This window comes from Glycine soja, chromosome 4, assembly GCF_004193775.1.
Source record: "Glycine soja cultivar W05 chromosome 4, ASM419377v2, whole genome shotgun sequence".
NCBI lineage: Eukaryota > Viridiplantae > Streptophyta > Magnoliopsida > Fabales > Fabaceae > Glycine > Glycine soja.
The window spans coordinates 16,760,354-16,832,442 of NC_041005.1; the positions used below are offsets into that span (position 1 = coordinate 16,760,354).

At 32.7% G+C, this 72,089-nt stretch overlaps 4 protein-coding genes and 1 pseudogene across 4 annotated transcripts; 1 reads left to right on the forward strand and 4 right to left on the reverse strand.

Moving 5' to 3' along the window:
* Window positions 1-3,776: 3,776 nt before the first annotated feature.
* On the reverse strand, window positions 3,777-5,110 carry LOC114409443 (RING-H2 finger protein ATL52-like). The gene has a single exon (XM_028372908.1). The coding sequence runs from the start codon at window positions 4,867-4,869 to the stop codon at window positions 4,141-4,143; it is 729 nt and encodes a 242-aa protein (XP_028228709.1). The 5' UTR covers window positions 4,870-5,110; the 3' UTR covers window positions 3,777-4,140.
* An 8,638-nt stretch (window positions 5,111-13,748) lies between these two features.
* Window positions 13,749-14,500, reverse strand: LOC114409444 (annotated as a pseudogene).
* Window positions 14,501-23,054: 8,554 nt separating this feature from the next.
* LOC114409445 (RING-H2 finger protein ATL52-like) lies at window positions 23,055-24,391 on the reverse strand. The gene has a single exon (XM_028372909.1). The coding sequence runs from the start codon at window positions 24,145-24,147 to the stop codon at window positions 23,419-23,421; it is 729 nt and encodes a 242-aa protein (XP_028228710.1). The 5' UTR covers window positions 24,148-24,391; the 3' UTR covers window positions 23,055-23,418.
* An 8,631-nt stretch (window positions 24,392-33,022) lies between these two features.
* Window positions 33,023-34,000, forward strand: LOC114408131 (purple acid phosphatase 3-like). The gene is made up of 5 exons (XM_028371236.1): window positions 33,023-33,194; window positions 33,295-33,402; window positions 33,485-33,612; window positions 33,719-33,847; window positions 33,923-34,000. Exons 1-4 carry the CDS (start codon window positions 33,038-33,040, stop codon window positions 33,827-33,829), a joined length of 504 nt encoding a protein of 167 aa, XP_028227037.1. The 5' UTR covers window positions 33,023-33,037; the 3' UTR covers window positions 33,830-33,847; window positions 33,923-34,000.
* Window positions 34,001-69,225: 35,225 nt separating this feature from the next.
* On the reverse strand, window positions 69,226-70,809 carry LOC114410618 (DNA replication ATP-dependent helicase/nuclease DNA2-like). Its single transcript, XM_028374576.1, has 7 exons — window positions 70,798-70,809; window positions 70,590-70,666; window positions 70,409-70,454; window positions 70,178-70,300; window positions 69,481-69,520; window positions 69,319-69,392; window positions 69,226-69,249 (listed from the first exon to the last, which is right to left on the reverse strand). The coding sequence occupies exons 1-7, from the start codon at window positions 70,807-70,809 to the stop codon at window positions 69,226-69,228; spliced, it is 396 nt and encodes a 131-aa protein (XP_028230377.1).
* Window positions 70,810-72,089: the final 1,280 nt, after the last annotated feature.

The window sequence follows — 72,089 nt, forward strand, 5'->3', positions numbered from 1 at the left end:
TCTTTTGCTTCCTTTATCTTTTTGTTCGGTAAATTCTCTTTAATTCCTTGTTCTTCATCTTATTCTCCTTGAAGTGGCGTCTCCTCTCTCTCTTCCTTTCTTCATTCCGCTACCATTCATCTTCTAAGAAGCAAAGGAATCGATTGATGAAGAAGATCCTAGGCCTACAAGCTCCAATGGAGCTTACATCAAGGGGTCCTGAGAACCACTCTAGGACCATCTTGTATTAATTCTCTAATTTGTAAGTTGATGTTGTATGTAATATTTGTCGATTGTATGATCAATGCTGAAATTAATTGCAATTGTTCTCTAATGGTTATTGTTATGCCTCAAAATGTTATGGATACCATTAATGTGATTGTTGAGATATAAGGTAAATGTCATGTTTAATGCTGAAATTGATTGTATGCATGTTCGATGACTATTATTATGCTTTAACTTTAAGTGAATATATTGTCTGCTAGTGTGATTGCTAAGATATGAATGAACGATGAAATTTTATGATTTCTTATGAATGCCTAAGACAAAGAAAGTGTGAACTCCAAAACTTATATTTGTGGCGTGTGATTTATATTTTTGCAATATATTGATATTTACCTGTATGTGCTTTGATCTGAGTCTAGGGGTGTCTGACCCTCAACAAATTGCTTGTCATAAATTTTGGGATGTTGTAAATATAGTCGTTATGTTATCGAATTTTTGGTAGATTTGAGTGAAAAGTGATTTCTATCTCTTGAGAGGCCTAGAATGGTCCCTTAAGAGTAATACATAGGCTTGAGCTTCATCTCTCTCTCTCTCTCTCTATATGTATGAATGTTTGTTTTGTGTGTTGTATGCCGCATGAGGGCCATGCACGCAATGTTGCGGAAAGATGCAAAAAGATTGAAGGAAGAGTAAGAAACTCTTAGTTATATCCAATCTGTGAGATCACGTGTTTTGTTATTAACATTCATCTGTGAGATGGTGTGATTATGGTTAGATTCCATCTACAAGATTTGTGAGGTATATGATTATGGTCCATCTGTGAGATGGTGAGGTATATGATTATATTCCATCTATAAGATGGTGAAGTATATGATTATGTTCCATTTGTGAGATGGTGAGGTTTTATGTTGAGAAATGGATGATTTACACAGTACACTAGGGTATGGTGTGCTGAGAAGTTCGAAGAACCTGGGGGAATTAGCGAGTGATGACTACCCAGCATTTGGTACACTCATTTGGCGTGAGAAACTCACAAGTCTCACTTTGTTACTCCTGACGGGCTCCGAGACTGTACTTTTTGGAGTTGGAAGCTTGGGGTCGATATATATCATACTTGTATATGGTGATCACTCCCAACTGTCATCCATGTGGTTGTGTAAGAACACCAATACCTAGGAGGCTTGGTGACATTGTTGGCCCCTATTATGTGTCGAGTGTGATAGTCAGTTGTGTTTAGTGTGATTATCAATGATGTCAAGTGTAGTATTTGACTATGTCAAGAGTGACAACCAACGGTGTTAAGTACTATAGTCATTTATGTCAAGTGTGATAGTTATGTGCTCTAGGGCATTGAAAGTATTGTTTCCCTAGAAAAATCATATGCCATGGTTATGTAAGTTTTATGCTTTGTGCCTTGTTTGTGGCATTTGAGGAGCAGAGGACTCACCCATATAACCAACAACTTTTAGATATCGACATCAGAGGAGACCATGATGATTTCATGCCTACAAATACAAAGGAGTACAAATAGTTGTTACAGTAGTTAGAATCTTCATCTAACGAAGATGAAGATGATCCTTCTGAGGATTCGTCTTGGATACTATTGAAAAAATCTTAAATTTATTCAAATTTCCACAATATAGAATTTAATTTAACATCCTATAAAAGAAATATTGAAAACAAAATTAAGTCAATTAATTGAAAAAATGTAAAATTACTTAAACGATTAAAAGTTAGCATAATATTATATTCACGTTGATTTACGTTGAATTTCATCGGATGTCAAGAAATTTTTTTAAACATTTTTTAAACAATGAAAGTTAATAATTATGAATTTAGTTATTTAATTTCAACTATTCTCAATTTAAATTAAACATTTATAACATCTTTTAGAAGTTTATAACAATTTTCTCTTAATTAAAATCACTTAATTTCAAATTACTAATTTACACACAACTATTCTAAGTTTTAAAAAATTATTTAAATAATTTTAAAAGTTTAAAATTTTAAGAAAGCATTTATACTGAATTTTAGATAATCCAAATTATTAATTTGAATATAATTATTTAATCCTAATTATTCTCAATTTCAAGAAAGCATAGCATTTTTAAAAGTAACATTTATCTATACTTCCCTTTTATAAATATATAAATTGTTAAGTATGCCTATTTGTGATTGCATAAAGTGTTATATAAATTGCTTAAGAGTTTCCATAAGAATATAAATTTAAAATTTATTTGTATGCAATTTTTTTTTTTTCTGAATGAGATAGGCAAAAGCCCAAAAGAACAAACAAACTATACATGAATACTTATAGCCGAAACATAGGCACCACAAAGTTGATATTATCCCTCAATAAATTTAAATTTATACGAATAAATTTATATGAAAAAAAATCTCACAATTTATTTTAAAAAAATTGTAAGGGCTATTTTTAAATCTAATAACTTTGCCAAGAAAAACTCCAGCCCCAAAACAAAGTTAAAAACTTTGCCAAGAAAAACTCCAGCCCAAAACAAAGAGAAGAAACACTACACTCCAAATTCCACACAAGATCTTCAACAACCGTACCCATATATCCATATCTCGATCAAAATCAAGATATAAAATGTAAACAAATTCCAAATCCAACCATTCGTGACAGTCATCCAGAGAAATACAGAGGAGATGGAAGCTGAACCAAGATTCTAATGCAAGTTCAACCCAAAAAAATAGAAAATTAAGAACCAAAAATTGGACTTCAGAAATTGAACATAGACACAACAATACTCCTTTTTTTTATACAAGCACGATTTAGGTGAGATTATGTAAGTATTGTTGTAGAGGGTACAACAAATCTTTGGTGTCTCAAAATCAAAAACAAAACCGCCAATCTTCCGTAATATGTGTTGACACTTGACATCACCTTCTACAAGGTACAGAGTACATACCAAAAGGATCCTTAACCAAACAGCCACCATACCAACTTTACCAAGCCATGGGCTGTGCATAGGTAAGTCTAGCATGAATTTTAAAATCAATCTTCCTTTTCTTTTTTGAAAACGAGTTTGACTTTTATTAAACCAATTTTGAATCGGTTTTAAAAATCGATTTCTAGAGCACAAAATCAATTTTAATCAAATCCAATTATAAATATAATTATTATTAAACCTTTTTTTTATTACAAAATACAGTTACAGAACAGATTTTAATGTAGTATGTACAAAACTAGTTATTATTCATAAAGACTAGTTTCAGAGATTTTAAACAAATGAATGCATAAGACTCTACTTAACAAGAAATAAAACAGGAATGAAAGTCTAAGGTGCAACATTTGGACTTTAAAATAAGTAATTTGAGAAATATGAAAAGGAAATGACTAACAATATTTTAACCAGAAAATAAAACCCACCATACGTAAAAAATAAAAATAAAAATAAAAATTATTACTTCTCCGGTACGGAGAACAATCAAGCTTACCTTAAATTATTGTGAGAAAAAAAATTATACACAACATAATATAAATTTAATTATATATATATATATATATATATATAATAAATTTATTAATTTTAATAAAATTATATTAAAAATCATATCAATGTAAACTGTCATTGCATCAACATAAAACTCACAATAATTAACCAATATAGTATATAATACAATGTAAAGACATAAAAAAATCTAATATTTAATAATCCCATTCTCAGAGGAAACAGAGCTCGTCGAGTCCACCGTAAACCAAATTTGCAAGTGTTAAAATTTCTGTAAAATTCACATTAATAATGATCCTGATGTTCAAGAATTTCTATTATGTTACAGATGTTTCAGAGAACAGTTGGAACTTACCATCAATTTGGAAGAACATAATTCATTCCCTTACTATATATGTATATGCCTTGTGAACATGGATCTATGTACCTGTTGAAGCAGATCTGTTCCCAATGTTAGCTTTTCTTATGTGTGATACCCTTCACCGTCACTCAAAGTATGAGCATCAAAGCTAACCACCTTCTCTTGTTCCTCGGAACTCTCAACAACGACAACAACATGGTTACTCCTTTGCTGGTGTTCCAAGGCATTAACAATGACTCTTGGTGGCGGTTCCATGGATGAATTCGGATTCGGACAAGCGGTGACAGAAGCACGACACAAAGGGCAAGTGGCATGAGACTTGAGCCAAGTATCAATGCAAGGGAGATGAAAAGCATGGTTGCATTTGGGCAACAATCTCAAGTCTTCATTCTCTTCAAACTCGCTCAAACAAACCGAACAATCGTGACCTTCCACCAAACCACCACGTTTGTTGTACTTGCAAACCGTGATGGATTTGATGAGAGCCTCATCTAAGCCAGAATTGGCAGAAGAAGAAACTCGAGCCAATTCGCTGTTTCCATCGTCTTCTGTTGAATCATTGGTGTTGTTTCTGCGCCTGCAGAACCTTGAGATAATGGTATAGTAAGTGACCAAGATGAAAGTGCTAGCCAAGATTCCAATCACAGCAACTATGAGAGGAGAGAATTCAAAGCCTGAAGGGTCATCATCGCCATCACCTAGTAGAATTGGAGGGGGAGGAGAGTACACTTTGTAACACCACTGAGGACAATAGATGCTGCAAATTCCTTCAGAACAATCCTTTGGAGTCCATGGATTTGGATTTGGATTTGAGTTACCCATAGACCCCATTATTATTATGTGAGTGAAATTTTACTCTTCTATCTATGAATGATCTCATGTTTTCTGTTCACCCATTTTGGATCTTAGTATAGAAAAGGAGGGAATCAGAATCACGAGATGGGAAATTGAGAATAAAGTAAACAATGGGGCGTACTTGAGAAGCAAAGCAAGAGTAGGTGATGGGAAATTGCTTCGTCACCTTATCCTTCTCCACCTACTTTTTCCTTCTAGTTTCATCTTCTCTTTTAACATGTACATCTTTGTTTTGAACCGATTTTCATCAATAAATACATATATGTGGACACTGGACAACAAAACTTACCAGCTCATAGATTTTGTTTGTATTTTGTACTGTTCTCTCAAATGTGGTAATATGCATCATCTTTTAACGTAAATCTTTATTTCGCCAATTACTGATATGAAACTCTAATTCGAATTACTAAACAACACATATACAATTGCACCAAAGTTTTATACTATCCATTAAAGAATAAATAGTCATTTTATTGTCATATTAATCATAAACTGAGAAAATTTAAAATAAAAAAAAAATCCATGAAAGCTTAATATATAAATCATATTAGTATAAAATTTAAAAAAACTTGTGAGTTAACTATATAATAATATAGGTTTATATACTCAAATGATAGTAAGAGGTTAAATTTCAACAACTTGTTTGAAAATTTTAGTTTTAAAGTCTTATGTGATAATAGTTAAACACTTTTAAGGACTAAAATAGTTAGTTATTTATCCTTTATTAATTTTATATTTAAATATATTTTTATTCCTAAAAATATCACCTTTTTATTTTACTTATTAATAAAATTTTATTCACTTTTAATCTCAATATTTTGTAAAAATATATTTTTTAGTCCTTACAAAGGGACTTCTGAGGACTAAAAACAGACTACTTTTGAAACGTTAGCAACTATAAATAACTATGAATATAACTTAAATATATCAAGTAGTTGTAAAATTAATCTAATACTTTTGTCATGTGATAGGTTAATGATTGCTTATAATTAATATATAAATTTTAAATTTTAAGATTTTATAATTTATCACATGACAACGCATCATCGCAACATTTATCAATCGTGCTCTCTTTGTTTTGTCGGTGCGGAAGATTACATTACTCTGTGTATTCCACTCTGTCATATGAATAATAAAAAGATTTAATCCAAAGTTTGTCATAAAATTATTTTTCTTCAAAAAGATACTTAAGGATATTCAATTTTTAAACTATTTTGTATTAAAGTCTTTGTACTAATTAAGTTAATAATGAAGTTTCAATTTTTCCTGACAATTTATTGTGCATAAAATATATCTAATAATATAATAAGAAAAGGTTATAATACGGTTCAAGATGATAATGACAAGTTGGAAGTCTTACCTATGACATTTTACAAACTTCATATATATATATATATATATATATATATATATATATATATATATATATATATATATTATATTTTCTTATTATTATATTAGTACGAAACAAGATTATCAAACTTGAGAGTTTACGCAGATTCGTGAGAGTTTCATAGACTCAACTCGTAAACTAGTAAGAGTTTACTTTATATAAAAATAATAATAAAATATCTAAAAATAACATACTAATTAAACATTTCAACAATATAATAAAACAAAACAGTAAATCATAAAGTTCAGAATATTTAAATAACCAAGTCTATAATACATCAGTATTAGACAATAACTTGTAGATGTTATAGTAGTGGTAAATCATTCTCATCAAGGATTTGATATTATTAGAGAACAAAAGTTTGATATTATTAAAGGTGAGAATTTTGTATTTGAGAATAAGACGCTAAATGAAGGTATCTAGGTATGTTGAATGCTAAACAAACAAAAAACAATAAAAAATGACTTACATTTTGATCTAATTTTTTAAACTTGCTAACTCGTTGACTCGGTGGTAAACTCGAGAGTCTACCGAGTTTACTTAGAGTTTATAAAGTTTACCCAGAATCTACTAAAAAAGAGTTTACTCAAGAGTCAAATCGCAAAGGACAAGTGAACTCGTAAACTCGTAAGAGTTAACGAGTTAACTCGAGAGTTTGATAATCATGATATGAAATAATTCTTATAAATGATTTATATTTGTCAAAAAATCATCAAACAATTAATGTAAATAGTTTTTCATAACATAATTTATTTTATACTTATTATCAAAATTTATGTTGGAACCTTCCATCATATTCTATGATGACATCTAGCATGAAGAAGAAAGTTAAGTGGTTTATCATGGACTATTTTTTTAGCCTTAGATTAATCTAATCTGCACAATAACAAGATGGATCCTTTGCACCCAATTATTTTGTTTTTTGTTTTAATTTTTTCTTCCTTCAACCTCAATAACCCCGCAGCGCGTCTGCTCCTCTATGTCTTCATGGGCAAGTAACTCAGTGGTCTCCCTTCCTCGTCATCGTTCAAATGGTTCCACCAGAAAGATCTTCGATCATTGGTATTTGCGGTTCACTAGAAAATGAAGAAACCTTGCTCAAAGTCAGAGAAAGCTTCATCGATCTTCTCTATACCCTCGTCGTTGCCGTTGTCCATTCCTCCTCGTCGTGCTCGCTCTTAGCTATGTGAGATCTTTGTCTCTTCAACCTCGGGGCAGTGACCTCCACCACCATTCGGATGGTGTTCGCCACTATAGACACTATATGGCAAGATCTGTTTGGGGTTTTTGGTGTTTATTTTCATTTGCATTTTTTATAACTATGTTGGTTTCTATTTAATCCTTTATGTAGCTTTCATGTCACTGACTCCTCAATTTGGGGGTGTCCTTGCCGGCATAGAAGTGGTCGCAGAAGATGTTGTGTATATTAGACAACTCGTCACATGTGTTTTGTATTTGGCACATAGGCCAAAACTAAAAAAAAAATAGTTCAAAAATGAGGACGAAAGAAAAGCGCCTTGAGTATGGGCAAGATATTTTGTTTATATTCTAATGCACAATATTTAATTATTTAACATTAAACTAACATTCAGATTTATATTTTTTTTCAAACTACAGGGTATGTCATGACTCAACTAGAGTTTTTTCTTCGCCTCTACCGGGAGTTACAAGAAGACAACCCGCACGGCACAACATGGCTTGATCAAATACCAAGGGAGCAATGAACCTTCGCATGGGATGACAGGAAATGATGGGGATGCATGACCACTAATTTGGGAGAGTCACTAAACTCGGTGCTAAAAAAATTCAAAATTTTCCAATCACAGTCTTGGTCAGAGCCACATATGAGAATTTAAAAAAATATTTTGTTGACCGTGGGACTCAGACTGATGCAATGATCGCCTCCAGACAAGTTTACACACTTATTGCAGCCAAATTCATCACCGAAGAAGAAACTAAGTCCAACACTCACTTCATTCAATAGTTTGACCACCAAAGATTTCAATTCCAAGTTGAGGAAAGAGTGGAATAAGAGAGAGAGGCATCGAATTAATGGGGAAATTCATTGTCAGGCTAGATCAAAGAACATGTGATTGTGAGAAACCTCAAAAGCTACATATGCCATGTTCACATGTCATTGTTGCATGTACGCACATCAATATAGATTACTTGCAATACGTTAGTCTAGTGTACACATTGGATTATGTGTCAAGTGTCTACAAAGTCCCGTTAGCAGACATGCATCATCATGATTTGTGTCAATCTAGTCATGAGGAGAAACAAAAAAGCTCGACCAAAATCTACAAGAATACGAACTAATATGGATGTGAGAGAAGGAGATAGACCAAAATAGTGTTCAATCTGCTAGTTGGTCATTCAAAAAATAGGTGTCCACACCGTCCCGAAAGTTTAAGTCAATCAAATTAAATTTTTTTTTACTATCAATGCATTTCTTTTCACATCATTCATAAATTAATAAAACATTCTTCAACTGTACAATTTAATAGTAATGTAAATCTTCAAAACAAATTTACATTATAACATTTTTAACTAATTTTGTTTATATTATAATCTTCTCCAATTTTATTAATTTCCTTTATTTATATATATTTCTAAAAAAAATTAAAAACTAAAATTAAAAAAAAAAGAAAAAGCACGTTGAGAATTCGGATTTTGAAACCAATTTTTTTAAAAACTCAATGTAAATTCGGGTCCCCCCAATCCGAATTTACATTGTGAATAGTAAAGTTGTATATTGGTATAAATAATGGGGGAAGTTGTATGTTGTGGTAATTTTTTTTTTTGTATATTTGAGAAAAAATTCTCCATATTCTACTATATATTATATAGTTTTTTGTGTAATGATAATGTAGAAAAATATAACATACATACTAATGGAGTGTTATTAATTAGTTTAACTCACTATTTGATTAGCTCATTGACTTGACGAAGTAGGCCATTGTTTGTTGAGCGGCAAATTTTATGGCACTTGATTTGTATATGTACGTAGCTTAGCTTTCAGTAGTACCTAAGACATGGTTGGTATGGCGAAGGTCCACCCCACTGCCACTCATGGGTTTCTTACGCGATTAATGGACAAGGTATGTCCAATTTGACTTGCCCACACTTCAATTAATTTCATTAAAATAAAATCATACTATTATTACATAAATTTTCTAAAGACATTCATTTAAATATAAATTAGCCCTTTTATCCTTGAATTGTTACAATTATCTATCTGTATCTATCTTTAAATACAATTTATAACAAAATATAAATATTTTCACAATAATTTGAATATTATTAATGTATTTTATATGAATTTGTCTTTTAATACATTATAAAGATTTCATTTTTTACTGTACTAATGTTCATCTTATAATTTAACTATTAATATAATTTCATGCAAATTTTTCATTGATGTCTTAAATAAATATATATACACTTATAATTTGAGTTGTATTTAATTTATGTACATTTTTAGTAAATACTTTTACATAAACAACTAGCAAGAATTTACTTTATTGCTACATATATTGAAGAACAACATGACCTGAGTAGAGTAATCAAATATTATTATATATTTGTGTAAATATACACTAATAATAAAATCTTACATACATAGTCAAATCTCATTATGTAAAACACTTTTTACATCGGTTAATTTGTGTATTCTATGTCGGTTATCAACTGTTGTCATAACTAATGTCATAGAAAGTCTGCACTTTCTACGACGATTCCATAGAAAACTGTTTTAAAAAAATATCATTCTAACATGATTCTTAGTTTAAAAATCATATTAAAATAATACATTTTTTGCTAGTGTGATTGCTAAGATATGAATGAACGATGAAATTTTATGATTTCTTATGAATGCCTAAGACAAAGAAAGTGTGAACTCCAAAACTTATATTTGTGGCGTGTGATTTATATTTTTGCAAATATATTGATATTTTACCTGTATGTGCTTTGATCTGAGTCTAGGGGTGTCTGACCCTCAACAAATTGCTTGTCATAAATTTTGGGATGTTGTAAATATAGTCGTTATGTTATCGAATTTTTGGTAGATTGAGTGAAAAGTGATTTTCTATCTCTTGAGAGGCCTAGAATGGTCCCTTAAGAGTAATACATAGGCTTGAGCTTCATCTCTCTCTCTCTCTCTCTATATGTATGAATGTTTGTTTTGTGTGTTGTATGCCGCATGAGGGCCATGCACGCAATGTTGCGGAAAGATGCAAAAAGATTGAAGGAAGAGTAAGAAACTCTTAGTTATATCCAATCTGTGAGATCACGTGTTTTGTTATTAACATTCATCTGTGAGATGGTGTGATTATGGTTAGATTCCATCTACAAGATTTGTGAGGTATATGATTATGGTCCATCTGTGAGATGGTGAGGTATATGATTATTTCCATCTATAAGATGGTGAAGTATATGATTATGTTCCATTTGTGAGATGGTGAGGTTTTATGTTGAGAAATGGATGATTTACACAGTACACTAGGGTATGGTGTGCTGAGAAGTTCGAAGAACCTGGGGGAATTAGCGAGTGATGACTACCAGCATTTGGTACACTCATTTGGCGTGAGAAACTCACAAGTCTCACTTTGTTACTCCTGACGGGCTCGAGACTGTACTTTTTGGAGTTGGAAGCTTGGGGTCGATATATATCATACTTGTATATGGTGATCACTCCCAACTGTCATCCATGTGGTTGTGTAAGAACACCAATACCTAGGAGGCTTGGTGACATTGTTGGCCCCTATTAGTGTCGAGTGTGATAGTCAGTTGTGTTTAGTGTGATTATCAATGATGTCAAGTGTAGTATTTGACTATGTCAAGAGTGACAACCAACGGTGTTAAGTACTATAGTCATTTATGTCAAGTGTGATAGTTATGTGCTCTAGGGCATTGAAAGTATTGTTTCCCTAGAAAATCATATGCCATGGTTATGTAAGTTTTATGCTTTGTGCCTTGTTTGTGGCATTTGAGGAGCAGAGGACTCACCCATATAACCAACAACTTTTAGATATCGACATCAGAGGAGACCATGATGATTTCATGCCTACAAATACAAAGGAGTACAAATAGTTGTTACAGTAGTTAGAATCTTCATCTAACGAAGATGAAGATGATCCTTCTGAGGATTCGTCTTGGATACTATTGAAAAAATCTTAAATTTATTCAAATTTCCACATATAGGAATTTATTTAACATCCTATAAAAGAAATATTGAAAACAAAATTAAGTCAATTAATTGAAAAAATGTAAAATTACTTAAACGATTAAAAGTTAGCATAATATTATATTCACGTTTGATTTACGTTGAATTTCATCGGATGTCAAGAAATTTTTTTAAACATTTTTTAAACAATGAAAGTTAATAATTATGAATTTAGTTATTTAATTCAACTATTCTCAATTTAAATTAAACATTTATAACATCTTTTAGAAGTTTATAACAATTTTCTCTTAATTAAAATCACTTAATTTCAAATTACTAATTTACACACAACTATTCTAAGTTTTAAAAAATTATTTAAATAATTTTAAAAGTTTAAAATTTTAAGAAAGCATTTATACTGAATTTTTAGATAATCCAAATTATTAATTTGAATATAATTATTTAATCCTAATTATTCTCAATTTCAAGAAAAGCATAGCATTTTAAAAGTAACATTTATCTATACTTCCCTTTTATAAATATATAAATTGTTAAGTATGCCTATTTGTGATTGCATAAAGTGTTATATAAATTGCTTAAGAGTTTCCATAAGAATATAAATTTAAAATTTATTTGTATGCAATTTTTTTTTTTTCTGAATGAGATAGGCAAAAGCCCAAAAGAACAAACAAACTATACATGAATACTTATAGCCGAAACATAGGCACCACAAAGTTGATATTATCCCTCAATAAATAATTTAAATTTATACGAATAAATTTATATGAAAAAAAATCTCACAATTTATTTAAAAAATTGTAAGGGCTATTTTAAATCTAATAACTTTGCCAAGAAAAACTCCAGCCCCAAAACAAAGTTAAAAACTTTGCCAAGAAAAAACTCCACCCAAAACAAAGAGAAGAAACACTACACTCCAAATTCCACACAAGATCTTCAACAACCGTACCCATATATCCATATCTCGATCAAAAATCAAGATATAAAATGTAAACAAATTCCAAATCCAACCATTCGTGACAGTCATCCAGAGAAATACAGAGGAGATGGAAGCTGAACCAAATTCTAATGCAAGTTCAACCCAAAAAAATAGAAAATTAAGAACCAAAAATTGACTTTCAGAAATTGAACATAGACACAACAATACTCCTTTTTTTATACAAGCACGATTTAGGTGAGATTATGTAAGTATTGTTGTAGAGGGTACAACAAATCTTTTGGTGTCTCAAAAATCAAAAACAAACCGCCAATCTTCCGTAATATGTGTTGACACTTGACATCACCTTCTACAAGGTACAGAGTACATACCAAAAGATCCTTAACCAAACAGCCACCATACCAACTTTACCAAGCCATGGGCTGTGCATAGGTAAGTCTAGCATGAATTTTAAAATCAATCTTCTTTCTTTTTTGAAAAACGAGTTTGACTTTATTAAACCAATTTTGAATCGGTTTTAAAAATCGATTTCTAGAGCACAAAATCAATTTTAATCAAATCCAATTATAAAATATAATTATTATTAAACCTTTTTTTTATTACAAAATACAGTTACAGAACAGATTTTAATGTAGTATGTACAAAACTAGTTATTATTCATAAAGACTAGTTTCAGAGATTTTAAACAAATGAATGCATAAGACTCTACTTAACAAGAAATAAACAGGAATGAAAGTCTAAGGTGCAACATGGACTTTAAAATAAGTAATTTGAGAAATATGAAAAGGAAATGACTAACAATATTTTAAACCAGAAAATAAAACCCACCATACGTAAAAAATAAAAATAAAAATAAAATTAATTACTTCTCCGGTACGGAGAACAATCAAGCTTACCTAAATTATTGTTAGAAAAAAAATTATACACAACATAATATAAATTTAATTATATATATATATTATATATATATAATAAATTTATTAATTTATAAAATATATTAAAAATCATACAATGTAAACTGTCATTGCATCAACATAAAACTCACAATAATTTACCAATATAGTATATAATACAATGTAAAGACATAAAAAATCTAATATTTAATAATCCCATCTCAGAGGAAACAGAGCTCGTCGAGTCACCACGTAAACCAAATTTGCAAGTGTTATAAAAATTTCTGTAAAATTCACATTAATAATGATCCTGATGTTCAAGAATTTCTATATGTTACAGATGTTTCAGAGAACAGTTGGAACTTACCACAAATTTGGAAGAACATAATTCATTCCCTTACTATATATGTATATGCCTTGTGAACATGGATCTAAGTACCTGTTGAAGCAGATCTGTTCCCAATGTTAGCTTTTCTTATGTGTGATACCTTCACCGTCACTCAAAGTATGAGCATCAAAGCTAACCACCTTCTCTTGTTCCTCGGAACTCTCAACAACGACAACAACATGGTTACTCCTTTGCTGGTGTTCCAAGGCATTAACAATGACTCTTGGTGGCGGTTCCATGGATGAATTCGGATTCGGACAAGCGGTGACAGAAGCACGACACAAAGGGCAAGTGGCATGAGACTTGAGCCAAGTATCAATGCAAGGGAGATGAAAAGCATGGTTGCATTTGGGCAACAATCTCAAGTCTTCATTCTCTTCAAACTCGCTCAAACAAACCGAACAATCGTGACTTCCACCAAACCACCACGTTTGTTGTACTTGCAAAACCGTGATGGATTTGATGAGAGCCTCATCTAAGCCAGAATTGGCAGAAGAAGAAACTCGAGCCAATTCGCTGTTTCCATCGTCTTCTGTTGAATCATTGGTGTTGTTTCTGCGCCTGCAGAACCTTGAGATAATGGTATAGTAAATTGACCAAGAGAAAGTGCTAGCCAAGATTCCAATCACAGCAACTATGAGAGGAGAGAATTCAAAGCCTGAAGGGTCATCATCGCCATCACCTAGTAGAATTGGAGGGGAGGAGAGTACACTTTGTAACACCACTGAGGACAATAGATGCTGCAAATTCCTTCAGAACAATCCTTTGGAGTCCATGGATTTGGATTTGGATTTGAGTTACCCATAGACCCCATATTTATTATGTTGAGTGAAATTTTACTCTTCTATCTATGAATGATCTCATGTTTTCTGTTCACCCATTTTGGATCTTAGTATAGAAAAGGAGGAATCAGAATCACGAGATGGGAAATTGAGAATAAAGTAAACAATGGGGCGTACTTGAGAAGCAAAGCAAGAGTAGGTGATGGGAAATTGCTTCGTCACCTTATCCTTCTCCACCTACTTTTTCCTTCTAGTTTCATCTTCTCTTTTAACATGTACATCTTTGTTTTTGAACCGATTTTTCATCAATAAATAACATATATGTGGACACTGGACAACAAAACTTACCAGCTCATAGATTTTGTTTGTATTTTGTACTGTTCTCTCAAAATGTGGTAATATGCATCATCTTTTAACGTAAATCTTTATTTCGCCAATTACTGATATGAAACTCTAATTCGAATTACTAAACAACACATATACAATTGCACCAAAGTTTTATACTATCCATTAAAGAATAAAATAGTCATTATTGTCATATTAATCATAAACTGAGAAAATTTAAAATAAAAAAAAAATCCATGAAAGCTTAATATATAAATCATATTAGTATAAATTTTAAAAAAACTTGTGAGTTAACTATATAATAATATAGGTTTATATACCAATGATAGTAAGAGGTTAAATTTTCAACAACTTGTTTGAAAATTTTAGTTTTAAAGTCTTATGTGATAATAGTTAAACACTTTTTAAGGACTAAAATAGTTAGTTATTTTATCCTTTATTAATTTTATATTTAAATATATTTTTATTCCTAAAAATATCACCTTTTTATTTACTTATTAATAAAATTTTATTCACTTTTAATCTCAATATTTTTGTAAAAAATTATATTTTTTAGTCCTTACAAAGGGACTTCTGAGGACTAAAAACAGACTACTTTTGAAACGTTAGCAACTATAAATAACTATGAATATAACTTAAATATATCAAGTAGTTGTAAAATTAATCTAATACTTTTGTCATGTGATAGGTTAATGATTGCTTATAATTAATATATAATTTTAAATTTTAAGATTTTATAATTTATCACATGACAACGCATCATCGCAACATTTATCAATCGTGCTCTCTTTGTTTTGTCGGTGCGGAAGATTACATTACTCTGTGTATTCCACTCTGTCATATGAATAATAAAAAGATTTAATCCAAAGTTTGTCATAAAATTATTTTTCTTCAAAAAGATACTTAAGGATATTCAATTTTTAAACTATTTTGTATTAAAAGTCTTTGTACTAATTAAGTTAATAATGAAGTTTCAATTTTTCCTGACAATTTATTGTGCATAAAATATATCTAATAATATAATAAGAAAAGGTTATAATACGGTTCAAGATGATAATGACAAGTTGGAAGTCTTACCTATGACATTTTACAAACTTCATATATATAATTATATATATATATATATATATATATATATATATATATATATATATTATATTTTCTTATTATTATATTAGTACGAAACAAGATTATCAAACTTTGAGAGTTTACGCAGATTCGTGAGAGTTTCATAGACTCAACTCGTAAACTAGTAAGAGTTTACTTTATATAAAAATAATAATAAAATATCTAAAAATAACATACTAATTAAACATTTCAACAATATAATAAAACAAAACAGTAAATCATAAAGTTCAGAATATTTAAATAACCAAGTCTATAATACATCAGTATTAGACAATAACTTGTAGATGTTATAGTAGTGGTAAATCATTCTCATCAAGGATTTGATATTATTAGAGAACAAAAGTTTGATATTATTAAAGGTGAGAATTTTGTATTTGAGAATAAGACGCTAAATGAAGGTATCTAGGTATGTTGAATGCTAAACAAACAAAAAACAATAAAAAATGACTTACATTTTGATCTAATTTTTTAAACTTGCTAACTCGTTGACTCGGTGGTAAACTCGAGAGTCTACCGAGTTTACTTAGAGTTTATAAAGTTTACCCAGAATCTACTAAAAAAAGTTTACTCAAGAGTCAAATCGCAAAGGACAAGTGAACTCGTAAACTCGTAAGAGTTAACGAGTTAACTCGAGAGTTTGATAATCATGATATGAAATAATTCTTATAAAATGATTTATATTTGTCAAAAAATCATCAAACAATTAATGTAAATAGTTTTTCATAACATAATTTATTTTATACTTATTATCAAAATTTATGTTGGAACCTTCCATCATATTCTATGATGACATCTAGCATGAAGAAGAAAGTTAAGTGGTTTATCATGGACTATTTTTTTAGCCTTAGATTAATCTAATCTGCACAATAACAAGATGGATCCTTTGCACCCAATTATTTTGTTTTTTGTTTTTTAATTTTTTCTTCCTTCAACCTCAATAACCCCGCAGCGCGTCTGCCCTCTTATGTCTTCATGGGCAAGTAACTCAGTGGCTCCCTTCCTCGTCATCGTTCAAATGAGTTCCACCAGAAAGATCTTCGATCATTGGTATTGCGGTTCACTAGAAAATGAAGAAACCTTGCTCAAAGTCAGAGAAAGCTTCATCGATCTTCTCTATACCCTCGTCGTTGCCGTTTGTCCATTCCTCCTCGTCGTGCTCGCTCTTAGCTATGTGAGATCTTGTCTCTTCAACCTCGCGGGCAGTGACCTCCACCACCATTCGGATGTGTGTTCGCCACTATAGACACTATATGGCAAGATTGTTTGGGGTTTTTGGTGTTTATTTTCATTTGCATTTTTTATAAAAACTTATTATTTTTGGTAAAAAGCAAGAATACCCATTTTTGGCAAAATTCTACTTTAGCCTTTTTAAGTGAAAATTTCAAAGTGAAGCACGCCACATTTGGTAGTGATGTACAGGTTTTTCATGGGTTGCCAAGAGTCATTCATGAGTCAAAATTAGGTGATTAAGATAAGCTAGCACCCTAATCCATTGGACCAAAGCCTTAAGCACCACTTACACAAGCTTCATTAAAAACCCAAAACCTTGTCATTTCCTCTCATTTTCATATCATCTTTAGGGGGAGTTTAGAGCAGCAAAACTTCTTCTTCTTGCTCTTGAAGGCTGGTCTAGAAATCTTGAAGCCTAGAAGTGTTGGTAAACAAGTTCACCCTTCACTCTAGCCTAGTTCATTCCTCTTCATCACTTGAATCTTCTTTCATGTTCTTGAGTTTTTTTGAAGCTTGTTTTTTACTCAAGAGAACTTCATTCTTGGCTGTACCCTTCTCTTTCATGTGGAGACTACAAGATGTAAGGGGGGTCTTTCCATTTCTTGAACCGCAACCTTGTCTTTTTTTGGAAGCTAGACTTCATTGTGTGTTGTTTTATGTTTAAATTTCATATTTTCTGTCATGACTGGAAACTGGATGATATGTTGCTTTCTGAAACTTTTAAGGTTCAAAATGAGTTCTTTGAGTGTTAAATATAAGTTAGCCTTAAATTTCACTTAAATCAGAATTTTCTAGTAAAACTTATGAATAAAACCAATTTAAGGATATTTTGTAAGATTAAATTTGTCATGAATAGAATTGATTGTTATAACTATATGGACTATTTTAATTAAATTTTTGACCTTAAAAATGAGTCTGTTAGGTATGAAAATGTAGGGTAACATATAAGATTTATGAAAAAATGATTTTCAGAACACGTAGAAATTTGAAGACAAGTTTAAGAGTGAAACTTTGTGAAACACTGCAAGAGCTTGATATTAGACATTAGATGACTTAATTTGGTAATTCTAAGACTAAAAATGGATTTAGAATGAAGAAAACCTTAGGGGGTTATGCAATCCTACCCCCCAAGGGCATTGGATAGAAGACTCCAAGAAGATTGAGCCAAAAATGCAAGAGAAGGCCTTAGGGTTCTCATGAGCCTTAGGGTAGATTTCGGGCCCATGGGCTAAGTATGAGCCCACTTATCTTTATACATATTAGATTAAGGTTTCATTAATTTTGGGCCTTGTATTTAGGGCTCCATAATGTAGGTAGGGTACCCTAGAAATATAGGATTTTTTCAGCCCTTGTATTTTAGGGCACCTAGACTAGTTTTTGTATTAGGGGTAGTTTTGTAATTTCACATGCACTAAGTGGATATTTGATGTGTGTGGTTGGAAATAAATTTAATTGAATTGGTAGAAGCCCAATCCAATTAAATTTTAGAGGGGGAGGTGAGCATTTGCTTACTACGCCCATTGCCACATCATATAGTCACACTTTGTGCATGTCCTTCATGCTTTTCATGCCTCATGACACCTAAGCACACTTAGTGGAGAATTTTGGAATTGATCTTGGATTAGTGGGCTGAACCATAACTAAAATTCACTAATCATAATTAGTGAAATTTTGGCTCCAAAGTTTGGCTCCACAAATTCAATTTCAAATTCAAGTGAAATTTGAATTTCCCTCCAATTTTGTGTGACACTTAGGCTATAAATAGAGGCCATGTGTGTGCATTTTTTAAAAAAACTTTGATCATTTGAATATTAACTTCATATTTCAGAGCTCTTTTAGAGCACAAAATTTCGTGCTCTTCTCTCCCTCTCCCTTCATTCATCTCCTTCTTCCTCCAAGCTCTTATTCATGGCCTCCTATGGTGGTGAGCTTCTTCTAGACTCATCTTTCTCCTTGAAGTGGCGTCTCCTCTCTCTCTTCCTTCTCCATTCCACTACCATTCATCTTCCAAGAAGCAAAGGAATCCATTGATGAAGAAGATCCTAGGCCTACAAGCTCCAATGGAGCTTACATCATGTGGTATCGGAGCATCTTCATCTAGGTTATGTTCTTTTGCTTCCTTTATCTTTTTGTTCGGTAAATTCTCTTTAATTCCTTGTTCTTCATCTTATTCTCCTTGAAGTGGCGTCTCCTCTCTCTCTTCCTTTCTTCATTCCGCTACCATTCATCTTCTAAGAAGCAAAGGAATCGATTGATGAAGAAGATCCTAGGCCTACAAGCTCCAATGGAGCTTACATCAAGGGGTCCTGAGAACCACTCTAGGACCATCTTGTATTAATTCTCTAATTTGTAAGTTGATGTTGTATGTAATATTTGTCGATTGTATGATCAATGCTGAAATTAATTGCAATTGTTCTCTAATGGTTATTGTTATGCCTCAAAATGTTATGGATACCATTAATGTGATTGTTGAGATATAAGGTAAATGTCATGTTTAATGCTGAAATTGATTGTATGCATGTTCGATGACTATTATTATGCTTTAACTTTAAGTGAATATATTGTCTGCTAGTGTGATTGCTAAGATATGAATGAACGATGAAATTTTATGATTTCTTATGAATGCCTAAGACAAAGAAAGTGTGAACTCCAAAACTTATATTTGTGGCGTGTGATTTATATTTTTGCAATATATTGATATTTACCTGTATGTGCTTTGATCTGAGTCTAGGGGTGTCTGACCCTCAACAAATTGCTTGTCATAAATTTTGGGATGTTGTAAATATAGTCGTTATGTTATCGAATTTTTGGTAGATTTGAGTGAAAAGTGATTTCTATCTCTTGAGAGGCCTAGAATGGTCCCTTAAGAGTAATACATAGGCTTGAGCTTCATCTCTCTCTCTCTCTCTCTATATGTATGAATGTTTGTTTTGTGTGTTGTATGCCGCATGAGGGCCATGCACGCAATGTTGCGGAAAGATGCAAAAAGATTGAAGGAAGAGTAAGAAACTCTTAGTTATATCCAATCTGTGAGATCACGTGTTTTGTTATTAACATTCATCTGTGAGATGGTGTGATTATGGTTAGATTCCATCTACAAGATTTGTGAGGTATATGATTATGGTCCATCTGTGAGATGGTGAGGTATATGATTATATTCCATCTATAAGATGGTGAAGTATATGATTATGTTCCATTTGTGAGATGGTGAGGTTTTATGTTGAGAAATGGATGATTTACACAGTACACTAGGGTATGGTGTGCTGAGAAGTTCGAAGAACCTGGGGGAATTAGCGAGTGATGACTACCCAGCATTTGGTACACTCATTTGGCGTGAGAAACTCACAAGTCTCACTTTGTTACTCCTGACGGGCTCCGAGACTGTACTTTTTGGAGTTGGAAGCTTGGGGTCGATATATATCATACTTGTATATGGTGATCACTCCCAACTGTCATCCATGTGGTTGTGTAAGAACACCAATACCTAGGAGGCTTGGTGACATTGTTGGCCCCTATTATGTGTCGAGTGTGATAGTCAGTTGTGTTTAGTGTGATTATCAATGATGTCAAGTGTAGTATTTGACTATGTCAAGAGTGACAACCAACGGTGTTAAGTACTATAGTCATTTATGTCAAGTGTGATAGTTATGTGCTCTAGGGCATTGAAAGTATTGTTTCCCTAGAAAAATCATATGCCATGGTTATGTAAGTTTTATGCTTTGTGCCTTGTTTGTGGCATTTGAGGAGCAGAGGACTCACCCATATAACCAACAACTTTTAGATATCGACATCAGAGGAGACCATGATGATTTCATGCCTACAAATACAAAGGAGTACAAATAGTTGTTACAGTAGTTAGAATCTTCATCTAACGAAGATGAAGATGATCCTTCTGAGGATTCGTCTTGGATACTATTGAAAAAATCTTAAATTTATTCAAATTTCCACAATATAGAATTTAATTTAACATCCTATAAAAGAAATATTGAAAACAAAATTAAGTCAATTAATTGAAAAAATGTAAAATTACTTAAACGATTAAAAGTTAGCATAATATTATATTCACGTTGATTTACGTTGAATTTCATCGGATGTCAAGAAATTTTTTTAAACATTTTTTAAACAATGAAAGTTAATAATTATGAATTTAGTTATTTAATTTCAACTATTCTCAATTTAAATTAAACATTTATAACATCTTTTAGAAGTTTATAACAATTTTCTCTTAATTAAAATCACTTAATTTCAAATTACTAATTTACACACAACTATTCTAAGTTTTAAAAAATTATTTAAATAATTTTAAAAGTTTAAAATTTTAAGAAAGCATTTATACTGAATTTTAGATAATCCAAATTATTAATTTGAATATAATTATTTAATCCTAATTATTCTCAATTTCAAGAAAGCATAGCATTTTTAAAAGTAACATTTATCTATACTTCCCTTTTATAAATATATAAATTGTTAAGTATGCCTATTTGTGATTGCATAAAGTGTTATATAAATTGCTTAAGAGTTTCCATAAGAATATAAATTTAAAATTTATTTGTATGCAATTTTTTTTTTTTCTGAATGAGATAGGCAAAAGCCCAAAAGAACAAACAAACTATACATGAATACTTATAGCCGAAACATAGGCACCACAAAGTTGATATTATCCCTCAATAAATTTAAATTTATACGAATAAATTTATATGAAAAAAAATCTCACAATTTATTTTAAAAAAATTGTAAGGGCTATTTTTAAATCTAATAACTTTGCCAAGAAAAACTCCAGCCCCAAAACAAAGTTAAAAACTTTGCCAAGAAAAACTCCAGCCCAAAACAAAGAGAAGAAACACTACACTCCAAATTCCACACAAGATCTTCAACAACCGTACCCATATATCCATATCTCGATCAAAATCAAGATATAAAATGTAAACAAATTCCAAATCCAACCATTCGTGACAGTCATCCAGAGAAATACAGAGGAGATGGAAGCTGAACCAAGATTCTAATGCAAGTTCAACCCAAAAAAATAGAAAATTAAGAACCAAAAATTGGACTTCAGAAATTGAACATAGACACAACAATACTCCTTTTTTTTATACAAGCACGATTTAGGTGAGATTATGTAAGTATTGTTGTAGAGGGTACAACAAATCTTTGGTGTCTCAAAATCAAAAACAAAACCGCCAATCTTCCGTAATATGTGTTGACACTTGACATCACCTTCTACAAGGTACAGAGTACATACCAAAAGGATCCTTAACCAAACAGCCACCATACCAACTTTACCAAGCCATGGGCTGTGCATAGGTAAGTCTAGCATGAATTTTAAAATCAATCTTCCTTTTCTTTTTGAAAACGAGTTTGACTTTTATTAAACCAATTTTGAATCGGTTTTAAAAATCGATTTCTAGAGCACAAAATCAATTTTAATCAAATCCAATTATAAATATAATTATTATTAAACCTTTTTTTTATTACAAAATACAGTTACAGAACAGATTTTAATGTAGTATGTACAAAACTAGTTATTATTCATAAAGACTAGTTTCAGAGATTTTAAACAAATGAATGCATAAGACTCTACTTAACAAGAAATAAAACAGGAATGAAAGTCTAAGGTGCAACATTTGGACTTTAAAATAAGTAATTTGAGAAATATGAAAAGGAAATGACTAACAATATTTTAACCAGAAAATAAAACCCACCATACGTAAAAAATAAAAATAAAAATAAAAATTATTACTTCTCCGGTACGGAGAACAATCAAGCTTACCTTAAATTATTGTGAGAAAAAAAATTATACACAACATAATATAAATTTAATTATATATATATATATATATATATATAATAAATTTATTAATTTTAATAAAATTATATTAAAAATCATATCAATGTAAACTGTCATTGCATCAACATAAAACTCACAATAATTAACCAATATAGTATATAATACAATGTAAAGACATAAAAAAATCTAATATTTAATAATCCCATTCTCAGAGGAAACAGAGCTCGTCGAGTCCACCGTAAACCAAATTTGCAAGTGTTAAAATTTCTGTAAAATTCACATTAATAATGATCCTGATGTTCAAGAATTTCTATTATGTTACAGATGTTTCAGAGAACAGTTGGAACTTACCATCAATTTGGAAGAACATAATTCATTCCCTTACTATATATGTATATGCCTTGTGAACATGGATCTATGTACCTGTTGAAGCAGATCTGTTCCCAATGTTAGCTTTTCTTATGTGTGATACCCTTCACCGTCACTCAAAGTATGAGCATCAAAGCTAACCACCTTCTCTTGTTCCTCGGAACTCTCAACAACGACAACAACATGGTTACTCCTTTGCTGGTGTTCCAAGGCATTAACAATGACTCTTGGTGGCGGTTCCATGGATGAATTCGGATTCGGACAAGCGGTGACAGAAGCACGACACAAAGGGCAAGTGGCATGAGACTTGAGCCAAGTATCAATGCAAGGGAGATGAAAAGCATGGTTGCATTTGGGCAACAATCTCAAGTCTTCATTCTCTTCAAACTCGCTCAAACAAACCGAACAATCGTGACCTTCCACCAAACCACCACGTTTGTTGTACTTGCAAACCGTGATGGATTTGATGAGAGCCTCATCTAAGCCAGAATTGGCAGAAGAAGAAACTCGAGCCAATTCGCTGTTTCCATCGTCTTCTGTTGAATCATTGGTGTTGTTTCTGCGCCTGCAGAACCTTGAGATAATGGTATAGTAAGTGACCAAGATGAAAGTGCTAGCCAAGATTCCAATCACAGCAACTATGAGAGGAGAGAATTCAAAGCCTGAAGGGTCATCATCGCCATCACCTAGTAGAATTGGAGGGGGAGGAGAGTACACTTTGTAACACCACTGAGGACAATAGATGCTGCAAATTCCTTCAGAACAATCCTTTGGAGTCCATGGATTTGGATTTGGATTTGAGTTACCCATAGACCCCATTATTATTATGTGAGTGAAATTTTACTCTTCTATCTATGAATGATCTCATGTTTTCTGTTCACCCATTTTGGATCTTAGTATAGAAAAGGAGGGAATCAGAATCACGAGATGGGAAATTGAGAATAAAGTAAACAATGGGGCGTACTTGAGAAGCAAAGCAAGAGTAGGTGATGGGAAATTGCTTCGTCACCTTATCCTTCTCCACCTACTTTTTCCTTCTAGTTTCATCTTCTCTTTTAACATGTACATCTTTGTTTTGAACCGATTTTTCATCAATAAATACATATATGTGGACACTGGACAACAAAACTTACCAGCTCATAGATTTTGTTTGTATTTTGTACTGTTCTCTCAAAATGTGGTAATATGCATCATCTTTTAACGTAAATCTTTATTTCGCCAATTACTGATATGAAACTCTAATTCGAATTACTAAACAACACATATACAATTGCACCAAAGTTTTATACTATCCATTAAAGAATAAATAGTCATTTTATTGTCATATTAATCATAAACTGAGAAAATTTAAAATAAAAAAAAAATCCATGAAAGCTTAATATATAAATCATATTAGTATAAAATTTAAAAAAACTTGTGAGTTAACTATATAATAATATAGGTTTATATACTCAAATGATAGTAAGAGGTTAAATTTCAACAACTTGTTTGAAAATTTTAGTTTTAAAGTCTTATGTGATAATAGTTAAACACTTTTAAGGACTAAAATAGTTAGTTATTTATCCTTTATTAATTTTATATTTAAATATATTTTTATTCCTAAAAATATCACCTTTTTATTTTACTTATTAATAAAATTTTATTCACTTTTAATCTCAATATTTTGTAAAAAATATATTTTTTAGTCCTTACAAAGGGACTTCTGAGGACTAAAAACAGACTACTTTTGAAACGTTAGCAACTATAAATAACTATGAATATAACTTAAATATATCAAGTAGTTGTAAAATTAATCTAATACTTTTGTCATGTGATAGGTTAATGATTGCTTATAATTAATATATAAATTTTAAATTTTAAGATTTTATAATTTATCACATGACAACGCATCATCGCAACATTTATCAATCGTGCTCTCTTTGTTTTGTCGGTGCGGAAGATTACATTACTCTGTGTATTCCACTCTGTCATATGAATAATAAAAAGATTTAATCCAAAGTTTGTCATAAAATTATTTTTCTTCAAAAAGATACTTAAGGATATTCAATTTTTAAACTATTTTGTATTAAAGTCTTTGTACTAATTAAGTTAATAATGAAGTTTCAATTTTTCCTGACAATTTATTGTGCATAAAATATATCTAATAATATAATAAGAAAAGGTTATAATACGGTTCAAGATGATAATGACAAGTTGGAAGTCTTACCTATGACATTTTACAAACTTCATATATATATATATATATATATATATATATATATATATATATATATATATATATATATTATATTTTCTTATTATTATATTAGTACGAAACAAGATTATCAAACTTGAGAGTTTACGCAGATTCGTGAGAGTTTCATAGACTCAACTCGTAAACTAGTAAGAGTTTACTTTATATAAAAATAATAATAAAATATCTAAAAATAACATACTAATTAAACATTTCAACAATATAATAAAACAAAACAGTAAATCATAAAGTTCAGAATATTTAAATAACCAAGTCTATAATACATCAGTATTAGACAATAACTTGTAGATGTTATAGTAGTGGTAAATCATTCTCATCAAGGATTTGATATTATTAGAGAACAAAAGTTTGATATTATTAAAGGTGAGAATTTTGTATTTGAGAATAAGACGCTAAATGAAGGTATCTAGGTATGTTGAATGCTAAACAAACAAAAAACAATAAAAAATGACTTACATTTTGATCTAATTTTTTAAACTTGCTAACTCGTTGACTCGGTGGTAAACTCGAGAGTCTACCGAGTTTACTTAGAGTTTATAAAGTTTACCCAGAATCTACTAAAAAAGAGTTTACTCAAGAGTCAAATCGCAAAGGACAAGTGAACTCGTAAACTCGTAAGAGTTAACGAGTTAACTCGAGAGTTTGATAATCATGATATGAAATAATTCTTATAAATGATTTATATTTGTCAAAAAATCATCAAACAATTAATGTAAATAGTTTTTCATAACATAATTTATTTTATACTTATTATCAAAATTTATGTTGGAACCTTCCATCATATTCTATGATGACATCTAGCATGAAGAAGAAAGTTAAGTGGTTTATCATGGACTATTTTTTTTAGCCTTAGATTAATCTAATCTGCACAATAACAAGATGGATCCTTTGCACCCAATTATTTTGTTTTTTGTTTTTAATTTTTTCTTCCTTCAACCTCAATAACCCCGCAGCGCGTCTGCTCCTCTATGTCTTCATGGGCAAGTAACTCAGTGGTCTCCCTTCCTCGTCATCGTTCAAATGGTTCCACCAGAAAGATCTTCGATCATTGGTATTTGCGGTTCACTAGAAAATGAAGAAACCTTGCTCAAAGTCAGAGAAAGCTTCATCGATCTTCTCTATACCCTCGTCGTTGCCGTTGTCCATTCCTCCTCGTCGTGCTCGCTCTTAGCTATGTGAGATCTTTGTCTCTTCAACCTCGGGGCAGTGACCTCCACCACCATTCGGATGGTGTTCGCCACTATAGACACTATATGGCAAGATCTGTTTGGGGTTTTTGGTGTTTATTTTCATTTGCATTTTTTATAACTATGTTGGTTTCTATTTAATCCTTTATGTAGCTTTCATGTCACTGACTCCTCAATTTGGGGGTGTCCTTGCCGGCATAGAAGTGGTCGCAGAAGATGTTGTGTATATTAGACAACTCGTCACATGTGTTTTGTATTTGGCACATAGGCCAAAACTAAAAAAAAAAATAGTTCAAAAATGAGGACGAAAGAAAAGCGCCTTGAGTATGGGCAAGATATTTTGTTTATATTCTAATGCACAATATTTAATTATTTAACATTAAACTAACATTCAGATTTATATTTTTTTTCAAACTACAGGGTATGTCATGACTCAACTAGAGTTTTTTCTTCGCCTCTACCGGGAGTTACAAGAAGACAACCCGCACGGCACAACATGGCTTGATCAAATACCAAGGGAGCAATGAACCTTCGCATGGGATGACAGGAAATGATGGGGATGCATGACCACTAATTTGGGAGAGTCACTAAACTCGGTGCTAAAAAAATTCAAAATTTTCCAATCACAGTCTTGGTCAGAGCCACATATGAGAATTTAAAAAAATATTTTGTTGACCGTGGGACTCAGACTGATGCAATGATCGCCTCCAGACAAGTTTACACACTTATTGCAGCCAAATTCATCACCGAAGAAGAAACTAAGTCCAACACTCACTTCATTCAATAGTTTGACCACCAAAGATTTCAATTCCAAGTTGAGGAAAGAGTGAATAAGAGAGAGAGGCATCGAATTAATGGGGAAATTCATTGTCAGGCTAGATCAAAGAACATGTGATTGTGAGAAACCTCAAAAGCTACATATGCCATGTTCACATGTCATTGTTGCATGTACGCACATCAATATAGATTACTTGCAATACGTTAGTCTAGTGTACACATTGGATTATGTGTCAAGTGTCTACAAAGTCCCGTTAGCAGACATGCATCATCATGATTGTGTCAATCTAGTCATGAGGAGAAACAAAAAAGCTCGACCAAAATCTACAAGAATACGAACTAATATGGATGTGAGAGAAGGAGATAGACCAAAATAGTGTTCAATCTGCTAGTTGGTCATTCAAAAAATAGGTGTCCACACCGTCCCGAAAGTTTAAGTCAATCAAATTAAATTTTTTTTTACTATCAATGCATTTCTTTTCACATCATTCATAAATTAATAAAACATTCTTCAACTGTACAATTTAATAGTAATGTAAATCTTCAAAACAAATTTACATTATAACATTTTTAACTAATTTTGTTTATATTATAATCTTCTCCAATTTTATTAATTTCCTTTATTTATATATATTTCTAAAAAAAATTAAAAACTAAAATTAAAAAAAAAAAGAAAAAGCACGTTGAGAATTCGGATTTTTGAAACTCAATTTTTTTAAAAACTCAATGTAAATTCGGGTCCCCCCAATCCGAATTTACATTGTGAATAGTAAAGTTGTATATTGGTATAAATAATGGGGGAAGTTGTATGTTGTGGTAATTTTTTTTTTTTGTATATTTGAGAAAAAATTCTCCATATTCTACTATATATTATATAGTTTTTTGTGTAATGATAATGTAGAAAAATATAACATACATACTAATGGAGTGTTTTATTAATTAGTTTAACTCACTATTTGATTAGCTCATTGACTTGACGAAGTAGGCCATTGTTTGTTGAGCGGCAAATTTTATGGCACTTGATTTGTATATGTACGTAGCTTAGCTTTCAGTAGTACCTAAGACATGGTTGGTATGGCGAAGGTCCACCCCACTGCCACTCATGGGTTTCTTACGCGATAATGGACAAGGTATGTCCAATTTGACTTGCCCACACTTCAATTAATTTCATTAAAATAAAATCATACTATTATTACATAAATTTTCTAAAGACATTCATTTAAATATAAATTAGCCCTTTTATCCTTGAATTGTTACAATTATCTATCTGTATCTATCTTTAAATACAATTTATAACAAAATATAAATATTTTCACAATAATTTGAATATTATTAATGTATTTTATATGAATTTGTCTTTTAATACATTATAAAGATTTCATTTTTTACTGTACTAATGTTCATCTTATAATTTAACTATTAATATAATTTCATGCAAATTTTTCATTGATGTCTTAAATAAATATATATACACTTATAATTTGAGTTGTATTTAATTTATGTACATTTTTAGTAAATACTTTTACATAAACAACTAGCAAGAATTTACTTTATTGCTACATATATTGAAGAACAACATGACCTGAGTAGAGTAATCAAATATTATTATATATTTGTGTAAATATACACTAATAATAAAATCTTACATACATAGTCAAATCTCATTATGTAAAACACTTTTTACATCGGTTAATTTGTGTATTCTATGTCGGTTATCAACTGTTGTCATAACTAATGTCATAGAAAGTCTGCACTTTCTACGACGATTCCATAGAAAACTGTTTTAAAAAAATATCATTCTAACATGATTCTTAGTTAAAAATCATATTAAAATAATACATTTTTAAGACGGTTATTAGTTAAAAACTAACTTAGAAGGATACACTTTTTAAGATGATTTTTCAGAGAATCTTCTTAGAATATGTTTTTTAAAAAATAAAATAAAATATATTGAGGATTCTAAGATGATTTTTTGATAAAACCGTCTTATAATAAGATGATTTTTCAGATAACCATCTTAGCATGATTTTTTTAAAAAAATAAAAATATTTTGACAATTCTAAGACTATTTTCTCAAAAAACTGTCTTAGAATGTAGACATTTTAAGACGATTTTTTAGATAACCATCTTAGAATGTGCTTTTAAAAAAAATTCATATACATTAACTCAGCCATATGACTGCCAACAACAAAAAAGAAACTAATATTTACAGGTCAACTAAGACAAAGATTTCTATCTTTTTCACTAGTTTTAAGCCAAATCCCCTCTTAGTGCTGAAACAGCTCTTTGAATGGCCTTGGTAGCCCTCCAGACACTACTAAAAAAAGTACTTTTTACGACTGCTGATCTACATCGGTTATTGTAGACCTGATGTAAAAGCTGGGGCGGTGGTATTTTTGTAATTATTGGTAAAAAATTTACATTTTATGCCTTAGAATGTTATATGCAAAAATATTTACCACGGGTTTAAGTTGAAGCCCGTCGTAATTGGGGGAAAAAATTAGGCTTGCACGTGTTCGAAGTACTCATAAGCGCCCATGGGTTTAAGTTCGAAGCACTCAGCTCCTAGCCCCTCTTTCCCTGTGCTTGCTTCTCTTTCATTGCAAATCGAACCCTAGCCCCTCTTTCGTTGCAAATCGAACCCTGTGCTTGCTTCTCTTTTATTCTTCTTTCGTTTCGTTTTATCTGTCGTTTCCGTAGCTCGACTTCAGCAGCACCAGAACCCTAGCCCCTCTTTCGTTGCAAATCGAACCCTAACCCCTCTTTCATTTGAGAATTTCTTTTAGTTAAGTGTGTTAATTATGATTAATTTTATACAGGAACACAATTTAAACGACTTCAGTAGTGCTTTACTTAAGTATACATATGTAATTTCTTTGCTTTACTTAATCATGCATTCTTTGGTCTAGTAGAGATATGCAGCAAATTTGTTGGAAGGATTTTCTCAGACCCAGATTAGCACATTAGCCGTCAAGGATAATCTTCTTGTTGCTGGTGGCTTCCAAGGAGAGCTTACTTGTAAGGTGAGTCATTTCTGGCAATTATGTTATAGCATCAGCTCAGCAGTTTTGATTATTCGGCCTGATCGTTTTCTGATATATTTTATTTTTGGTCATGTCATGGTCATCAAGCTTCGTGGTTAGCAACGGGTACACGAAAAGAGAAAGAGAGGAACAAGGCCAAGTTTGGATGAGAACCTGGTTTTTACTGGTAAAGGATGATCCTGGTTTTTACTGCATTTTTTATGTTCTGATGTATTTGCTTCTAAACTTTGTATGTTGTCTTATGACTTGGCCTAGGTAAATCTTGTACAGTCTTCTAGCTTTTTTATTAATGATATCTCTTTGCTTAATTGCTTAGAAAAAAAAACCCGAGTAATAATTGCTTTTCAAGGAAATTAAACAATGGATTTTCTCATCTAGTAAATCCCATATATGATTTTGTTCATGATTTGCAGTTTAAAATTTAATTTTTTTTATTGCGTAATGCTTTTCAAAATTTAAAACCCACTTGCTTATAATAGTGTTAGTGAGTTGACTAAATTGTCCACATTATTGTTTTCAAATTTTAAGGGTCTGTTAGTGGAAAGAAATGAAAAAAAATTAAAGTGAGATAAAAATTTAAAACTAAAGTGTAGAAATGTGAATCTCACTTTGTTGATTTCTACTTTCTTTTATCCTCTTTTTCTCCAAACAACACACCCTAATTGACTAAAGTTGGTTGTGTTGGCAGAGAAGCCGTTCTTCACAATTTTTATTTTTTTTAAGAAAGTCACAACAAATGAATTAGTTGGTTAACTTCTCACAAAGTACACATGCATGTCTTACCTTCTAATTGCCTCTATTACCATTGAACAAGCTTATAGAGCTTCATATAATTGATAGAGACAAAAAAAATTATATAATTCTATGAAATATATAAATTTACGTGATGTTATGTAAGTTTTTTTTAATAATGGATTGTTTTTTTTAAGGTGACCACATTAACAGAGCTTATCTGGTTTTTGAAAATTTCTTTTGAAATTTATCTGTGGTCCTGTATATATATTTTGTTTGCAGTAAGAATTTATCTAAATTATCCATTCAGAGTTGTGTGTGTAGCAAAAATAGGACTTCTGATAAAAATGTGTTTTCTTCAGGTCATTCTTTTTTATAATCTTAAAAAATTAGTACATGTATCTTAAGAGGTTATCTCCTATGATCTATCACTTCTCATTCAAATTTGAAAACTTTGTTTTGCATATTTATGCTGTTGTTTGATGGGTAGGACCCATTGAAGGAGATTATTTTTGGACATGATTGTGATGATTTCTAGTCTGAGTTACATATGTTTGGTTGTAGGGAAAAAGGTGAGCAAAGCTCCTAAGATACAACGGCTAGTCACTCCCCTGACCCTCCAAAGAAATAGGGCAAGGATTGCAGGTAAGAAGAAGAGAATTGCCAAAGCAAAATCAGAGGCAGCAGAGTACCAGAAACTTCTTGCCTCCAAAAAAATAAGCCTAGGTATATGGAATATACTGATATACTCTGAAGGTGTTTATAACAGTTAACTGATTTTTATTACTTAATAGTTCAGGTTTCTGTTTTAACTTCTGAGTGTCTAGTTAAGCATTGCTGCTATAGTAGTGCTATGGAACTGAGGAAGCTTCAACTTGCACAAAATAATACTTAAAAATTAAATAGTAACAAATTTATTAAATAAAATTTGGAGCGTGTTACACGTTCGCTGGACTTGGCTCGATGCATAAAGCCCACTGAGCCCAGGAGTGTAATACTATTGTTTAAATCAAACTGACATTTATTACTAATTTGCTCTTAAACTATTTATTGTGGCAATCATAGTGTCAGACAGTACTTATTGTGCAACCAAAAAAAGTCAGTCCTTGTTGTCTTGGTTATTGCACTGCAGCGCTCTGTTCTGAACTGCTCAAGCACTGACCCTAATTATACTGCCAGATCAAAATACTTCATACAGTATAATAATATATTTTGCACGTGTTAGATGAACAATATCGAGGGTCTTGCCTGTTATTTATTTCTTGTGATTGATGCATGCAGTACTATTTTCATTTTAATTTTCTGCATCTATCTTTCATAATAGATGGTTTTTATTTCCTGTGACACGCTAGAAGTCATCTCTACTTGAAATACCATAAGACAGTAGCATTTTTTCTTGACAGAGATTCAAATTGTCCAGTGCTTGATTGGTATTGCTTCCACTTGGAATACTACTTACAATATTTTTTCTTGAAATTTAGAAGAAAACAAAATGATTACATGATTAAGTTATCATTTTCTTTATATTATATGTTTATAACATTTTATTTTTTCATTTTGTACCCAATGTATGATATTATAAGTTATCAAATTAGTAATTGCTATTGCCAGGTCATTTTTTGCTTAGGATGCTTGTGTCTAATTAGTTAAACAAATGTTCATTGCTAATGCAAAAGCTGGAGCTCTTTAGACACTCATCTCTTTGTGTATGTCAAATGGGAAGGGTTGCTGCAAAGTTAAATATCGACTTTGTGATATCCACTAGAGACAATTTCTACGATGATGGATTGACTGGTATAGATGACCCTGCATTTGAAATTTCGTTCTCAAAAATCTACACTGCCAAGAGCCTCCAAAAGCAATGGTATAGTGGTGAGTCCAGACACACCAACCATGGATGTAACAAGCTTACATGTGAGAAAAAGTATTCCTCTAAACTTTCATTCTTCTCTCCATTAAATGTTGGTTGCAGTGTTGGGCAATCATGACTACAGGGGTGATGTTGAAGCTCAATTGAATCCAATCCTTCAGAAAATTGATCCTAGATGGATCTGCCAAAGATCATTTATTGTTGATACTGGTAAGGTGACTTCTTGGAATCTCAATAGAGGTTTTATCCTGAATAGTAAGTTAAGTAGCCTTCTAATCTTAAAACTCCCCAGAAATTGCTGAGTTCTTCTTCATTGATTCAACACCTTTTGTGGACAAGTATTTTCTTAAGCCAAAGGACCACAAGTATGACTCGAGAGGAGTGCTTCCAAGGGAAAAATATTTATCAAAGCTCTTGAAGGTAAATCACTCGATCATTATTATACCATCACAACAAATTAACATAAAAAAAAGCAATTTAATACGATTTGACAACCTTGTCTTCTTTTTTTCGGTTTGGAACATAGGATCTAGAAATAGCATTGAAGGATTCTACTGCCAAGTGGAAGATTGTTGTGGGGCATCATCCTGTAAGAAGCATAGGACATCACGGTGACACCAAAGAGCTCATAAGATAGCTCCTGCCAATTCTTGAGGTCATTCATTTAGGCCAATATATATTTTATTGTATACTATATAAGAAAATCCTAGTGATAAAATTAAACTTGCAGGAAAATAATGTGGATATGTACATTAATGGGCATGACCATTGCTTGGAACACATAAGTAGCAGAAGCAGGGCGTGTGGACAATGACCCTTTGTCTTAAGAGGTAACACTTCTCTACACATATATTAACTATATTTTTTTTTTTACCAAAAAAATGGTTGACATCTATGGGATGTGAACGTCTGTAGGAAAGATAACAGGGAATCATTATACTAGTATTATTTTTTTGTTAGGTATTCTCCTTCCAAAGTAGTTATGTCCTATTAAATGTAAATACATTTCTCAACAAAAAGATTTAAATTTTAATTTGTGAGAGACTACTCTCTTTCCCTGAACTCAATCTGATTGGCACTCTATTTTTTTATTTCACGCTTATCACACGAATTTCAAGTTATTACATTCTTTGTAGAGTTACAAAAATAAAATTCCATAAAGATTGATTTTAACTTGTTCTATGCGAGTTTAATTGACAAAGGAAGCACAAGTTGAAAGACGGAGTAAGAAAAAAGACAGGTTGTCATTTTTGAAACTTATGCATATCGTGTTAATTCACAAGAGAATTGGTCAGACTTTAGAGGTTCTCAAACAAAAATTCCATAAGCAGGGCTAAGCAAGAAGTTCTGTAAATTTTTGCATCACTAAAGTATTTAAAAAATAAAAGGATTTTGTTAACTGCTAAAGATTCAAAGATAAAAAGGTTTCATTAAAAAATACTACTATAGTATTTCATGTTATCAATATATTTTCATAATAATGTTTAATAAAATATATATTAGTTTTTAATCATTAATTGGAAAAAATTCCAATACGTCATAAACAACCACACGCGGTGAGATCAGATTTTGCACTAGTAGTATTTAAGAAAGATAGACTTGTGATTCTGAACTTCAACTCTATGATGTTCGCTGCTGGGCAATGCAATATGAATTGCAGTGGGTTGTCATTAAGGTCATCATAGTATTTTTCAAATTGCTAAGAAACTTTGACTGAATAGTTATAAACTTATAATAATCGGCTGGCGTAATCAGCCTAGAGACTTATTTGTGCTAGTTTTTTTAGGGATAAACTTAAGGCTCAACCAAATCTATAGGCCTTTTCAATTGATCATTTTATTTCAGTCAATACTCCATCTTTCCTTTTATTCGTCACTAAATATTACGACATTTTTTTTTTGCTGAATCCTAAATATTACGACATAAAGACTAAGAAATAGAAATAGTATTTTATTCAGTAAAAAAAATATAAATAATATTTTAATTCTATAAAAATTCTTAACTTATTATATCTTACCTCTCAAATTTCTGTTGTTAACAATATATTTTAGGTTATTTTAGATGTTGATCATGAATCTTATGCTTTGTGATGTTTTGATTCAAGATTCCAAGATAGGTCTTTTGATTCACAATTTGATAACTAGTACCTAGAGGGAATTGTCGTTCTATCCTAAATTGTCTTTCAAAAGGTCTAAGCCTTATTGAAATTGTGATAAACTTGGTAATTTTTTGTGGTTTTTCACCTATTCTCTAACCATCTTTTCTCTCTGCTAATCTGCCCCCATGTTTTCTCCTCCAGTATTGTTAATAGTTGATGGGGAGACATGTTTGTGGGCTTGTATTGTTTAGTTTAAATGGCTGCTATTTATCATAACATTCCCTGTTTAAGTTTAGTTTTAGATTCTAGTTTGCATATATTTGTTTTTCAGAATATATATGAGTAACACTTCCTATGTTGTTATTCCCTGCATAGAGTTATAACATTTGATTTGGCTAATTAAAACTAACTAGTAATCAATAGTTTCTTTATTTTACTGTTGGCAATACTATTTTCTCTAATATTTCTTCGTTTTTACCCTTGATAATGGAGTGTTGTGTGCTTCCTTTGCACAGCAATGTGAGAAGGATAAGGAGCGTGTTCTGGTTCATTGCATGTCAGGAAAGAGTAGGTAAGATATTGCTGCAAGCGTGCAACATGCTATCATAAGCATGATGGTTACATTTGAATTAGTTAGTGATGACCCTCAGAAAATAAAAGGGAATTGATATAGGTTATTGTACTGCAGCCTTTCAAATGAGGAATGCAATATAAAAATGTTATAATTTTCTCTGAATAACATGTATCCTATGGCAGGTCTCCAGCTATCGTGATTGCATACTTGATGAAGTCCAAAGGATGGAGACTTGTACACAGTTATCAGTGGGTAAAGGAACGGAGACCTTCTGTTGAATTAACTCAAGGTATGTTTGTTTACTGTTTCCATTTTTGCTTCCAGTCTCCAGTAAAGCCATCAGATTGCAGTGTTGGTCAATTGAAGACTCTTATTTGGCCAAGTTATTTATTTGAAGACCATTATGGAAACTTCATCAAACTAAAAAGAAAACATTTCCACTTCCAATCTGTCCACTTGTTTGACCATGTATTCGCTATTGTTTTTCCTTTGTTAAGCCCTGTGTTTTCTGGTGACCCACTAATGCCTGTTTGTTGGTTGGGTTTCAACAAAACTCTTTCTTTGTGCCCTTGTCTGTCGTAGGACTGATTCATGCACACATCAGTGTTTCCATTTCTCTCTTCTTTTTTTTTTTTGCTGTCATGTACTGCACTTCACAGGTCACAAGCTCACAACTCACTAAATTTGATTGCATGATTATGTTCTTATTATTCCATTTTGTTTTTTCTATTAATTTCCATCACCTTTGTTTCTCTCCCTTATTGTTCCCTTATACTTCTTGGATAAATAGTGTCTGAACTCTGGACTATGTCATTTTTTACTATTAATGGCAATTCTTGTATCTGTTTTCCCACTATATTGTTTTTTGGGGTCATCCAGGATTGACAACTATGTTTTCACATGCATGTTTACACCATGGACTATTTCTTCAAAATGAAGCAACCATTTTCATATAGTAATAGGATACCAAGGTTTTTACCCTTTGGTAATAAACAAACCATCCTGTTGGAATTGGTGGGATATTACTCGTTTCCACTTATGTATGTTTTTTCTATACCAAGTCTTCTGAACCTGACATCTTGTTACTCTTGCAGCTGCTTGTATGACATGGGAGTTGGCAGAGTCAGGTGATAGTTTTATTACTTCTATTATAAATGGAGCTGATTTGGTGCCTACAATTCACTGGGGAGAGTGTAATTTAAGTAATTAGGACTTACAGTCAAGGTAGAGGACATCATTTGGTGGATTTAAGACTTATTTATGGTCATGAACTATTTTAGGTTCTCCAAACTGTATTAAAGGAATTGTGGGATGTTTTAGAAAGCAATCTTATAAATGTTCCTCATTTTGGTTTGCTTACCTTATTGCTACAATGCCATTTGCAAGATGAATATGTTTGCAGTTCATAAATTTCATTTTAGATATTCAGTACTATCTATTTGTACTGTATTACATATATAAATTACCAAAAAGTAAAAAAAAATCCATATTTTACATCGGTTCAACTATAAACGAAGTAGAAAATATCCTCATTCTATATCGGTTATGCGATAAACGATATAAAAACTCTTCAAATTCTACATCGGTTGATTGAAGACCAATGTAGAAACTTTTCCATTCGTGCCCATTCTATATCGGTTTAGCGATAAACGATGTAGAAAATCTGCTCATACTACATCGATTGGACGATAAACGATGTAGAAACCTTTCATTTTCTACATCGGTTGATTGATAACCGATGTAGCCACGTTACCATATCTAGTCATTTTACATCAGTTGAACTATAACCGATGTAATAACCTTTCATTTTCTACATCGGTTATTAGCCAACCGATGTAGAAACCTACCCATTCAACATCGGTTGCAGCTACACAACCGATGTAGAAAAGCCGCCCTTCAAAGACGGTCATAAAACCAATGTTGTGATTCAACGACCCCGATTTACAACCACGCGTCATAACCGATGTAAAAAGGTCGTTAGAACCGATGTAGAAGACTTTTTTTTTAGTAGTGAGATCTCATGCTGAATTGCAGGCGACCTTCCTTTTTTCACTCATTTTAACCATCCCAGACACAAAGTCATCAATTCCAGGGAAGAAATCTAACTTGCTTTCAACAAGAACGGTCAGGTTCTCTCCTATTTGAAACATAATGGATTAATAACAATAGTATTCAGAAAATAATTAAATTACTTATTACTTGAAATGATGAAATATAAGCAAAAATTGGGGATCTAGCAAGGTTGGTTAACCTAAACTTACAATCATGTGTTTCAACATACAACTAGCATATTAAGAGCAACAAATCTTATATAATGTCTATAAGATCCAAATAGAATATAGGCATAATCTAGCACTATAAAAATCACATTTTGGTGAAATATACTATCAAATGTTGTTCGGCTCTGAACTTGGATGTTGGTAAGGCTAAAGAACAAGAATCCACAAACTTGAAAATTTGCTAGTTTTAGCATTTTCAAATTTTCATTAATCACCCCTTATTCCATTTGTATTTCCCGAAATAAAAAGTTCGATTGAGCAAGTAATAACTTCTAAAATTGAGATAGAGTGAGGGGATAGAGCTTAAGCTATATAGTCATCATGCCTACTGTAAAAAAATAAAATAATCAATTCCGCAATCATAATGGTAGTTTTCCATAGAGCCATTGGACTAGAGGGATCATATTTGTCAACTTGGTTAACAAAAAGCTTTAACTAGCACTTCAAAGGCATAGAAGGCGAGCACACTCACAAAATGATTGAACCATTGCCTTTCTTGAAGCCCATCAACGTCCAAGAAGCCTCTTTCCGCAAGCATCAGTCTATCATTCAATGCTCGCATTTTCATATCTATAGAACGATCTGAAGTTTCTTGCAATCTCAGTTTCTGCATTTCATAACAAAGACAAGTACATGAAAACATAGCAAGTAATAGTAACTGTGGTAAACTTAAATTATAAATAATACTAATACTCGAAAACCCATTACAGTTTTGATTTTACCTTTGATTCATCATTAGCTTGTTTGGCAACAGAAGCAAATTCTTGAATCGAAGTATTAAGTGGATGTATAGAAATTTGCTTGTCTAACATATAGGAACACTTCCAACGAAGCCATAGCAGTGCAACATTAAAACTGAATGATTGATAAATTTTTATTCAATTCACCCCACATTTTACTCTCTGCCTCGCCAAATTTTTAGCCTTCTATTCCTCCCTAAAAAAGTAAACGTTTTAAATTCAGTTTGGGATTGTTAGTAACTTCTTATGTCATTTGCTTTATTAATATTAATAAAAACAACCATTATGGTTTGACCTCAGCAGAACATGAATGTTAAACCTTGAATCTAAGAAATCATTTAATGGCCTAATCTAAGAAACCATGAATGTTAAACCTTTATTAACCTCAGCAGAACATAAATGTGTTTCAAACTCTGAACTAGTCCATTAAATGCCCCAAAGGATACATTAATAAATTAAAATCGAGCGGCACAACTAGAGCAAATACATACATGTGATATTTGATATGTTGGCATGACATTTTCTCAAATCATATGAAACCCTTTTAGATAATATCAACGAGGTATGTACATTGTCCATAATATACATCAATCAGATGGAACCCCTGCATGTTGCACAAATGGAGCAAAATCAGAATCAACACCATTGAGCCTTCGAGTCTGCAATCAAACAAGATGAAACCTGCTAAGCAACAAATATGTGATCTTTCATCACCATTAATTTATTTTGAAAGATAAGTTGTATTTTTCTTACTTTCAAATTTGTTTTCCTTAATAAAAAAGAAAATTGGCACCAGTGAGATGAAAAAGGGAAAACAATAAATATGAATCTATTAAAACTTATAAAGGCATATATAGACAGTAAAAAAGTAAGAGAATGATATCATCTTTGTTGAATAAAAATAAGAGAACAAGGAAAAGGTTTGAAACATAGTTGTAACTTGCAAGAGAATTAGTAGTTAAGTACAGCTAAAGATAACTTCATATATGTAAAAATGACCATTGGCCAGTAGACTAAAAGTCTTACATTAATTAAATACCAGGATCAACAATATTCAAAATAATATCCAAATGTAGATTTGCACATGCACGTATAATAACTTCAAATACCTGTTTTATGACCTCAAGAAGGAGATGTTGTAGCTGGGGAGTTGAGCCAGCAAAGAAACCGAGCCCTTGAACAGCACAGTCTACATTGAGGTATACTTGACTAATATATACTGTAATAATCAAAACATACCACCAATAGATATTGAGCAATAAATTGGATACCAAATCCGGTATGCTTAGAAAGACTTGTGGGAAACTTATTTGAACTTATACCTTATTTTAATAGACTTTTATTAAAACTTATCAACTTATTTCGAAACATTCCATGATTAAATTTAAACAGAAACTCTAATGTTACGAGAAATTATTAAATTGTTTAACTAGACACAAATTAGATATGATCAAAACCTATTTTTTTAACTGAGATATGGTCAAAAACCTGAACATCTCCAAAACTTGCAATCATCAGGGAAGATACTTTTCAGGTAAAAACAAATTCAAAAATTGAACCTTTACTTGCTCTATTTTTCTTTTTTCCTTAAGTTTAATTTATATGCAGTAGTGGAGTACCAATATTTTTACACAAATGTTCAACAAGAAAAAATTCTATTAAATACTAATGTAAAAAAAATTAACTAACAATATATATAAATTGATCTCTTTTTATTAATGATATAAACTAGTATAATTTAATTACAATACAGTAACATAGTAAAGCATCCAATCATAAATTGTTGTGTATGGTAAAATTGTTCTAAGAATTACATTTAAAGTGATTTTTAATTAATTGACAGTAAAAAAATTTCAACGAAAATAGGAAAAGACATTGTGTAAACTATCAATGAATATGCATGGACTATTTTCTGTAGCTTATTGTCAATTTTCTAACCGCAAGGGGAAAAAAATAATGCAATAGTTATAAAATAATAATGTCAATAAAGTAGCTAGCTTGTAACTAAAATAACAGATGCCTCCATAGCACATAGATGACCTAAATACATAAATTTTAGTCAAACTATACATTTGAAAACAAGGAGCCACAAAAATTCTCGGGTTCTATACCATCTTGCAGTTTATGGAGCAAATCATGGTGACTATAATTCTCATTAGCTCCTTAAGGATACAAGTACAACATTAAAAACAGTAAGATACCAAAGTAAAAGCATGGAATGCAAGGTACCTGCTAACATAGTTGCATATAAAAAGAACCTTGTAACTTTAGAGTAAGTTTCCATGGTACGCCTTAGAAATTAAAATGAAAAAAAAATTAAATTAAAAATGGAAAAGTAGCAAGCTAACCCAAAAATTAAAATGAAAACAAAAATTAAATTAAAAATGTTAACATCAAAATTAAAATACGAACACTTAAAATCAATCTGAAACCAAAATTTTCAAACTTCCTTGCTAATATAGAAATCACAACCAAAAATTAGAAATCATAGAGCAAAAATAAATATAGATTTGGAAATCAACAACTTCTCCAAATTGTCCCACGAATCTGCTCAAAACCCCTTGAAGCTTCGAGAACTTTGCTTCAAGATTCAAACGCCCTTCAAGTTGTGAACCCCATCTACACTTTAAAACACATTCAAGCTTCGAACCCCTTTCCCTCTCACATCGTACTCCTTCCCTCTCACATCGTACTCCTTCTCCTTCGCCTCCGTCTCGACAGATCTAGCTACCATCGCAAGTAAAGAGTCTTCTTCCCCCTCGTGTCGTATGCCTTCTCCTCTGCCCCCATCTCGACACATCTTGGCCTTGCCGTTGTCGATGGTGCCACTGCTCTCCACCTCAAAGTGGAGAAAGAGAGAACGGAGAAGATGAAGGTGCAATGCTTCTATAGCAATTGGCTCCATGAATATGTTTCATTGCGATGGAGGTGAAAGATGGAGAAACCCTAACACAAAAATGGTAGAGGTTGGCCCAGAGAGTGAGAGGGAGAGAGTCAAAATAGAGAGAGGCGCGAGAGAGTAGGGGAGATTTTAAAAACAATAAAAAATCTTCTAAGACGGTTTGCTAAAACCGTCTTAGAATGATATCCTTCTAATACGATTTTTGCAAAATCGTCTTAGAATAATTATATTTATTTACAAAAATATCATCGCGTTTCTTTCTAAGACAGTTGTTTATCAACCAACTTAAAATCAATGTCAATGTCGTAAAAACTAATTTTTCTTGTAATGTCTCATTTGAATTTTAATATATTTTCATATGAAGTTTAATTTCCATTTTCATGCTAAGAAAAAATTAATAATATAATTCATGTTAAAGAGAAATATGGAACCCAATTTTGTTGAAACTAATAAAAAAACTGATCGTGGATAGTAATGGGCTGACATAATTCTATTTATTGGAGCCTCTAGAAGGCTAGATAAGTTATGTCCTTATAATAGTTTAGAATTATTTAGTTAATTTATTATGAATTTTGGAATTGTAATATTTTAACACTTTTGTTTTATTGATTTTGGGCTTTTAATAAATTAAGACTGCTTTATGAAAGTTGTTATTAAATTCCATTCCCTTTTTACTTGTATGTAGGTGAGTCATAATTAACCCATGAACCAGATCAATTCAACCTAATACAACTATTTTTTAACAAATTGGATTGAGTCATCGAGTTGGTTTGAGTTCATTTTGTCAAACTAAAATATAACTAAGTTGAGTGTTGGATTAATGAGTATTAATTCATATTGATTCAATCCAATTCCATATATATATAATATTAATACTAAAATAATGATGATTCTAATTTTATTAGTATGCGACTATATGTAGGACATTCATTTTTTTTTTGTGATGGTGTTGAATTTGGATAATTGGACTTGTATTATATTTTAATTTAAAGATGCATTGAAGATTTTGATAACATGACTTATTTCTAATTATGCATGAGTTGAAGTGATATATTTGTGAATCATTCTAAACTTTTTACTCATTGTACTCTAGCATTTTGGTTTGGGTATGATTGTGCATGATTATTGTTAGCTAATGTGCTTTATATTTGAAACCCTTGATTTTGAATGGGTTGAACTAATTAAGTACTTTAGTTTTCTTATTTTTGCATTCTAAAAAAGTTCTTGTTTTTTTCACTTTTCAAAATATGTTCTTAGTTTAATTAGTCAATCCAAATACCAAGTCCAACCTTGATTAAGATTGAATTAATTAACTTGATTGAGATTGAATTAATTCAGTTGAGTCGCTAAAAAAAAAAACAACGATCTCAACCCTATATATCTAAGTTGAGTTTTAAATTTAACCAAACTTAAGGCAACTTGAACCATTTTTACATCCTTAACCCTCATTTTTCTTCATAGACAAATACACTTCCTCTCTCTACCAACTCACTTTCTGTCCACTAAAAAAGGCTCAACACATTGTACATACACAACACAACACTTGTCGCTCACTGCTTTTATCCACCAAAAATCACTTACACATTTTCGCATTGGTCGTCTCACCGCACACATGTTCATTACTGTTTAACTTTCACACTCGTTCACGTTTGTTTCTCTGTATTTAGCTTTGATTTGATGACTACAACAAAGTCAGTGACTGTTTATCTTCTCTTTTTTCTTTATCTAATTTCCTTCTTCTTTTCCCCTTTCCCATGTCGTTAATCTAACCTAGTCTTTATCTTTTTTGTCTTAGCATGGCTTTACTTTTTTAGAGCTGATTTGTCTTTTTCTTTTTCTTTTTAAACCATGGAAAAACTTTACATTTTCTCCTAAAACTTTCTGTGATAACTTGAATGGCTGTTATTTAAGCGTGGATGGTGATGTCTTTTTTCCATTTCATATAATGTATTATATATTTTATGGTGCCAGAATGGAGATTAATATCTATGCGTTGAAAAAGCACATTTCTTTTGTTAAACAAAGTTGGTCCAATTGGTCAAAAAATAAACTCATATCTCACATGAACATGTGTTTGATTTCCACTACCAATGTAAGGACTTTGATGATGAATAATCTATAAGTACCTCTGTATGTACTTATTAAGCCTTGAAACTTGTCTTAGTTAATGTAAAACTCAACCAACTTTATATATATATATATATATATATATATATATATATATATAAATTTGTAATTAGATGAAAATGTAAATAATTTTATAAGTACATATTCTGAAAAAATAATTGTCGATCTAACGGGGACTTAAGAATATCATCAAGCTTGGTGAAAACGTAGAAGTAGGACGTTGTGGTTTGTCTAATTACGTTTAATGATGCGAATCAATATCAATATTAGATACAAGGGTGTTGTTGATGAGTGTTGTGTTGTGTATGTGCAATGCTGAGTTTTTTTTTAGTGAAAAAGAAGTTAGAGCAATCATGGATAGAGAGGGGAAGTGTATCTTTTCTTGAAGAATGAGAGAGATATAGAACAGAGAAAGAGTTCAAGATATATAGTTTAGAGAAAATAATTTAAAAGAAGGGAAAGTGTAAATAGTAATTGCCTTACTTTATTAATTAATATTTCAGGCTAATTTTTCATATTTTGGATTGTAACTAAGACTCATAGTTAGGTGAAATTATACTTATACCTATACAAGGATAACAATGGCTTGAAGAGATTTGTTATTATTTTAAATAAGAATTTCTTCAAGTTTTTTTTCCTCCACCCACTACAAAAAAAAATCTATCAAATATTTCCCACAGAATTTATTCTGTCAGAAATATTAGAATTTCCGATTTTTTTTTCGAATGATTATATTCCATTGGAAAGCTTTAAATTTCTGACAAAATTTACCTATGGACAAATTTTCCATCAAAAAGTATAAATTTCTGACGGATTTTACCGAATGAATCATATCCGTCGGAATTTAAAATTATCCCCAAATAAAAGGGCCCAACCCTAGCCCTCTTTCACTCCCTTTTTGCGACCTGATATCAATGTACCTACTGTGCCTCTGCTGTGATCGTCGTGACTCCGTTGTGCTATTGTCGCGCCTCCGCTCTCAGCCCACACCATTAATAGGTAAGCCTTGTTACGTTTACTCTATTGTGCGTCTGTTATCTTTGAAAAAAAGGGAAAGAAAAGGAAGATCTAATTGCAGTTTGGTGGGGTTGTTGTCTTTGAAATTTTATGCACAGACTTCAGGCTTAGCTCTGGCGGCAAGCATTGCCTGCATCACCAGCATCTTGAAAGATGCATTTAAGATCTTTGTTCTCTTACTTTATACTCTTGCATCGTTTGATGGAGATGAAGCAACTAAAATTTTAACTCAGTTCGCTTCCTTTTTCTTAGGTCAAAATGCAGAAAAAGAAGAAGAAAAGATGGTTGAGAAGGGTCTGGTGAGGTTTGGGGACTTGCAGACAATGAGAAGAGTGAGAACTAGGAAGAGATTAATGATGAAGAAGATGCAAATGGCTATAGTGAAGGAGGCAGAGAAGTCTATTCTGGTGTCTTCAGTTGGTGGGGCTCAACCTCTACCGCACTCAATTTATAACAGTCTCAAGACATTTGCAAATCCTTCTAGGGATGTGATAACGGCTAACAATGAGTTTTTTTTTTTATAATAAAAATCTAATGAAAATATCTTTAAAAATATTTATGTAGCAGTTATTTTTGGCTTAAATGTTTGGAATTTATATTTCTCTTATTTATGACTTGCAGATATGAAAATGAGGGATAAAATCCAAAAAGATGCATAAAATATCAAAAATATGAATAAGGACGCTTTTTGGCATCAGGCCCAAGTCCACTCCAACAACTATAAAAAGGGAGTCAAACCAAGGAGAAAATACACACCGAATCTTAGAGCACTCTAATACACACCTAAAGCCCGAGAACTCTCCTTTAGGGAATTCTTTCTTCTCTCTCATCATTTTTTATTCCCTTTTTCCATCACTTCTCTTCCATCAGTTCCTATACCCGTTTTCAAGTGTAAGGCCCCTTATGGTTATGAGAGGCTAAACCCTTAGTTAGGGTCTGACAGGTCTAAAAAGCCAAAAGATGTATTGTACACTTCATACCTATTAATGCAAACAAGTGTTTTCTTTCCTATTATTCTTTCTTATTTTAATTTCTTGTATCACTTATCCTTTCATCATCATTGGGGGTTAGGTGCTCAACAGAGGGTATCCTTAATAAAAATACAAGGAAGGTCTTGCATGCATCTGTTTTAGGAATTATTCTCTCGGCAGAGGATAATTTCTAATAGAACTAAAAGGAAGGGGTATCTTAATAAAATCATTGCTAGACATAGAGTGATTGCATTATGCCCATGCATCAAAGCAAACATCTAGAATTAGAACTTGATGCGTTGGCAAATAGCCCCCTTTGGGGCACTTTTAGAAACTTATTCCCCAGATGGGGTCGTTTTTAAAGTTTTTCCGTGAGGGGCTATTTTGTACGTAAATTGCATGGGTCACAAAGCAAACCGCTAGTGGAACTGGCGAGTTTGCTGTCCGTGAAGGAATCGCCACTGGGAATGGCAATTTGGTCATGCATGGGGAACCGCCAGTCAAATTGGCGAGTTCCACAGCACAGGAGGTAGGCTCAGGCTTTTCAGAGATGGCAGGCGCAAGCAGCTAAAGGGAAATCGCCACTGCTATAGGCAAGTTAGCCTAAATTGGAGTTGCCATTGGTATTGGCGAGTTAGGCACATGGGAGATGCCAGCAGCATTGACGATTTAGTGTCTTCATATACGTCCCTCATCTTGCTTCAGTGTGTGTTGAAAATTTCCAATATTTTCAAAAGTTCTGAGCTCAAAATTTCCTTCTTCACGTTTACATTTGTTCAGCCATAAGCTTTCCAAATTTGGTGGTTCAGATTTAAATTTGTTAGATTCGAAATTTGCAGTCAAATAATTTGTAGCATCAAAATTTTCAGTCAAGTAAATTTTTTTGAATGTGAAGTTTTGAATAATTTTTTAATTAAATTAGCTTTATATTTCATATGGTTGTTGGTGTGTGTCTAAAATAAAAGAAATTTGTATCATCATCTTTATTTGAAGAAAATATTTTGAGTCCGAAAATTTTATTTTGAATTTCAAGTTTTTAGTATATTTTTAATTAGATTAGGTTGGTGTTGATGCTTTGTGTAGCATCATATTTATTTGAAGTATTTTGAGTGTGGAATTTTTTTTAATATGAGGTTGTAGTAATATTTTTTTTAATTAGATTAGGTTGATGTTAATGGTTTGTTGGTGGGTGTTAAAAATTTATGAGCGTTGAACTTGAATGGTATTTAAAATCTCAATATGAAGTGTGTAGTATGTAATTAATATGTGTACTTTTAAAGTGTTGTTTAGTTCTGCGTTTTTAAATTTATACTTTTAAGTTTTTGGCATCATTTTTATTTTAATGTATTTGTAGTAATTTTGTAATTATGTTTATTTATTTAGAAGTTATTATTATTAAGATTAATTATTTATAATACTAACTTTGGTTATGATTTATTTTTCCTTTAAAATTACTACGTTGGAATCGTTTATGTTTTTTAAGTGTCTACCATTATATTTATTTAAAGTTAATAGTTTTTGTATAGAATAAAATTTTAATGTCAATTTCCAGTAAAGGGACTTTTTGTGATTTCATTTTATTATTTTGAATTTATTATGATTAATTATTTAAAATATTGTTTTTGTAAGTACATCATGAATTCGGTTATAACAGTATTATATTTCAATGGAAGGGTAAATGAAAAGAATGATGGTGTAATATTTGAAGGCAATAAAAAAACGATTCAGATTAAACGTGAAATTAGTTTCAATGCTTTGAAGAAAACAAATTTAAATTAAATAACATATATTATACAACTAAATTAAAATAGATGCAAAACTTAAATTACTAACTAAAATACTCTACAAATAACAAAATTAAAAATTAAAATACATACATAAATTTAAATAAATGACCTAATTTTTTTCCATTTAATAAAATTTAAATTAAATAACATATATTATACAACTAAATTAAAATAGATGCAAAACTTAAATTACTAACTAAAATACTCTACAAATAACAAAATTAAAAATTAAAATACATACATAAATTTAAATAAATGACCAATTTTTTTTCCAATTAATAAAATTAAATTAAATAACATATATAAATTAAAATAAATCAAAAAATTACTATAGAAACAAAAATTTAAACAATGTATATATATAACATTAATAACATATCATATATTTCAATAAAAACTTAAAATAACTAAACTAAATAATATTAACATTCTAACTAAACCTAACATGCCATATATATAACACAAATAATACCATACAAACCTGAAAAATCTAAACCAAATAATAATAACATAACAACTAAAATTAACATAAACATATATATAACACAAATAATAATATATAAATTTAAAAAATCTCAACAAAATCATATTAATAAATCAACTAAAACTAACTCACCGTATAACACAAATAATAATATACCAACTAAATTTTATAATATATAAATATAACACAAATAATATTAATATTTTAACGTACTACTTAAAATTCAAACGTAGCATGTACATATAAAACAAATAATACCATACTATTTTACAAAATTTAAAGAAAATAATATTATCAAATTAACTAAAACTAAAACTAATAACATATAACTTAAAAAACATAACCTAAATAATATTAATATATCAACTAAAATTAACTTAACATATATATATAATACAGAAAAATAATTACAGGTATCAAGTTAAGAAACACTTACCAAGAAGAGAGAAACCACGTAGTTGGAAGAAGAAGGGCAATGTCCTACAAAAAGGATAAACAAACTTAATGTAAATAATTTTCATATATCAATTAAAATTAAGTTAACACATATATATAATAGAACAAATATTTAAAGTTACCATTAAAAAATACTTACCAAGAACACAAAGCGCTTAGGAGGAACAAGAAGAAAGCAAAAGTGCAAGGAGGAACTTAGGAAGAAGAAGAAAGCAACGAAGGGCAGCTATGGAGGAGTGCTGAAGCTTCTTTTATAACGTGAAATTTTTCATAAAGCAACTCGCTAGTACCACTGGCGAGTCCTCTCTCTCATAGCAAAACGCCAGCACGACTGGCGATTTACCTCTGCACCACTACTGCCTCTCTACTGCACCACTCCTGCTTCGCTGAGTCCTGCACCCTGACCTGACCTCCCCTACGCCTGTGCCTAGCTGTTGGAACTCGCCAGTTTGACTGACGGTTCCCCATGCATGGCCAAATCACCATTCCCAATGGTGATTCCTTCACGGAGAGCAAACTCACCAGTTCCACTGGCGGTTTGCTTTGTGACCCCATGCAATTTACATACAAAACAGCCCCCTCGCGGAAAAACTTTAAAAACGACCCCATCTGGGGAATAAGTTTTTAAAAGTACCCCAAATGGGGAAATTTGCCTCATGCATTTTATCTATTGAATCTTTGCAAAGACATTTGGGAGATAGATAGGTAAAATAGGCTTGTCATCGTGAGACATCGGGGGCAAGTATTCTAATAGATGTGGGTAGGAAAAATTCACCTGATTGGTAGAGAAAAATATCAAATAATACATCTTAGGCATATAAGGCATGCTAGGTCATAACATTCTCATCTCATTGAATTCCCTATTTTTTTTTTGTTTTCTATTAATATCTATTATTTAGTTACTATTCTTTTTACTCATCTTTTACCTCATCTTATCTTTTCCTCTTATAAATTGGAAATTATCCAACACAAGTACAAAACAAAGTCCCTGTGGAAATCAACACTCAGACTTCCGAATCTTTACTACTTGTGACAAATTGGTGCACTTGCCAACAAGTTAACAAGTTTTTGGCGCCGTTGCCGGGGACTTTGTTCTTCGTACTTGGTTGTCATACATTTTCAATTTGTAAGTATTAATTCTTTTATTCTTTATTTTTTATTATAATTTTATTCATTATTTTTCTTCTCCATTATTTTTCATCTATAATTTGCATGGTAGTGCTTGTTTTTGTGTATGTGAGGTAGAACTGCAACCGAAGATTTAGCTCCCTAAATCCAAAAATTGAAGCCACTTGCAGGCGTAACAACGCTGTGAGAAAAAGAAGAGAGCAAGAAATACAAGGGAGCAGTCAACCCTCACCTCCACCCTCTCAACAAAGCTACTATCAAATGGAAGAGGAGCATGCATGACGAGTGACTCCAGAGGACTACTCAAGTACTACTACCCCGCAATTCTTCACAAGCATTGCAAAGTCAGAAGTTCAAGCAGCCAATATATCTTATCCCCACTCTCTCATACAATTGATACAAGGAAACCTCTTCCACGATCTACCAAATGAGGATCCTTACGCTCATCTCGCCACCTACATAGAAATATGTAACACGGTAAAGATAGCCGGTGTTCCTGAGAATGCCATATGCCTCAATCTCTTTTCTTTTTCTTTGGTAAGGGAAGCAAAAAGGTGGCTACACTCCTTTAAAGGCAATAACTTGAGGACCTGGGAAGATGTTGTCAAAAATTTCTTAAAGAAATACTTTCTAGAGTCAAAGACTGCTGAGTGAAAGATGGAAATATCCTCTTTCCATCAGTTCCCCGACAAATCACTCAGTGAGGCACTCGACCATTTCCACGGACTACTCAGAAAGATGCCTACAAATGGGTACAGTGAGTCGGTGCAATTAAACATCTTCATAGATGGCCTGTGACCACAATCAAAGCAACTCCTTGACGCATCCGCAAGGGGAAAAATCAAGCTGAAGACACTAGAGGAGGAAATGGAGCTGATAGAGAACATGGCGGCCAATGATCACGCCATCCTTCATGATCGAGTATACACGCCAACAGCCTTATGGAACTCACAGTCCAAGATGCAACACTGGCCCAAAACAAGCTATTGGCCCGATAGATAGAGGCCCTGACGGAGACCCTCAACAAGCTCCCTCAACAACTATAAGTGATAAGTCCCTCTCACTCTTCAGTCATGCAAATAGGGGGATGCCACATCTACGGTGAAGCATATGAGCTAGGGCAATGTATACCTCAAGAAGATTCTTCCATGGAGGTGAACTACATAGGAGCTCAGAATCACCACAGATTCCAAGGCTACAACCAAGGAAGACCGCCAAGATTCAACCAAGGGAGGAATTTCACATAGGGCCCAAGCTGGAGGAATCATCCGGGGAACTAGTTCAACAAGGAGCAAAGAAGTCAACCTGTCCAGAATTCCATTCAAGGGGTCGATCTTTATGAGAAGACCAACAAGCTTGAGGAGACACTGAATCAATTCATGTAGATATCCATGTCCAACTATAAGAGCACAAAGTCATCCATCAAGAACCTAGAGATACAAGTGGGACAATTAGCCAAACAAATGGCTGAAAGACCCACTAGCAGCTTTGGAGCCAACACAGAGAAGAACCCGAAGGAGGAATGCAAAGCAATGTTGACTAGAAGCCAGAGGAAAGCGCAAGGAGAAGGAGAGGAAGCTGAAGGAGACCATTCTGAGGAAGGAAGGGCAGACAAAGAAGGAGAGAAGGAGGAATAAGAGAAGAAGGAAGAAGAGAGGAAGGTCTTAACCTCTAAGACAAAAAGCCAGCTAGCTCGAGAGGCTAGGAAAGAAGAGCCAGCAGCCCCTCTAAAGGAGCCCCCAAGAATAAGGAGCGCTACTTTAAGCGTTTCTTGAAGATATTCAAAGGGCTGAAGATAACCATGTCATTTGGGGAAGCCTTACAGCAGATGTCGCTATACACCAAATTCATGAAGGACACCCTCACCAAGAAAAGGAAGTACATTGACAATGAGAGCATTATGGTGGGTGGCAACTGTAGTGCAGTGATACAGAGGAAGCTGCCCAAGAAATTTAAAGACCCCGGGAGCGTGACAATCCCTTCCACCATAAGGAACGAGTTAGTAGGGAAGACTCTCATTGACTTAGGGGCAAGCATCAACTTGATGCCTTTGTCAATGTGTAAGAGAATTTGAAATCTGGAGATAGACCCTACCAAGATGACGCTCTAACTTGCAAACCGATCAATCACAAAACCATATGGGGTAGTGGAAGATGTCTTGGTCAAAGTCCGCCACTTTACTTTCCCGATAGATTTTGCCATCATGGACATAGAAGAAGATATAGAGATTCCTCCTATCTTAGGCAGACCTTTCATGATGACTGCCAACTGCATGGTAGATATGGGGAATGGTAATCTAGAGATGAGCATCGACAATCAAAAGGTAACCTTCAACCTTTTTGAAGCAATTAAACACCCAGAGGAAGATAGGAGGTGCTTCAAGGTAGAGGAGGTCGATAAAGAAGACATTGGTGCTCTTTCAACTACACAAACTTCACTGGAGAAAGCTTTAATCAATGTTGTAGATTGTCTAACCAGTGAAGAGGAGAAGGATCTAAGGGCTTGCTTGGAAGACTTAGATTGTGAAGAAAATATTCCTGTATGGGGGACCAGTTTTGAAGAATTGAAAAGAGGGAGTCCATCCGAGAAGCCCTGCCTATTGTATGCGCAAGATAATGATGGATGAAGATTACAGACCAGTCAGACAACCTCAGAGAAGGCTCAACCCATCAATGAAGAGAGAGGTATGGAAAGAGGTGCTCAAGCTTCTAAAGGTTGGGCTTATCTACCCCATTTCTGACAGTGCTTGGGTAAGCCCAGTCCAGGTGGTACCAAAGAAAGGGGGCATGACAGTCATTCGGAATAAAAAGAATGACCTAATTCCAACAAGGATTGTCACTGGTTGGAGAATATGCATCGACTACCACAAGCTCAACAAAGCCACAAGGAAAGACCATTTTCCTTTGCCATTCATGGACCAGATGTTGGAGAGGCTTGCGGGACAAGCTTATTACTGCTTCTTGGATGGATACTCTAGATACAATCAAATTGCGATAGACCCCAAGGATCAGGAGAAGACGGCCTTCACATGCCCTTTTGGCGTCTTTGCTTACAGACGAATGTCATTTGGGTTATGTAATGCACTTGCCACATTTCAGAGGTGCATGTTGGCCATTTTTGTAGATATGGTGGAGAAAATTATCAAGGTATTCATGGATGAGTTCTTGATATTTGGGAAAGTGTCATTTCATGGTTCGAGAAGGCATAGTCTTGGGCCACAAACTTTCAGCCCGAGGGATTGAGGTAGACCTGGCCAAGATTGATGTCATTGAGAAATTGCCACCACCATCAAATGCTAAAGGCATCAGGAGCTTCCAAGGGCATGCAGGGTTCTACAGGAGATTCATCAAAGATTTCTCCAAAATTGCAAGACCATTGAGCAATTTGCTGAACAAAGATGTTGTGTTTAAATTTGATGAAGAGTGTTCAGCGGCCTTCCAGACCTTGAAAGATAAGCTCACAATCGCTGTGAATGTATGTATACATGACTTTGATGATGCCAAAGATAAGGGCTTCTCAAGTTTGATCCAAGTCAAGAATTCAGAAAATCAAAAAATAACTCCCAAGAGTCACAACTCTTCAGAAAATAACTCTTGAGAGTCACATCTGTTCAAGAGATTTTTGAATGGTCATCAAAGGCCTATAAATAGGTGGCTTGGGACATAAAATGAATGAGAGAGATTCCAAGAGAACTTCATTGTCAAATGCTCTCTCAAAAGAAACTCTTGGGCAAACACTTGCAAATCCATTAAGAGTTCATCCATGGACTTCAATTGTAATATCTTTCTCTTCAAGAGAGAATTCCTCTTCTTTCTTCTTATACAAAGAGATTGATTAAGGGACTGAGGGTCTCTTAAGTTGTAAGGATTCCTGAACACAAGGGATGGATTGTCCCTGTGTGGTTCAAACTTTGTAAACGGATTTTTACAAAGGGAGTGGAAAATCTCAAGTGGGTTGCTTGAGTATTGGATGTAGGCACGGACTTTGCCGAACCAGTATAAAGACTGTGTTTGCATTCTCTCTTCCCTTATCTCATTTATTTTGTTGCAATCAATTTTGTCTTGCATGTTTAAAGAACATTATTAAATTGATTGTTGCTTCTTCTGCATTCTAAGCCTATCCCTTTTAAGTTATTGAGGTCGCAGGTCCAACAAGTGGATCATGCATTGTTTTGATGATGTCAAAAAAGAAATCACTTGATTGTCATCATCAAAAGGGGGAGAATGTGAATGTATGCATGCATGATTTTGATGGTGTCAAAGATAAGCGCTTCTCAAGTTAGATCTAAGTCAAGAATTCAGAAATTCAAAAAATAACTCCCAAGAGTCACAATTCTTCAGAAAACAACTCTTGAGAGTCACATCTGTTCAAGAGATTTTTGAATGGTCATCAAAGGCCTATAAATAGGTGACTTGGGACACAAAATGAATGAGAGAGATTCCAAGAGAAATTCATTGTCAAATGCTCTCTCAAAAGAAACTCTTGGGCAAACACTTGCAAATCCATTAAGAGTTCATCCATGGACTTCAATTGTAATATCCTTCTCTTGAAGAGAGAATTCCTCTTCTTTCTTTTTATACAAAGAGATTGATTAAGGGACCGAGGGTCTCTTAAGTTGTAAGGATTCCTTAACACAAGAGATGGGTTGTCCCTGTGTGTTTCAAACTTTGTAAACAGATTTTTATAAAGGGAGTGGAAAATCTCAAGTAGGTTGCTTGAGTATTGGACGTAGGCACAGACTTTGCCGAACCAGTATAAAAATTGCGTTTGCATTCTCTCTTCCCTTATCTCATTTATTTTGTTACAATCAATTTTGTCTTTCATGTTTAAAGAATATTATTAAATTGATTGCTGCTTCTTATGCATTCTGAGCCTATCTCTTTTAGAAGGGGGTTAAAAGTTTGTTAGTGGGAAATTAATTCACCCCTTCTTAAGATTTTTGAGGTTGTTGGTCCAACAACCGCCCCAATGATGATTGCACCTGACTGGAGTAAAGAGTTTGAATTAATGTGCGATTTATGCCACTACAGAGAAGGAGATGCTAGCTATTGTCTTTGCCTTAGAAAAATTTAGGCCATACTTGGTGGGGACAAGAAAGGATCCAAGAATTTGGTGGCTGACCACCTCTCCCGGTTGAAGAATGAAGAAGTGGCCAAAGAAGAACAGGAGATAAGGGGAGAATTTCCACTGCAAGACCTTGGTTTGCTGATGTGGCTAACTATAAAGCCACAGGAATCATCCCCAAAGAGCTTAACTGGAGTCAGCGGAAGAAATTTCTACATGATGCTCGTTTCTATGTGTGGGATGATCCACATCTGTTCAAGCTAGGAGCAAAAAATCTACTAAGGAGGTGTGTTACGATGGAGGAAGCACAAAGCATCCTTTGGCACTACCATAGTTCACCATATGGGGATCACCACTACGGAGATAGGACAACGACAAAGGGGGTACAAGCAGGTTTCTTTTGGCCCTCAATCTTCAAAGATGCTCATGATTATGTGTATCGTTGTGACAAATGCCAGAGAACATGGGGGATTTCCAAAAGGAACGGGATGCCTCTACGAAACATAATGGAGGTAGAAATCTTTGACTGCTAGGGGATTGACTTTGTGGGGCCTCTCCCATCTTCATATGAGAATATTTATATCCTGGTAGCTGTTGATTACGTGTCCAAGTGGGTGGAAGCCATAGCCACTCCCAAGAATGATGTGAGGGTAGTGATAAAATTCTTAAAGAAAAACATTTTTTCCCGTTTTGGAGTACCATGAGCCCTGATCAGTGATGGGGGAACAGACTTCTACAATGCGCAACTGAAGAAAGTTTTGGAGCATTACAATGTCAGACGTAAGGTGGCCACACCTTGAGAAGACTGTCGCATCATCAAGAAATGATTGGGCTTTGAAGTTGGATGATGTCTCTGGGCTTACAGGACTGCATTCAAGACTCCCATAGGTATGTCACCGTTTCAACTGGTCTATGGGAAAGCATGCCACCTACCGGTGGAGATGGAACACAAAGCCTATTGGGCCCTCAATCTGCTTAACTTTCATGAAGCTGTAGCTGGAGAGAAGATGAAGTTACAATTGTTGGAGTTAGAAGAAATGAGAATGGACACCTATGAGTTATCCAAGATTTATAAGTAGAAGATGAAGGCGTATCATGATAAGAAGCTGCAGAGACAGAACTTCCAGCCAGGCCAACAAGTCTTGCTCTTCAACTCCAGACTCAGGTTATTTCCTGGAAAGTTGAAGTCAAAGTGGTCAGGGTCGTTTGTGATAAAAAAAAGTAAGACCCCATGGAGCTGTGGAATTAATGGTCCTTGCAGCAGGAACACCGGAGAAAAGATGGATCATCAATGGACAATGCTTAAAAATTTACAATGGAGGCCAGTTAGAAAGATTAACAAGCATTGTCTACTTGAATGATCCTGGAAATGAAGAACAACGTCTAGCTAAAGACGATAAATTAAGTGTTTACTGGGAGGCAACCTAACATTTTTGTTACTTTTTGTTTTTCATTTGTAAAGTAAAAAAAAATTAGGATTTTGTTTAGAGTCTTCATAGACCCTTAGTCCACCTGGGATAGATCCACCACTGATGACCCCAGAGGCCTTCATCTAGCAGGTTGGTTGGCTAGGAGTCCAACCCTCTATTGATTGGGGGAGGGGGGGGTGAGCCCTCTGAGGTTAGAGACACCACTGAAGTCGAAGCTAGGGATGACATCATTATAGATTTGGCGGCTGATTGAGACCCATGGCCAGACTTGGGATGAAGAAAGCAAGATTTTATTCAGTTTTTAGTCTTTATTTTTATTTTTATTTCTCTCAAATAATTGCATGATATTTATGAAGTCATTGCTAAAGCTTTTTCTGAAGGACTCAAACACTTGAAAATGCTGCATACCAATTTTGTGAAAATGTTGGTTCGATGAAGGCATACGTCAATTTAAGTAGTGGAGTATAAATCACAACAAAGAGAGAAAAGGTTAGCCTGTCTGAATGAAATCATGGTACGGTAAGCCAACAAATTTGTCTTGTCCTAGTGAGTTATGTGAAACCTACTTGTGAGAGAACGTCTATTTTTAATTTCATGATTTTGCATCATTCTTAGATTGTTAGATTAATTACATGAGGTGGAAGTAATCAATGCCCTATTTTCGTTTCTTCTTATTTCAGCCACTTAGCCAAAAAGCCAACCTTCGATAAAAAAATTTCCCTTGCACCTTATTTGAACCAAAAATGATGATCATGTTTTTTGTAAAACCCCTAAGCATACTTTAATTATCTCCTACCTTGTTTTAGGGTTTAAGAAAGCATTAGGATTTTAGTCATGATTTGCCCCATTGAGGTTGAAAAATAGATAAGCCTAGGCGGAATAAGTGGAAGTTTTTCTTGGATAAATGCTCTCTTATAACCCTAATTTTTGAAATCCAAGAAAAACCATAATTTCTTTGATTAGTCAGGCCACATTACAGGCCAATAAAAGTCCTCAGTGATCCACCAAATGTAAGCAGGATAACTTTAACTGAGATGAAGTGCAAAATTGGGAACATTAATTGCAGGTTGTAGAAATTTTAAACACCCATCCAAGACACTTGTGCACAGAGAGAAACACTAAAGCCTAGTGAGGAAAAGTGAGGCAAGCCGACCTGATTAATTTCTGCTACTAACCAATTCTATCTCAATGTTTGTGCTTCCATTGCAAGATCATGGCAAATACAAGAAAGTCCAACTAAGGGAATTTAAAAAATTGCAACTATTGAAAGTGTTGGAGCATTCAGAGCCTGCTCTCATTTTTGTTTTTGCTTAAGGACAAGAAAATTTTTTAATTTGGGGGATTTTGATAACTGCTAAATATGATTTGTATTTTATAATAAAAATATAATGGAAATATCTTAAAAAATATTTATTTAGCAGTTAATTTTGGCTTAAATGTTAGGAATTGATATTTTTCTTATTTATGGCTTGCAGATATGAAAAAGAGGGATAAAATCCAAAAAGATGCATATAATATCAAAAATATGAATAAGGAAAATTTTTGGCATCAGGCCCAAGTCCACTCTAGCAACTATAAAAAGGGAGTCAAGCCAAGGAAAAAAGACACACCAAATCTCAGAGCAGTCTAATACACACCTAAAGCCTGAGAACTCTCCCTTAGGGAATTCTTTCTTCTCTCTCATCATTTTTTATTCCCTTTTTCCATCACTTCTCTTTCATCAATTCCTATAACACTTTTCAAGTGTAAGGTCCCTTATGGCTGAGAGGCTAAACCCTTAGTTAGGGCCTGACAGGCCTAAAAAGCCAAAAGATGTATTGTACACTTCATATCTATCAATGTGAACAGGTGTTTTCTTTCCTATTATTCTTTCTTATTTTAATTTCATGTATCACTCATCCTTGCATCATCATTGGGGGTTAGGTGCTCGACAGAGGGTAATCCTTAATAGAAATACAAGGAAGGTCTTGCATGCATCTATTTTAGGAATTAGTCACTCGACAAAGGATAATTTCTAATAGAACTAAAAGGAAGGGGTATCTTAATAAAATCATTGCTAGACATAGAGTGATTGCATTATGCCCATGCATCAAAGCAAGCATCTAGAATTAGAACTTCATCCATTTTATCCATTGAATCTTTGCAAAGACATTGGGGAGATAGATAGGTAAAATAGCCTTCTCATCATGAGACATCAGGGACTAGTATTCTAATAGATGTGGACAAGAAAAATTCACCTGATTGGTAGAGAAAAATATCAAATAATACATCTTAGGCAAATAAGGCATGCTAGGTCATAATATTCCCATCTCATTGAATTCCCAATTATTTCTTTTGTTTTCTATTAATATATATTATTTAGTTACCTTTCATTTTACTCATATTTTACCTTATCTTATATTTTCTTCTTATAAATTGGAAATTATCCAACGCAAGTACAAAACAAAGTCCTTGTGGAATCGACACTCAGACTTCCGAATCTTTACTACTTGTGACAAATTGGTGTACTTGCCAACAAATTAATAGGATGCATGGCATGAGGGTAACTTTCTTTTTCTTTGCTTTGTTGACCATGTAGTGAGTACACACTTTTTAAGACTCTCTATGCAATGTTATTTGATGTGTTGTTAAAAAAACAAATCAAAGTTATATTTCCTTACTGATGAGAGTGTTACATCAAGTCATGTAAATAAATGTTTACAATAAGATGGTCTGTCCTTTCATTGGTGGTAGGAAATAGGAAAACCTAAAGCTGCTGAGTGTAATTATTGAAAGGAGGCAAGCACTGAAGCAAACAAGAGAACTCGAGTCTTGACAAATATTTAACGCGTCCACGTGCATGATCAAATCGAGTATAAATCATTAAATGTTTCAAGATTGCCATGCCCTCATGGTCTCAACCTGTCTATATGACATGTTTTCAAATTTTTTTTATTTACAAAAAATACATGTTATGTGACAATTAATACCAACTTAGTCAAAAGCTATCTAATAATTTGTTCAAATTGTTATCTTCTACTGTGATTGCTTCTTTATTTACAATCTAGTAGACCTCCTATTACCCAATTTTATAAGAGTAGGGATATGAATAGAGGAGTTGCTTTATCCCACGTGCAGTGACAAAGGAATTATGGGAATTATAGGAATATACATGCACTGACAAAGGAAAATAGCATAATAGCTGATGCGGCAGAGAGAACGGAGGTGATTGACATGCATAACAAAATTCTTGCTTGTAAATTAAAAAATTTAGTTACATGTCTCATTAAAGATTGGTTAGTATAGATACATGATTCAGAGAAGGGACATAATAAAACAATTCTGCTTGATTGCAAAACAAGGTTAATTTCCTATTGATTTTTATTAAAATTTTCTCATGCTACACTAACAACTAGCTCATGTATAACTAATTTGTTGCCAACATGCTCTTTTGTCTTCTTATCTTATGCTAAAGTAGGAGCAATGCAGGAAATGACACTGTGGGCCTTGGAGACTATGATTGAGAATGAGAGGCCAGCCAAAAAGCTTAAGCATTTGAATTCCTATCAAGAAAGTGATGCAATGCCTAGTGTGATTACTACTGGAGAAGACACCATTACTGGTAAGAGAACAGTTTGTATTGTATGTGTTTACCATGGCAACTAAAGTTATATGCGTATTAAATACGGTACACAAACACTACTAAAATTTATTGATTTAATATCGCAAGGTTAACATCGGTTTTCAACAAAACTGATGTAAACAAAAACACGATGGCATTGTCATAAATAAGATGACTTTATTAACATCGGTTTTATAAAAATTGATGTTAACAATACCATGTTAACATTAATTTTACCAAAAACCAATGTTAACATTAGTTAATTAACATCGGTTATTTAAAAATCGATGTTAACTGGATGTGGTTAACATCGGTTTTTGGAAAACAGATGTTAACATGGTATTGTTAACATCAGTATTTTTACTTAAATTAAAAACCCCAAACCCTTCTTTTCTCCCCGTGCTCATCGAAAACCCTTTTCTCCTCGCGGCTTTCTCTTCCCCGCGCTCGTTACCTCGCGACCACTGAAGATTGCCGCCCTCGTGTCCGCCATCGCCGTCATTGTTCATGGCACAATGCAACCCTAAGGTAAATTTCCAATACTGTATCTTCACTAGTGTATTTGAATACTGTATCTTCATTGCTATTAATATTTCCAGTGGGTTCGTGAGTTCGTTGTTTCATAGGTTTTAGACGCTCTCTTGGCTCCTAGTTCATGGGTTCTTATGTTCGTAGGAAGGGTAATGTTGTGAACATAAAACTTGTCCAGTGGGTTCGTGAGTTCATTGTTCCATTGGACACTTTTGATTCTGTAAGTTTTGAATCATTTTCTCTTTAAATCTATTGATTTTTCCCAGAGATAGCTGTAATAATTCAAACAATGTAAGATTGTAACTCCCAGAGATAGTTGTTATTGTTAGTGCCTTGTAGTGATTTACTGAATTTGTTCTTGACTCGAATGCATGATTTAAAGGATTTTAATTGAGTATTAAGTGATTGAATGGAAGCTAGAAGGATATGATGCTATATGCATGAGTGATGGTTGATTGCACAAATGGTGTGAATGAAGTAGCTATTGAATCCTTGTAAGACAACTTGATCAAACTAGATTTTGGGCTCTGAACCTAGGATGTGTTTCCTGTTTTAGGCTACATCCAAAGATCTTAAGGTTGTCCTAAAATATGACTCAAGCCTTGGTGTTGCATGTGTGTACTAGAATAATGCTTAGAAAGCAAAACAATGCTTTTGTAAGTTAGTTATACCTCTAGGCATTGTGAATTGGGTCCTGTTAAGCTTTGGTAATATTGTACTATTAAAAGAGTAAATCACCTAGTGTGTCCCTTGGAAGTGTTAAGCTTTCTTTACTTTAGTGTCTAAAATTAAGTAACTTAAATTTTTTTTCTTATGAAATTGCAATTTGTCAATTTCACATGCATGTAACATGTGACTTATGTGATTAATAAAAGTGTGTGTGTTCTTTGTTACCGTAGTAAGCAGTGGATTAGTTTGTTAGTTTATGGAGGGTGTAGGTTCTTTGTTTTTTTGTTGGTTTTGAAAGTTAGGGAATATGATATTGTGATGTCTGAATTGTGTTGTTGTTTTAAACCAACACTGGAAAATATAGCATACCCATTAATCATGTTTTTTCATCCCATTCCATAACTCTTTTATGGAGGGTTACGGAGGGTGTAGTGTTGATTACCATCCCCAAAAGTAGCATATACTTGTAAGAGTTGAACTTTGTGATCCTCATTATAATGTACATGTTTGTATCGTACCTTAAAACTAGTTTTATAATGTGTTCTTTATCATTTTCTGAAATTCACATTGTCAGCATTTGTATCTCACATTCAATTACATATTCAAATCATTTCATAGATTACTATTTTAGCTTTTGTTTTCCAAGTATTAAAATACTTTGATTTGCATTACATTTGTTTTCTCACGTCTACTTAATGAGTTTATAGTGGCAACTACCTTTTGAGATGGTAATATTCTGCCACCATTTGTTCATGTTGTGAAATTGAATTGTTATGTTTTGTACAGGTTACTACAGAACATGAGTCTGGGATACACATTTGTAAATCCATAAGTTAAATAGAAGAACTATTTCAACTTGTCCACAAAGCTAGCTTGAACTATGAAAAAGGTCTATGTCTTCTTCACTCTTCACATAGTAACCTGGAGATTCCTTGAGCCTTTTTGTTTAGTTAACTAGTAGGCCACATAGCTAACTTATCTTATCTCATCTAATTAGACCTTTACTTTTGAAAAGTTCATATAGTTGTTTGTAGCTGGTAAATGTCTAATAGAGACTAGAGACCCATGGTAGGGATGCCATCGGTTATGATTAAGCAATTATAGTCCATGTGTCACAAACATATAGATTAATGAATACTATGGTAAACTAACAAATTAATGAGTAAAAATACAAGAAACTAGATTCAATAAAATGAGTTGAGAAAAAGCAGTACTATTTTTTGGTGAAAAAGTGAAAGCTACACCATCTCTCCTCTATTATAATGAGGCACGCATGCACAAAGGAGAAACGTGAAAGTCACGTGCATTAAATGAAGATTCATTGGACGACCAAAACAAGCTTTAAACAATTTTCACTCTTTGCATTGTAAAGTTATTTTGTATTGCGTCCAACTTCTATATCCTCACATTGATAACTGATTTTGTTGTAAACCTTCAAACACATTTGTTAGTGAAAGCCTGGAGCAGTTTAGTGTTAAGGAATATTTGGGTATACAATCTTGAGTGTAAGATTGCAGTTGTTGTAGCCAAAAGTGGCTTAACGAAATACCTTCGTCTTAAAGGGAATAAATGTAACTCAAGTTGAATGAACTAGTATGCTTTTTCTCATGCTTTTTTACTGGATGATAGATTAATCATTTTGAAAATAGTGTTTGCGGTTTTTCTTTACAAACGCACATACACACAACACAATTCAATTCTCTTGTATGTTTCTTGTTCTTTCAATTCCTCAATGTTTTTCATTTTGTTGCATGTATGTGTCGTAGATATAGTCTCATGGCAATAATAACTACACCGACATAGAATTATATCATATTTTTACAATGTCGTATAAATTAACAAAATTCACTTATTATTGTCAGTAACTTTGTCAAAGCTGCAAAAACCCTTCGTGGGAGGTAACTTTGTGATTTTCATTGTTTTAAACATTAAATTTACTTATTATTGTCAATAATAACAACTTTGGATAATGTTTAATTTTTAAAGGATGTGCAAAAGAAGGAACAAGCCATTTAGAAACAAAACATTGCCCTTCGCGTGTTGTCTCATGGGGGTTATGAATTTCTAGAAATAAAGTTGATGGATGAGAAGAAAGAGAAACAACTGGAGGAAGCTGCTAAATATGGAAGCACTAACACCGTGATTGATCCTCCATCTCCCATCAGACGACACATGAAGTGGAAGATGGTCCGCATAAGGAAAACTGACCAAATGACGTCTGAGATAGCAAAGGAAATTGCTGACAAGATTGTAAGTCACTTTCAATTGTCAATTGCAATTATTTATGTTTAATGTTCTTAAGTAAACCAAAAAATGTGTTCATTACAGGATTCCTTGGAGGAGTAGGCCTCACATGGTTCCTTTGTCAGCCATGAACGTCAGGATGTACTGACTGCTGCCATTGGGCAACCAGAACACCCTGGTCGTGTGCATGCTACAAGAATCGGTGTCACGATCAAACAATACTTTGGACCGGCTCCAAGGACCTCCCCCACTTCTTTGTCCATGGCTCTCGAAGACCTAGAGCGGCTGACGCAAAAGATCAGGGACCAGTTGGAGGAGTCGATCACATAAAAAGTGAATCGACAACTAATGTTGTCCTTCAGCCAGATGTAGTCCCAGTTTCAATCGCACAAGCAATCACAAGGACTCACACTGCCTCCTGAGCTTGAGGTTGGTCCTTTAGCTTCTCGTATCAACACAAAGGAGAGTTGTGTTAATCCCTCATGGAATGACCCAGACACGGGTGACTCAAAGAAATGTGGGTTGTACGTCAAAGAAAATCCTCCTGACCTAGTTGCCCTAAGAAGACTTTATGAGGGGTCAACAACCGTTCACAACATCCCTTTGCGTCATGATCAAGTCAAGGTCGGTGTTGAGGAAGTTAGAGATGCAGATGCTCTCATTTCTATACCCACTCAAGAGGTTCAGTTAGTGGGGCAGACACTTAACACCTTCGTTGCTTGGCCGACACATCTTGTCAAGCGTTTATTAGAACAGGTATTTCATTGCCATTAAATTTTTTTTCCAATTTAAGTGTTCACTGTATATATATTATGTTAATTAACTGTGTTGGATAAACAAGGAGTTGTAGGACCGGCGAAACCTGCACATAGGCCGAATCATCATGTCGATGATCTCCTATATTTGATGACATTGACTATCCCACAACTTTTCCTTAAACCGTTGCAGGTTATGTGGAATGCTACCGTGTTTGGGGTGTTTAATGACAACTTCCCCTTTTACATAAAGTATGAAGATCTGTCTAAAACAGCACATGGTGGTCAATGTCTCATCATCTCTGTTATACAATTGTGGATTCTGTAAGTCAGTTTATATTATTATTTATTGCTTAAGTAATTGTTTTAAATTCATACATAATTTACTTTATTTTAACAACAATAGGCATATGACTGAGACAAGTATGCGAGCAGGGAATGTCGATCTGTATCGATTCCTTGAGCCACAGTCCATACAGAGATCAGGGCAATCACAATTTGAATCAGAAAGTTATATTATGAACTGGATGCATAATTCAAAAAGGGATGTGTACCTAGGAGCCTACTTGAATGGTTAAGTTAAATTGAACAAATGAATTTAAATAATGTATAATAGTATAATAACTTATATTGTTCTCCACTGCAGTGCACACTGGCAAATGGTTGTCATTTTGCCTAAGGAAAATGTTGTCATCTGGTTTTGTTCATTGCATAATAAGTCAGACAACTACCTCAAAGGAATTATTAACAGGTCAGTCCTATTTTTCAATACATTTGCATTAGCATTAGTCGGGAACATCAATATTTTAATTGTACAATACACATCCATGTTTGTATTGAATAGTGCTTTGAAAAGATTTGACGATACTCCACAAATTAAATCAAGAGAGATTGAAGGTGCTTCGCATCCAACAAGCAACCTATTATTTGAAAGTTAAAAATGAAACAATTAGTGTTTAAGCAATTTTGGAATTGTAGTTTAGTTAATTTACATTTTTTACAATTCATGTTATATTCACATTAAATATTCTTTTAATTCATAGTAAATAATCAATTTTTTTATGGAATTTCTGGTAAAAACTATTTGAAAACATAATGAAAATTATCTACTGTGGTTCTGCTTTTAAATTTGCAGGTTAATTTGGGGTTATTAAAAAAAAACAGATTAAAAAAATCCAAAAAATAACATTTGTTTTTAGTAAAAACCGATGTTATTTTTTTACTACCAACATTGCTTTTTTGGAAAAACCAATATTAATATATATACACAACATCGGTTTTTACTATAACAGTATTTTAAATTTATATATTTTTTAATCTACATATTTCAATTTTCAATTAAAAAAATCCAAAATATAATATCGGTTTTTAGTAAAAACTAATGTTGTATGTTGAACATCAACATCGATTTTATAGAAATCGATGCTGGTAATGAAGCTTAACATTCAAAAACCAATGTTAATATATACATACAATATCGATTTTTACTAAAAACCGATGTTGGTTTTTGACTACCAACATCTGTTTTTTTGGAAAAATCGATATTAATATATGCATACAACATCGGTTTTTACTAAAAACCGATCTTGTCTGTATATATTAACATTGGTTTTTGATAAAAAAAAAAATCGATGTTTATACAAAGATATGACTTTTTTATTATAATTCTTACCATATAACATCGGTTATTTAAATAATCGATATTGTCATTTTATGTTAAGATAATAAAGTCTAATACATTCCTTTGCTGAGTCGTGCTTTAGTGGCTTGCTAGTTACTCTGTTTGTGCCACAATCAAATGTAAGATAATAAAGTCTATTCATTTTTTTCCACTATTTTGTATTTTTGTCAGGTTGTCTCTAGCATGGTGAGTTAGTTTTATCGTAAAACCAACTTGCTAAAACAATTGTATGACTGACTCATGGCATCAAATTATGCTTTATCTGGGAAGTACTTTGTTTAGATCTAGTATAAAGAAAGAGCTCAACAACTGATGTATAAGTTTGGTATAATGTTATCAGGGTCGTGGTCAGGGCCGAGTCCAACAATTATCAAGCCTAACGCTGAAATTTACATTCAAATTTTTAATTATTATTATTTAATTTATTTATTCTATATTTATCCAAATTTAATATGTAAATATTTATAATATTATTTTACTATATAAAACGACAAATTTAATTAACCTATTCTTGACATAGGTAATGCTATATAAGATTTTAATATTTTTATTTTTAATTTTTTCAATAATAATTATAGCTACAAGTGCTATTTAATATTTTAGAAAAGTGCATATTTTTAAAAAATAATCCTTTAATATAATGTAATACTTTAATTATAGTATAATTTTTTAAGTATGTACTTTTGTAATATCTTTATTTTGAAAAATGAATTAAGAGTTTTTCAATTTATTCTCATCTAGTTTGTGGTTCATGTGGGAACACTGTCGTTGAGTTCAAGAATTCCGTTCACGTGTAGCTAAAAGCGAGTTGAAGTTTGCTTTTACATTTACATATTCTTCTTTCTATCTTGTGTCTTGTGTTTTTTGCATCAGTTTAGCATCAGAGTCACTTGCTTCCTAGTTGAATTTTTGTTTGTGGTTCCATATTTAAAAGGAAAAAAAATTCCCTTGTGTTTTGTATATCTATTTTTTCTATTCACCATTTGTCTTCATATTTATATTATTTATTTGTAGTTGTAGAATTTTTATAGACTCGTTGCACTTATCTTTTTCATATCCTTAGTAATTATTACAGAGTCCTTATATATTCAAAATTATCATCAATTTTTGTTTCTACTTATCTATAATAGTTAGTCTGTAGCCATAAATTGGTTACACTAATCTCTTTCTTGTCATTATCCACTTTAGATATTCCAAATCATCCAAATCTTTTCCCTTTTGTATTTTTGAATTGTTTTACTTTTACTTCAACATTATTTTTTTTACATAAGACAAGGTGGGCTAGAAATCAGAAATGTTGATGATACCAACTAGGTTGACATCTCCAGCAAAATTGATTAACAAAATCCACCAAGAAGATTTCATTAAAAACCAAAAGAAAAAGAAAAGAAGGATACACATAATAGGTAAAGCTCAATTGACAACACAAATTAAATTTGTATAAGTTTTGGATTTGATCTCGGCATAATACATTGTTAGAGAGGGACAGAAGTTTTAAATGACCAAATTTTAGACCGATAATTAGTTTTATAGTCAACCCAAAAAATCAAAATTTGTAAAATTACCCTTAAGATTTTTTCAGGAAGCCAAAGGTCCTAATTATATATAATGGTTATCAAAAAGAAAAGAAAAGAAAGGAGAGTAAAAAAAAACATCATACAAAAACAAAGTTTAAAAAATAAAGGAAATAGAGCATGAAAAATGTTTCTTGATGAAGATTTCGATTCAAGGACAAATTACTTCGATAAGAGACAGAATGGTGGGGATCAAGAAGCGCACAAAATCCATTGATAGTTTGTATTGGTTTAGTGACTAAAGTTAAAGGAAAAATCTACATTTTCATGTTAAAAGGTAAAATCAACTTAGTTAAAATGTATTTGAAAACTACAATAAAACTACTACATTATTTCATGTTTATCTTTTGCCATTTCTATATTTTTCGTTGCATTATTCGATGAGTGACAAAATTCCTTTTATACAGTATAGATCTACTTTTCTAAATGAATCACAACATCATTCATGAGATTTGTATGATGATATAATATAATGTAAAAAAATCCCATTCATCTAATTTGAGAACATCTCTTGAGCTCACTTTTTCGATAGATATCCTTCTTAGTCACGGTTAAAATTCCAGATTGCTCCTCAACCTTCTTGATGAGAAGTTTCAATAGAGGAACCTTAACAAGAGTTCTCCGCGACCCTACCATGATCAACTTTTTCTGTAACCAAAAAACATAGCAAAACTAGTTATGACACAACAAAAATAAAACATCTTTACGAAATATATTCATGTGCGTATGAAAAAAAAAATGGTTGTGACAGCTGTTAGAGAAACACAAAACTGAATAATTGTTAAAACTCCTGAAAAAAGTGCCTTATTCCTCGTTCTAAAGTGGGACTTTTGCCTTCAAGAAAGCTTTCATTATACTAAAATCGAATTACTTCTGTCATTACTATACATTTTTTGGTTTATGGCTACAATATATATAATTAAAGTTCATTCTTTTTTGAAGAGGTATAGTACTTGGATTATGAAAATAAAAAGAATAAAAACCAATAGAAATAAAGCTACTAGGATTATGATAAATAACCCAATAAATATCTAGGAATAACCTCCTCATTTGTTACATACTCATAAGAAAGCAATTAATTAGTTGGATTTCCCCTTAATTACAAAACATTTTTTAAAAGATCAAGAGCTAAATTTACAAATTCTGAATTAAGGAGTTGGGTTTACAAAAGCTCTCATCATGACATGACAAGAGGTATAAGGATATACAATTATATATAAAAGAAAAACAGGAAAAAAAAATTTATCCATTTAATATATGCATTTATTCAATAATAAGCATAACATGAGCTTAATTATGATCAAGCATGGTTAAAATTGTTTGAGCGAAAAGTTAGAGAGTGTTTGAGCACAAGAGGACTACCTTAGCACGAGTATGAGCCACATTTATCATGTGCCTGTCTCCAAGCAGAGAAGCAGCACAGCTTGTCGGGGTTTCGGTAGACCTTACAAAAGATACTAATATACACAGTCTTTATCACTACCCTGGACAAAACAAACAGATGACCAGTTTATGAGTAATGAGGATCATTATCTGTGTAATGAGAACAAACAAAATTAAAGGAAATGAACAAACAGAAACACCTATGTTATGTCTTAAATGTTAGTGAAATGTTAAACACCATGCGATTGTATTTTTGTAACATCACAGGCTCACAAGTCCAAAGGCCTAAGTAGTAACATGATTCTTGATGCTAGCTTGAGCCTAACCTGGTATTTGTCAATGGTGTGTATCTCCAAGGAAGTCATGGAAGCATCATTCCGGATGAGGTTTGCCTGTGAATTATAGGGAGTAATAATGCCAATGTGATCACTTCCGATTCCATTTTTTACTAACTCCTTTGCAACCTGCATATAAATAAATGTAAAATTGATTTATGTGTGCGAGACAGTCATATGACATGATTTATGCTAGCTTGAGCCTAACCTGGTATTTGGATGTCAACCTGTTTTCATTAACAGATGATCACCAACATATTTATCAGGCAACTTGTCTGAGATGGAAAATGACCTACCTCAGCAATTATATGAGCTTCAATAGGGTTATTTACAATCTTCTGATCTCTTGCCTCTAAAGCAGCCAACTTGTCTAAAATGGAAAAATAAATATATAAGCAACCCCATTTACAATGAACTTTAGGATAAAAAGGATGTAAAGGAAAACGTTATTTACAAACCAGTGTCAATAAATATAACAGGTCTTCGAGGATTCAAAACCTGCATATGTTTATACAAAAAGAGATAAGATTCAATTCTACTTAAAGGATATTTATAATTTTATCTTATCCTAGCATAAATATTGTTAACTGTGACGCTGACAAATTTTTTCCTTAAAGATTGAGTAGTTTACATTCACCCACTCAATTTTATTAAAACTGGAACTTTACCCAAAATAATTATGAACTGTGAAGACATCTTAGAATAAACATATTATTAGAGTATGACAATCCATTGTTTATGACTGACAAATACAGCTCACAATAATTTCCCTACATAGAGTCTATATTAAGACTAACAAACGAAGGTTGATGTCAGCGAAAATGAGTTTCCCATAGAGATCTTTAATGCCAACATGGAAAAAGAATTTCTGAATATTATTGCTCGGTTTAGTTGTACAAGGTGAATTACAATGTATAGAATAATGCTAATAACACACCTAGAATAAAGATACATAGCAAGAAATAAATTACTCTTAATAAAAGGAAATAAAGCACCAAGCACAGAGAAAAACAGAAATAATCTTTCCTAAAGTAGTACTATCTATTATTATAATACTCAAGTGAGATCAAGCTCCTATGAATGGACAAAATTAAGCCGTAAATGCAAAATCCTCCACATATAAGATAGTGAGAAGCCAGACGAAAAGAGCCTTACATCTTCTAGCCAAGGCAAACCACAGTTTAAGCCTGAAAACTCAAGTTTTGCATTAGCTGCCTCAAATGAACCACACCTCAATCTGTCACCATATATCAAGGCATTTGAAAGGTCCAAAATTTCCTGACACATTCGATACTGTATATATTTTAACCTAGTGAATCCGTTAGACAATGGAGCAAAAAGAACCAAACCAAAGTTTGTGATCTAAATCTAGCATCCAGATCATACCTGACTCTGCAAAGCTGAAATAGCCTCTAGATGTGCTTCTGAGAACCTACAGAACAAATTTATTCCCATGCCACACTCTCAGGCCTCTGCACTCTAGGAATTTTCAGATAAAAAATTTCAAATATATGTTAGTGACATGTTAAACACTGATTATATTAGGCCAAATACTTTAGACGCATACCTTGCAAGTGGTGGCAGTTGGTAATGATCCCCAACAAGTACAAACGTTGAAGCAAATGTTAGAGGGCCCAAGGACACCTGCAATGGCAATATTTACAACAAAACTTTTTTGCAAGTATACAACATTATCACATACACATGAACAATTGTTTTCTTTTTCTTAACTTCTCCTATGGCATGCTTTGTTTGTATTTATATTGTTAGGTAACCCTATTAGCCATTATTACATATGACAGGTTAGTTACCCATTAGTTAGTTACATTGGTGAGTTAGATAGACTGAATAAGGCATGTCGCCTATAGATAAGTAGGAAGGGAAGAGAAATCAGTTTTGTCATTTGTCAGAGAATTGGGGGGGGCATTGGGAGGTTCAGACCCTTGAAGTTCTGCAAGTTAGATACCGTATTGAGGGGAGAAAGTCCTTATTGTTTCTAATAAGATACCAAGTTTTTATCAGTTATCTTCCCACTTTCCTTCTAGAATACACTTTAGTAATAGGCCCCTTATTCCTAACTCATGTGGTTTTGTTATTGATATCAGATTACATAAATAGCAAAGAGTGAATTCTGATGTTAATGTAACAAGATTTTCGGCTCTGATATACAGTTTCATATATATTTTGTAAATAATGATGAGCACTAATAATTAGTATCTGTTGTAACAATAGTTTATGGCAAACCGAAAAAATTATTGGCTGAGTCACGGACAATGTCGCTTTCTTTAAGACGTTTCGTGGCACTGTCAAAAATTGTGTAAGCAGACTATCAACCACGACATCCCCAGGATAAAACAGCCCAGATCACTGTATAAGATTCCCACTGCACTGAGGGAACCTTTTCTAGAATTACACCCTCTTGTATGACTTGAAAAGTTACTCTAAAGCCACCCGAAAATATGACTTGAAAAGTCACTCTAATAGTCAACCGAAAAATGTGACTTAAAAAGTCACTCTTAAAGCCAACCGAAAAATATGACTTACAAAGTCACTCTTAAAGGCAACCGAAAAATATGACTTACAAAGTCACTCTTAAAGCCAACCAAAATTTTAGAGCGACAGAAAGAAAGAGGGAGAAGTTTGCCGGAAATGCATCGACTGAAATATGGGAGGGAGAAAGAAAAGTTGAGGAAATGCTTCTCAACTGGGGCAAGGAAAAAAGAAGAAATGAGCTCTCTATATATAGGGAGTGAAACACTATTCAAGTGTTTATCCTGAGCGATATGGGACTTGAAGCTTTTTTTTTCTTTTTTTTCCTTTCTTTTTTTTTCAAACTTTCATCCTTTGTTCTAACAATCCCCCACTTGAAATTTGAAAAGAAGATTTTCGAGGATTTCATAAAATTATGCATAAACAAAGGTGTCATACAATTTGAACCTTTGCATAATGAGTAAGATTCAGATTTTACTAGAGTGACTCGAAGTCTTGAACTCTATCTCCGACATCAAACCACACACAACCTTTTCATAGGTGTATTCTATAAAGCCCGTGCGTTAAAGGTCATGCA

Bases quoted from the DNA above. Each gene is read 5' to 3' on its own strand.
- LOC114409443 (XM_028372908.1), bottom strand. From the start codon at position 4,869: ATGGGGTCTATGGGTAACTCAAATCCAAATCCAAATCCATGGACTCCA.
- LOC114409445 (XM_028372909.1), bottom strand. From the start codon at position 24,147: ATGGGGTCTATGGGTAACTCAAATCCAAATCCAAATCCATGGACTCCA.
- LOC114408131 (XM_028371236.1), top strand. From the start codon at position 33,038: ATGGGAAGGGTTGCTGCAAAGTTAAATATCGACTTTGTGATATCCACT. The intron at 33,195-33,294 runs GTGAGTCCAGAC...TGTTGGTTGCAG, and splicing joins CCAAAAGCAATGGTATAGTG to TGTTGGGCAATCATGACTAC. The intron at 33,403-33,484 runs GTAAGGTGACTT...AAAACTCCCCAG, and splicing joins ATCATTTATTGTTGATACTG to AAATTGCTGAGTTCTTCTTC.
- LOC114410618 (XM_028374576.1), bottom strand. The intron at 70,455-70,589 runs GTATGCGTCTAA...TTTGTTCTGTAG, and splicing joins CAACTGCCACCACTTGCAAG to GTTCTCAGAAGCACATCTAG. The intron at 69,250-69,318 runs GTAGGTCATTTT...TAATGAAAACAG, and splicing joins AAGCTCATATAATTGCTGAG to GTTGACATCCAAATACCAGG.